We start from the raw sequence: 72,089 nt of genomic DNA on the forward strand, positions 1-72,089 counted from the left end.
CCTTTGCTTCTTTAGATCCCATTTGCATTTGCATCCATTGGGAGAATTGAGCTATTATTTGAGCATTTGTTTGGCCAGTTGAATCCACTAATACCTCAATAGAAGGCTTCATTTGATTAATAGACAAGACCATCTGCTTCACTCTTGATAACATGTCCTCATGACATTGGACATGCCTACTTTCATGTGCACACAAGATATTATGAAGTGCACTAATTTCTACGTGCACTTGGGGCTCTTCAGGACTCTCTTGGGGTATATTATCTTGCATAGAATCTCTAATTTGCTATTCATAATCATCCTGGGTCTTATTTTTGCCTTTATGCCCTACCATAATAGTGCAGTCTTGCAATACCCCCTGTCAGAAAAATGGCTATAACTTGAGCTATGAAGCTCTGATTCCAAAAAAAATTTGATTCAGATCAAAGCCAAGGACGCCCTCTTTAAGAGGAGCTATATCATGCTATAATAGGTTTAGGATAGAAAATTGTGCAATTCAATCTTTGAGTATGAACTATCCAAGCCTACATCCTGTTTCAACCAGTAAATACCTTATTTCCACCTGTAAGGTAAAATAGTAATTCCAAATGGCTACCAAACCCTATAGGAGACTTAGTAGGACTTGCGGGCACCCTGTAGTACCTGCACTTGTACTTCAGTAATAATGAAGTTTATACTTGTAAGGACCTGTAAATACCCCACAGTGTCGTGTAAAGTCCCTGTTTTACCCTGTTTTGATCCTAAACGTACTTGAGCCTTTTAGAACACTTCAATCTTCAATTCTCCACTCGTTGTAACTATGTGAGGGACAAAATGGCAAAATGGCAATCTTCAATTCTCCACTCATTGAGCCTTTTAGAGCCCCTTTCATGAAATGCAATTGGATAGAAATTTTGAAAGATTGGATAGGAAGATGGTCTTACCAATGCAATTCAGTGACTCACTGATTGTTAGTACTTACCCTTTTACAATATTTCAAGCTTGGATAAAAGAATTTAGCCAATCAAATCAAGGATATGCATCAAACTTGGTAAATGATATCTACGATGATTGAATCAATGTTGAAATTCAATGAAATAGGCTCTAATTAATAGAAAGGGCACTAATATTTGATCTATTGATCAATTCAAAGAATTAATTGACTAATAATCTCTCATCAACAAGTGGAAAAGCATAAGCAAGTGGATTATTGAGAGATTTCAGAGATTAAGCAAGAAAGAAACCTTGATTAATCTTGAAGGAGATGGTTAATGTCAACTCCAATCCAAATAATGGAAGAATCCACCATGAATCCATTTATAAGTCTTGAAAGATCCATAAATCAGTCCATATAAGCTCCAATATGATCAAATCCATGAAGAATCAATGCCCTGAGCTTGCTTGAACACTTGAATACCATATGGTTTTCTTATTTTCAATCCTTGGAGGATGTGTATGATTCATTTTAAAAGACATGTTGATCAAGTTTTCTATTGTAATTAATGAACAATGAGATTAGTTTCATGGTTGAAAAAAAGAGACAATTAGCTTTAGATTGTTAAATAATTCTACTATATTAGATAGCCATTTAATAAACATATGAGGTAAAGATTCCTACCTTTTGGGTAAAAAAATGGGGGAGAGTAACTATCTTATTCGGATAACATTATGATGAGTGAAAAGATAAGAAATTAGAGGAATAGTTACGTTCCCTAAGGTAGCTAGAATATAGATGCAAAAAATAAGAATTGAGAATAGAAGAGCAAGACATTGAAATATTTGAGGAAAAGCTCATAAATGAGGTGATGAGTGAAGGAAAATGGGCATTTTTCAAAAGTAAAATTTGAAGTTAATGCATCTTTAATATCTATAGTTGACTTCTCTATCAAGCCTTTCTTGAGTTTCTATATTTCTCTAATGAGATGGCTACATTGATATTATCATTTTCAAGAATGTGTGATAACTCTAAGTAGCACATATAAGGTTTTCATATCTCATATCACACTAGCAAATCTATCAAAAGCACATATAGCTTGGGAGAGTTGTGAGTTAATTTGTCTAATAAGTTCTTATATTCCCTAAAATTCTAATTGTTAATCATTTGTGCACCATCTAGAAGTGAGCATGCAAATTTGGATTGTTCTCAATGGCTTATAATCAAGTCATTTCTCATAGTTATGATTTTGATTAGCCAAAAGAAGAAATGAAGGCTATATGAAATGAATATCCTTGTCGCTATTATATTTATGTTTTTAAATGTTAAGAAATGGAAAATCGATTCCACATGCAATGCATACTCTAGTAGTGCACAGAGTCTTTTTTTCAATACGTTAGCTTAGTTTGTGCATCCAAAAGTTCATCCTTCTTAAGCATGATAATATTGGTTACAACCTTAACATTCATGTCAAAAAAATTTTATTGAACTTCATGTTAGCATATGATTGATCTATAAATATTTTAATTTCATATGGATTGTCTTGCTAGTAAATGGTTTCTTTCCCTTTTTCAAAGTTCAATATCCTTGAAATTTTAGCTAGATTCCTTGAGCATTTCAAATAACACAAAGGTAGAAGATTTGAGATACATAAGCCTCCCACTACTACACATGCTCCTATTTTGAATGGTTAGAGAGAACTCTAACATACTAGGTAGAGTGGGGCCATAGGCATTGTCATAGTACAAAAGATAAAGTAAAAGAACACTTTTGCTAGATCTTCTAACTAGTAGGACTGCATAATAAATGAAGTAACATTAAATCAATGAAAAACAAAGCAAACAAATCTATGTGCCAAGCCATAAGAAGAACTAGACTTGTAGGTGGGTTAAGGGCTAGTTTTCAAGAAAGTAACTTTGTCATGAGAGGGCTATATTTCAAAAGTCAAAAGAAATAATTTCTAAAACACTAATTTGTGTTCAATCAATCCATGACATGTTACCCCATTGCTTGAGTGCTTTTTCCAAAGTTAAAGTTTTTATTCTTAAAGGTTAGAGTGGTCAACTAATGTGCTTAGATGTGTATTATTTTAGGTGTGTCAACCCTTCCTACTAGAACATATTTTCTTGCAATCTCCTTTTGTTGACTCTAGTGAGGGTACAAAATGCCAAGGGGTGTGTATCATCAATCAAAATTGAAAAATCATGGACTATTTTTCAATCTAATAAAGAATGATATGGAAATTTGAAAGGATACATTCGTTTTTCCCTACAACTAACCATATGACCATCCAATACTTTCTAGTTCAAAAGCTTGTTGCCACTTTTTGCTTTTCTATATACCTATCACTCTTAAATTGTTACTTCATCCTTGTTTCTATGTACCTAAGAAACATGACTTAGAGCAAGTAAAGAATTAATTATGCACTAGGTTCTATGTTATGAGTTTATAAAGCTCCACCCCTCCATTTCTTCACTTTTTACTAGAAGGACATCCTTATCTTGCTAATCATTCCATTTATTATACACTAGCTAGCTTGGCTAGCCTGATAACTACATTTGGCATTTTTGTAAAGCTTGAAGGCTATGCCTCATTCACTTCACATTAGACAACATTCTTCACACACCATAGACACACTCTACACTTAATGATGTATATTTTTATGCTACTTGATGGGACAATATAAACTTTTAGATGTTGATTGAAGGTTTTATCTTCAATATTGTAATTTTTTTTAAATAATATAATCTTTAGAGTCACAATAATGCTCATAGTCAATCATGATTTGTGAAAATTGCATGATTGTGAAGTTGATTGCATTTTAGTAGCTTTTTTGTACATAATTTTTTTATTAATGATATCAAAACATGTTTCTTAACCCAAAAACCTCACCTTCCAAGGATTTATAACAAAAATTTGAGGAAATGTGCATGTGACTCTCATGGAATCATATATGCAAAACCATCTTCCATATCATGCTCTCAAAAGAATCATTAAAGTAAATCAAACTTGTTTGGCAAACATGCTCTTACATAGCTTTTTAATATAATGGTGTGAAAATTCTACTTCAAATTTGTGTGCATGTGTGTGTGCATGTGCGTGTGCATGTGCATGCGTGCGTGCATGTGTGTGTGTGTGCACCTTTGCATCTATGTGTGCACATGCATGTACGTGTGTTTGTGCATGTGTGTGTACCTCTTACCTTACTTTATTAAAGAATGAAGTCTTGCTTAAAGGACTTTAAATTTGCATGTGGAGACCACTTCATTATGATTTATCTTACTAATCTATGGTTAGGTAGAGGCCCATTTATTTGCCATTTATGTCAAATACCTATACATGATATATTTGACATCCATAAGCTTGCCCGTTTATCCTTTGTATAGACATGCTAGGTACTATTTTGTATGAAAATAATAATAATTATATTTATAATTTTATTATTGTAAATGAGATCATATTTAATAAAATTTATGTTACCTATCTTAAACTTGATAGTATCTAAAAAGCTAATAATTGTACATAATACTTAACCTAGACATGTAATCTCAATGTAATGGTGAACTAAGTCTTAGAATTTTAGTGAGTGATTGCTTAGTTTTCAATCTAAGTTGATGATAATAGACTTTATTTGAATCCATAATAAGAAGAGAAATTGCACCTCTATATTAAGTTGATATCAAATTAGAAGATCTCTTTTTAAAGGAAGCGTTTCATGAGAATAGAGAGCTTTGATATGCTATTTACATATGATTGGAGAATGTCTTCTAGCCTACATGATTTTGAATACATTAATTCATCAAAACTTTGGATAGAGAGCCTTGTTTGTTAGCTTTTTTACTTGTTTGAAACAAAAAGTTGAATGATTTTCTTCAACTTTCTCTACTTCTTCTATCCTTTGCAACTCAAATGTTAGAGCCACCTTTGCAAACCACCATCAATTCTACTTCTCATCTATATTTGCTTCATATTGCATTTGTGCATTGGCACATAATCACAAAGACACATGTGCACACCTACACAAAGCAAGAAATATAATCCATTTGTGTAATAAAAGAATATGTAACAAATCTTCAAGTCCTAGAATTAAATATGTGACAAATTTCCAATATTAGGTAGAATACTCTGGTCCTTATGTCATCTAGCTTAAAAGGGCTTGAAACCCTTGCAAAACCATTTTGGTTTGCACCTAGAAGCTTTGAACAACCTATTATTCCTCAATCCAAACAATCAAGCAATACAACAACTCCAGTCAAAGTAGTAAATAACATTTTTTGTTAGTGAAATTGATCATGAAGTTTGTGACTAATCATGAAGGTTGGGATCATGAGCACCAAAATGTAAACCTTTGACATTAGGTCCCTATCATGTAGCCACAAAATGCAATCACTTGCCTAGCTACCATGGTAGACTATGACTATTGGGGGGTTAGAAGTAGTGTATCATCCTTGCCCATGGACATGCATTGTTGAAATAGCCCAACATGATACGACCGTGTTCACATATTTTGGTACAATGGCCATGACTGAGGGAAGTCCCCCCCATTCTCAACCCCAATTAAAAATTCTAGAAGTATAAAGTGGTGACCATAAATTTGAGTTTTGGCTAAGGAAGGCATGTTCTAGCTTCTAAAAGTAGAGATGGGCCATAATTCAAGGTGATATTGAGCTAGTGGAAGGCACGATGAGGAGTTAATGTAGATGTAGATGTAGATGTAGATGTAGATGTAGATGTAGATGATGATGATGATGATGATGATGATGAGGCCATTCTTGTTCAACTAGAGTTTCCATGAAAGGAGAGAATATGGAGGTAAAACCCATGATAAGACCATGGCTTGATCAACTAGAATTTCCATTAAAGAAGAGAATGTGGAGGTAAAACCCATAAACTATTGCAAGAAAAGGGCTCATACAAATTGGCCAATCTATAGAAGTCTTTTGTAGAGAGAGAGAGAGAGAGAGAGAGAGAGAGAGAGAGAGAGAGAGAGAGAGAGAGAGAGAGAGAGGCTATTGATGGCTCGAAGGTACGACTTTTTATTTCAAATTTTCAAATGGAGAGGGAGAAAGTGTATCATGTAAGATATGCCAATACCATGTGCTACTAAATGGGAAAGAGAGTAGGTGTAATTGTGTAAGTTGGGCCAATACCATGTGTTAATTTTTCATGTTTAGGTTAGAGAGATGGGCTAAGGATTTTGATATTTTGGTATTGGATCCTTCATTTTAGGTTGAATTTTTTTTGTAAAGCATGCAAGAACTATGCCTACTACCTACTACTTAGATGTGCTTAATGGTGACTAGCTACTACATGCCAAGGCCACCCTTCACATGTAATTATAAAAATAATGTGCACTTCACACCGTAATACATGAGTCATATGGCAAGATTATTGTTAGGCATACATATTCCACACATGTGTAACCTTCCTATGGTTGAAATGGATGAAGGTAGCAAGCAACAATAGTCTTTGGACTTGGAGAGAGAGAGAGAGAGAGAGAGAGAGAGAGAGAGGACTTACCTTTCCTCTCAAATGCATTGACTTGATATGTATGACTACGATACAAAGCTCACAAAGCACTTGCCTAAGAGCTCCCTAAGAAAGGTATAAATACTACAATGCACTTGTGTAAGATCTCCCAAAGAGATTCTCCTATCTATATATGTATCAATCTCTTATGAGACATGCCTTGTGGAATCTTCTTGTAAGAAGCTGAGAATAAGGAATTAGTGTAAATAATATTGATATTATGCCATGTCACACTGACATTGGTATAACAGGAGAGGACATGTAATTTTACAGATCTTTTTGACACAATAATACAATTACAGACTTTCTCTCCCTTCTTGCTCACAGCTTCTATGGCTTCCCCTTTTTTCATGTCTTTCATGTCTTTCATCTCTACTTCATCTCTTGTCACGATCTTCATCTCTATGCTATAATGGATAGCATGGGACATTTCCCTGCTTGCTAAGCTTCAGATCAAGCACCACATATAGCAGTATTCAAAGCTTTATCTCCCTTGCTAAACTGATCTTCATCTTGCTGAAGGGAGCACAGGGCTTCTTTCCTGCTTTGCAATACGCCATTTCTTTTCAACATGTCTTTGCATGAATGGATCTAACCTGGATCATCTGATGACTTTGCTTCAATAACAGGAATATCTTGCTTATCACGTACTCGCTTGTAGCCATAACGATGCCTCCATTCATTTGATTGTTCATCAAACTCAAGCTTACTACACTTTCTTTTCTTTATGCCTTTATTTTGAGCAAAAATCTCCCACTTAGTTGGCGGTCTAGATTTAGAAAGAGGCTTTTCTCTGGGCACTTGGGTGGGGGCGATGGCAGATTGACAAGCTGACTGATCTTTTCAACAGTTGATGGAAGGTTGAACAGCTTCTTAGCAAAGCAACTGCAAAGCCTGCTCACCTCGTTCGAGGCAGACCTGCGTGATGTCATCCCTGCTTGAAGAGGTGGAGACAGTATACACTAAGCTATCTGCTCCAATGTCCACGAGATCTCAGGGAATTTTGAGAATAGCAATTTTCTTCAATGAGTTGCCTTCTCACCTATCAGTTTATCACTGATGGTTCTTTCTTTGCAGCTTCTGTGACAACCCTTCTTCACGAGGACTCCAAAGCAGAATATGACAATGTCCTCCAATGTGATCAATATAAGCTTCCCATAACCAAGAGCAAAGCTTAGGAGCCAGTCTGCACTGAATTAGAGACCAGATCAAAGAAAAGCTTTGTATGCCCCAGTTGCAGCGACAGTGTCCTAGAAGGAAGATTATCATTGATACTTATGGTGGTTGGGGAGCCCATGGAGGTGGGGCTTTCTCTAGCAAAGATCCCACAAAAGTAGATCGCAGTGGGGCATACATTCTGAGGCAAGCTGCTAAAAGTGTTGTTGCATCTGGACTTGCCTACTGGTGCATTGTGCAGGTTTCATATGCCATTGGTGTGCCTGAGCCACTATCTGTATTTGTGGATACATACAAAACTGGAAAGATCCCTGATGCTGAGATTTTGGAAATTATTAAGAAGAATTTTGATTTCCGGCCAAGCATGATTGCTATTTCCCTGAACCAAACTCCTGAGATGATGTCAGTGATTTGCAGGGGTGCTTTATCCTAGTAGATCTTCCTTCTTCTCATTACATTAAAAAAATGACAGTCAAACAGATGTATAGGTGTTAGCATCACAGAGTTTAAAAAGCAGTACACAGGCATCTGACATCAGACCAAAATCATTCAAGTTGGTATCGCCCAAGCTCCACTCTGGGTGTGGCTTGTTTGTACTAATGACCTCTCGACCACTTATCAGTTCCAACAGGAAAACTCCAAATCTATATACGTCACTCTTCTGGTTGAACACTTATGAACTCAAACATCTACATGGTCCCATATATAGCTTCTACTCAAACATGGCTCTCTTTCAGGACCTTTTTACATAACAACCATCCTTACAGGGAATAGCAACGTACTCTAGGTCTTGATAGGAAATAGCAATTGCAGGAGCAGTACTTGAGGATGCATATGTGTTTGTCTGACAAAGAAATTGCAGGGAACCGAGTGCTGCTGCCTGTCAAGTTCCAGAACACTATTTTAGGTGGAGTACCATACCCAACTTCTGCATACATTTGTGTGATCTTCATATAGTCTGTCTCCCATGGGTTGGCTGAGGCTTGATCAAACTCCATGTCACTAAACACAAACAACCGCTGGATCATCCTCTCTAGGGGCAATTCAGAGGCCTGGGAAAGCTCCAGAAGCGTCCGGAACACTTTCTGAAAGTCAGTGTTCATACCCCAATCCATTCTAGAAATTGGACAGAGAAATTGCAGGGATTGTCATTACGGATTTGTATGCAAAACTTGGATGCCTTGAGGATGCATATGTATTTTTCTAACAGGTTGCCTGAAGGCACTCTTGCTTGCAAAGGAAAGTTAGTGACTTTCCATTTAACAATGGAAGAGAAATGGTGTAGCCACTAAGAGCTTCTGCAAGTGATATTTTCTGAATCACTATCAGGATGTCAATGCTTCTCTCTGTGCCCACAGCAACACTACTAATTGAATTCCATCCAGTTGAGTTTCCTACAATTCCAGAGTTCCCACTTGCTTCATGAACAACCATTGCACTATGTCCTTGTTTCCTTTTTGAAATGTTTGATGAAAGGCGTCCAGATGAGGCCCCACAGTCCCAGATATGCCTACATTAGAAGCTACAGCCACTGGCAATTTTCCTTTCTTATTTGCTAGAATGTTTGGGAGAGGGTGACAGGAAGGGGCTTCCACACTTTGCAGCAATCAGGAACGAAAGGTCATCCTTACCACTGAAGCTTCCTCAACAGCGGAAGAAGCATTAACTAAGGCAGCTTTAACTTCCACTTTCGATAGCCTCTCCTATGGATTTGAGATCTCACAGTCTATTCTTCTTCATCAACATCGTCTTGAACGTCTTCACAACCAAATTCAATAGCACTTCATTTTCCTCATCCACAATCTGATTGTTGCTGGTCATTTTTCTTTTGGACACAGGCTTGATCTCAGAAGGAATCCAATTCGATGATCTTCAGAGTGACTTCGCGGAAGGTTTACAGGGTGAAAGCAACAATAAAGATTCAAGTTGCCTTTTGTGCTCATCTGGATCACCGTGCATTTAGTGCAGCTTCATTGTAATGTTCACTTGCACCTAGGAGCATGCCTTCAGCTCTATTTTCATCATCATCCACTAAATTCCTCCTTGTCATCATAGATCTGCCATCTCTCCCATGATAAGAACCAGTTGGAGAAAGCATAGTATCGACAGTGGGGAACTACTGATTTGATTAAGAAACATTTTGAGTTAATCAAGGACTGTATCAGGACTGCATTACCAGATTTTAGGGGTGGGACACTTATTTCTTATGAGGGCAGAGTTCAGATTCTAGAGATTGCCCAAGTTTCTGATGAGCATGTTGGCTGTGTATTCATAAGGGATCAAATTGAATCCATCTCTCACTGTAGTCACAACACAAGAATCTGCAACGTTGGATTGCAATTGGTACCATGACCAACTTTCCCTTCTACTTAGGGTGCTACATCAGTAGTTGTTCCATTGCGAGAAGTTTCACGTTGATGCCTTGAAAAACATCAGGATCATCAACTCTAAGAATCAGAGTCTTGTCTACAAATTGTGACTTCAACTCAAGTGTCTCCTCGTGCTTCATATTTTAGAAAGGAAGTGTATGGCATAGTTGAAGGTATGGAAACCAATCAAAATCTGCATTGAGAAGCCCGCAGGATCTCTTCACGGACAGGAAGTGTTCGGTAAATCTCTGAAGTTGTAGAAGCCATCATAATACTTATGTTTAAGATCTGGAGGAACAAACACATGCGGAGTGTCCGGGAGAAACCCATTGGAAACATAGGCCAAGGTGAAATGGGGTGCAGAATACCTGATGGTCTCTCTCTTGATGGTAGAATATCTGTTGGTCTCTCTCTCGCTATCTCTCTGACAAAATTGCAGCTCATTCTGTTGCTTGACATCCATTTTTGAACACTTTCCATCAACAATAGCGAGGCTCAAGGTCTCATCTAGCTGAGAAGTACTAGAGACAGTAACAATTGTGATAATTTCCCTACAGGAGGTCTTCCGACTCCATGGCTTTGGCTTGATCTGATCAGCCACATTACAAAATAAAATTCACCAACACAGCAACTTGACTACAGTGGCAACTGAGAACAATAGCTCCAGCTCTAGTGAACTTGGACAAGGTTGGCTTCAAACACAGGCTAATATTGACAAACTTGGATTTTCAGTTGATCAGTGTATTGCTCTTGTGAAGGCGGTTATGGAAAAAAGAGCAAGACCTGAATCAAATGCTTATGCTTATGGCCAACATGTATATGCTGATGAGTATCATTCCATTGAACCTTGGCAGCAAAATGGCTATTATGGTCAACATGCTTATGCTTATGAGCATCCACCTCTTCAGCAACATAGTTATGATTATACTTGTGAAGCTCTCTTGGTTGACCAGCCCAGTTCTTATGGATGTGACAGTAATGGTTATGCTTATCAGTACCCTTCTAGCTTTGATCAGCAGCAAGCAAGTGATTATGACCGACATCATGCCAATACCTATGCTCATGGACTTGCCAATCATCATACTTATGGATAGCCTAGGATGCAAGGACATCATTGTAATCATGTTGGACAGTCATCATGCAATCTTGGGCAGCATGTTTATGGGCAACAATATGACCAAAGTTTTGGTAGTAGGCAACAGCAAATAGATGTATTTGGACAGCAGCATGAACATTTTTGTGACATGTATTCTCATAGAGATTATGGACAGCATGACCAATGGTGTGGGATCAATTATCAAAGGCAGCATGCTTATGTACGTGAGCAGCAAACATCAATGGAAGCAAATGCATATGCTCAACCAAACTGTCCCTCTAATGCGCAACAAGGCTATTATTACCATATGCAGTATGGACAGCATGAGCATTATGGTCATGAGCATGGATAGCCATCTATTGTACATGAGAAGCAAGATGACTATGAGCAGCATGTCAGAACTATTGTTGAGTTGACCAATGGAGATGAGCAGGTGTGTAAATTGCTATCTATGGTTAAATGCATTAGACACCTTACTAGTGATACGATACGGGAACTGCATGCTGCGGGCTTATGCTATCGATGTGCTAAGCCAATATCTTGTAATCATCAAGCCACATGCAGGGCAAAGACTACCAAAATATTTTTGGTATTTGAATATTATGATGCAAAGGATGGAGAAGATCTTATTGAAGACCATCTTAGTATGGGTCCACAACAAGAACCTCAGTTCAAGGAAGCAGATCATGGGCAGCATGTGGATTTGGATGATCATGATGCCATACAAGAGCCTCGCCAGTCCACAGACATGCAATTTAAATGCTTGGACATTATTAAGAATGCAGGGTCCATGAATATACAGCACTTAGGGGTTGATGCAGTCCATGCGGTGGTGACTTCAGCCTCATATGCTTCAGTTATACAGAACATGGTAATGCCTAAGAAAATTATGGAAGAATTAGTGAATACCATCATGATGATCAAGCTTCCAGTTGTACTTGACTATGACCTTATGAAAGTTGATCCAATGCATGGTAGTGATACCACTTTCCCTTTTGATCTGGGTGGCTACAGGCTGATTTTGACCCTCTCCATAGATTAGTACTACTACTGAATATTAAGTAATCTTTTCTTTTACCACTTGTAATGCTGTACAGAGTAGTACTCTGCAGCCCACTACTTGGCTATACCAATAAGTCCGATCTTTGTTTTTTAGGACAAAAACTTCATTTTTGAGTGGGGATGGATTGTAAGAAGCTGAGAATAAGGAATTAGTGTAAATAATATTGATATTATGCCATGTCACATTGACATTGGTATAAAAGGAGAGGACATGTAATTTTACAGATCTTTTTGACACAATAATACAATTACAGACTTTCCCTCCCTTCTTGCTCACAGCTTCTATGGCTTCCCCTTCTTTCCTGTCTTTCTCTCTCTAAATCTAGTCTTTCTCTCTCCTCGTCACTCTTCTTCTCTCTCTTCCTGTAGTCTTTCTCTCTCTTCTGCAATCTTCTTTCTCCCTAGTTCTCTCTCTGATACTTCTCATTAAGTGTAAGTTAATGGACTCTTTCTCTTGGAAGTAGATGTGTTTATGATCCACTTTCCTAAGAGACTCTTGTATTGTAGGTGTCAAAGCTGATCGCTTATATTTATTGATCTACTATTCAGATTATGTAAAACTATTAGAAGGCACATATTGTCAAACTTCCACTATAGTCTCATAGCACCTAAAATTTGTCATGTCCCCACACCTCTCTCTCTCTCTCTCTCTCTTTGGTGCACAGATCGGATGCTATATGCTCACGTAGTGAATGCCGAAAGGTCCTCAAGAACAAAAGAACTCTACTTTTTGCACAAAACTCAAGGTAGAAAGCATGCACAACATAAACAAGAGACCAATTGGGTGCAATCTCCCCCCATGCCTTGTGTGAGCACTCCAAAAGCATGTATTTTATGTATTAATCATCTTCAAGCTCAAATAATAGCCCAAATTACAAAATAGCACGCTTTTGGCTTTTGAGTTTGCTTTAGCACAAAATAGAAATAAAGCTAATGGGCAGGCACCCAAAGAGACAGGCATACGCAATACAATGTCCAAATACAAATATCATAATCGTGCGCCCATGCGCATACAATTAATAAATAAATATCCAACGCCTTAATAAATAGGCACGACAAAATATAGGCGCCATGCCTAAGGTATGCGCCCATCAAAATATAAGTGATAACTCGAATACACGCTATCCTCCAATGCTTTCCTCCGCCACTGCTGCTGTCTCTACACATCAACTGAAGCATTCACAATCGTTAGTAAAATAGTACAATTAAACCAACAAAAGTGAATACCTAGCAATCTTCAGCTACATAAATAAATCAACTAGTTAGAAATAAATCCTAACCTTAATTTACCACGAGTGCGCACTCTAAACTCATAAACGTTTATTAATTTAATATGTATTTTGCGGAATCACCCGCTACGGAATCACCCATGTACACACTAAATTAATAAAACGCCCGAAAAGGATAGGCGTCCCCATCAACTTCTCGCACAAAGAATCCACTTTGTGTATGAGCCCCGGTCAACAAAGTTTACGGAATCCACCGTAAAACATCATGGAATCTACCGTGGCATGGAATCCACCGTGAAATATGCCTCCTGGCATCATACCCCCGAGGTGGGATAGCAATTGTCCTCAATTGCTATTAGCTCAATGTGGAGCTAACAGAGTGGGGAAAGCATTTAAGTCTCTAGCGTGCATCCATTGGGCCTCTTCAACAGGATGGTTTTTAAACTTGACCAAATATCTAGAATATCTACGGCCAGTTCTAGTGGTCATAAAGTCAGTGTCTATGATAGCTTCAGGCTCAAGTATTTCAGTCTCTTCATCTAACAAAGGTGGGTTTTCATAAACAGGATGTATAGGTAATTGGCCTCTAAAGGGTCGTAATAAACTAATGTGAAAAGTGTTGTGAATTTTCCAGTGAGGTGGTAGTTCTAACTTAAATGCATTGTCATTGATTTTGTGAATGATCTTAAATGGTCCATAGAATCTAGGTGCTAACTTGACAACTGGGTGTTTATCTACACTTTGTAATCTACATTTTTCTATTCTCAACCAAACATAGTCATCAACTTTGAAATTCATGGCCTGTCTTTTCTTATTGGCTTGTTTTGTATATGATTGCTGGGCTTTGGCAATCATGTCTTTAACCTCATCAAAAATAGTAGCGTGCTTGTTAGCAATATCATCAGCACTCTGAATTCTATTTGATAAAGATGAAACAGGTGTAGACAATCTATAACCATAAATCACTTCAAACGGTGCTTTCTTTGTAGCTGTGTGTGGTGTATTGTTATATGCAAACTGCAATAAATGCAAATGTGTGTCCCATGTTTGTGGTTTAGAAATAGTGTAAGCACGTAAAAGATCTAAAATAGTACTATTAGTGTCTTCTGTTTGTCCATTAGTTTCAGGATGAAATGCAGATGAGAAATCAATCTTTGTTCCTAGGTTAGCAAACAAAGTAATCCAAAAATTATTACAAAATCTAGAATCACAGTCAGAAATAATAACTTTTGGTAATCCAGGATTAGTGAAAATAGTTTTCAAAAACAATTGTGCTGCATAAGATGCTGTTAAAGTTTTCTTGCATGGGATGACATATGCTTGTTTTCTAAACTTGTCTACAATAGTCCAAATCATATCATGGTTAGCTTTAGTATTAGGTAAACCAGTAATAAAATCCATAGAAATCTGTTCCCATGGTCTTGATGGAATAGATAAAGGCATAAGTAATCCATATTGTTTACCATGATGTCTCTTAACTCTTTGACAAACCAAACATTCAGAAACAAAGTTAGATACATCAGTGTCCATATGTGGCCAATAAAAATCTTCAGTCAATGTACGTAAAGTAGATATGATACCTCTATGACCTTGATATGGAGGACAATGGATCTCATTCAAAACAAAAGATCTAAATGGAACTGTAACACATAATCTCTTTTCATAAAATATAAATCCATCATTGTAAGACAGTGAATCAATAGGAATCCAGTTATTTCCAACTAATTTATTCCAATCAGCATGAAAAGCAATATCCTGATGATAAGTATCTTTCATAGGGGTTAGAGAACCAAATGATATAATAGAGATATTATGAATGGTCGGTTTTCTACTTAATGCATTGGCTACTACATTTTCTCTACCTGGTTGATATTGGATAAGGGGATGAAAACTCTGAATAAAAGCTTCCCATTTGATATATCGGTCAGATATTTGGGGTTGACTAAGGAGATGTCTGATACTTTTTTGATCAGTCTTAATCATAAACTCAGAACCCATTAAGTAATGTTTCCATTGTCTTAAAGCTTGTACAACAGCTAACAATTATTTATCATATATGGAATATTTAAGTTCGGAGGGTTTCAATTTACAGCTAGAATAGGCTATAGGATGATTATCTTGCATAAGTACGGCTCCTATTTCAGATCCGCTAGCATCAGTAACTACTAAAAAGAATGGTCTATTAAAATTAGGTAGTTGTAATACAGGAGCATGGGTTAATGCATGTTTCAATAAATCAAAAGATTTCTGTTGATTATCATACCAATGATAAACAATACCTTTCTTTAAAAGTTTAGTAAAAGGCAAAGCAAATAAGGAAAAAATTTCGCACAAATTTCTTATAAAAACTAGCAAGACCTAGAAAAGAACGTGACTCATGCACATTTTTGGGTATAGGCCAGTTCAATATTGCTTCTATCTTCTTAGGATCAACCTTAATACCTTCAGATGACACAATATGACCTAAATATTCAATTTCTGGTTGAAAGAACTCACTCTTTTCCGGATTAGCATACAATTGATTATCTTTCAACAACTTGAAAACCAAAGACAGATGTTCATAATGTTCTTTCTCATTTTTACTGAATACCAAGATATCATCAAAGAATACTATAACACAATGCTGATATTTCAAAAATATACGGTTCATCATTCTACTAAATGTAGCAGGTGCGTTAGTCAATCCAAAAGGCATCACTAGAAATTCATAATGACCAAATTGTGTTCTAAATGCAGTCTTGAATATGTCAGATTTATCTAATCTCACCTGATGATAACTAGATTTAAGATCTATTTTACTAAATATGGCAGAACCTTGTAGTTTATCCATAAGATCATCTACTCTAGGAATTGGATATCTATTCTTTACAATAATCTTATTTAGGGCACGATAATCAATGCACATACGATAAGTATTATTCTTCTTCTTTACCAACAAAACAGGTGCGCCAAATGGACAACTACTAGGTCTAATTAATCCTCTATTTAATAATTTCTCAGCTTGATTTTGAATTTCTTTCTGCTCTATCTGGTTATGCCTATATGGTGCTTTACAAGGTAGTTGTGTACCAGGAATTAAATCTATTTTGTAGTCTTCAGGACGTGAAGGAGGTAGTCCAGGTGGTAGATCTTCAGCAAAACAATCTTTAAATTGTGCAAGGAATTCTTTATGCCTAGGGTGCATATGTTTTTCTTTAGCTTGCAGTTCATTCACCCAAATTAGATAAGATTTACTATTTTTGCGTAATGCACGTTTAGCTTGAGTATGAGTAAGCAATGGAAAAGCATTAGATGCGTGCATACCATACAATGTAATGTTTTTTCCTTGAAAATGAATTTTAATTGAATGGGTGAAATAATCTATGTCAGGATTATGCTGATGGCACCAAGGCATACCTAGGATAATATCACTGGACTGTAATGGTACAACTAGAAAATTCATTCTTTCAGTATATTCACCAATTTGAATTTCTAAATCATGCACCTCTTGTGTTCCAGTATACCTTGTGCCTAAGAATGCTGCTTTAATGCGATAATGCGTAGGAACAGTTTGTAATTTCAATTCTTTCACTAACTTTGCAGAAATAAAATCATGTGTACTACCATCATCATGCAAAATAATCTTTTCTTTTCCATGCACTAAACATTTCATTGTCAACAAAGAATGTGGAGTTGGCATACATGGTAAAGTATCCGAAGGAGTAATAATGTCATCCTCATCTTCTGTAAAGTCAGGCATTTCCTCATGTTCTTCATCTTCCATTGCTCCAAGATAGTTGATATGGACAGGTAGCTTCTTCGATTGGCAATTGGCTGCTAGATGTCCAGGTTGATGGCATTTGTAACACACTATAGGTTTGTCTTTAGATACATTGTTGGCAATGGCAAGAAGTCTAGGAATATTAGGATTTGGCTGTGAGGATGGCTTAAGGTTTTGATTGGTATTTGATGGCAAAGCAGGTGGTTTTTTCCAAGACTTGCGGAAATATGATGAAGGAAATCGACTTTCATTGAATCTTCTAAAATTTGAATTGAATTGCTTAGAACCATAGTTATCATTTGCTTGAAATTATTGTGGACGCTTGTCTCTTCCTCGAATCTTGTCTTCAGTGTCACGAGCTAAAGAAATTGCATCTTCAAGAGTTGCAGGCTTGAACATATTAACTTCAGCGTAGTAATGCCCAAGTAATCCAGACATATACTTGCACCTATGAGTCGTTTCAGGTATGTCTTCAAGCATGCGTAATCGAAGAAAGGCATTCCAAAAGTGTTTGGTGTACTGAGAAATTGACTCAAATCTATTTGCTGAAGAAGGTCCCATTACTTTATGGATTTTTCATGGAATTGTGGAGGAAGGAAATTCTGCATAAACTTCTTCTTGAAACTCTCCCAGGTAGTGGGACAATCTATGCACTTACGAACCAGGTCCACCAAAGAGATGCTCTATCCACTAGATGATTAGAGACACACTTGATTTTATCTTTTTCAGCGTATGTCTCTTCATGAAAGTAATCATCAAACTGACTGATGAATGCGAGAACAATCTTTCCATCTCGAGTGCCATTGAAAGTACGGAATTTGAAATTTCTTTTACTTATCTTTGTTTCTTTGCGGATGGATTGAGCTTCGAGAGTCGCATCGATGATTCGTCGGATAAGATCTTCAGGTTGTGGTCCATCTTTGTCAGTATAGTCGATCTTTGTAAATTGGCCAATTGAACTTGCAATGCTTGCCGGGCTCTTCATTCTTCATCCAACTGCATCATAATTAAATCCAACTTTTTTTCCACCGTAAGTTCAGGAAGATCGCCTTCAGCCATTAAATCATCCATATTTTGTTCCGTCATCCTATAAAAATTCAAAAGACCTCACACTCTCAAAATCCAATTAGCGGGATAAGCGTAGCTCAAAATCGGATGTACAAGGCTTATAAATTTTTGTTTGGTTTTCACGGTCTTCGATTTTTGTAGTTGCAGGATTTGAAATCTTTGTAAAATCTGTGTATGTCCTTCTGCATGTGCTGAAACTGGTTCAGCAAGTTTACATATGCGAATAGAGTCTTCCAGGGAATAACTTTGATGTTCAATGCTTCTACGCAGGAACAGTCCCTATGGGAGTTTTTGGCACAAGTCAGTTCTGACTTCTAGTGACTTGCTGGACTTGCAGAATAACAATACTTATGAAACTTGATAGACTTTGGAGCTTTGTGTGATTTGAGACTTGGGTAACTTATCTTATAGCTAATTTGAATGAAAACGGTGAACTTTGGGGGGGGGGGGGGGGGGGGGGGGGGGACGGGCGTTTTTTGCACCGCCGAATCCGTTGAGAAGATGCCGAGTTAGCAGACGACGAGTTTTGTAGGCTTTAAGCTTTATTACTAAGATTAATAATAATTAAAGCTTTTAAGATTTTTGAAAGATATGAGCTTATCTCTGTTCACTGTAAAAAAAAAAAACTTGTTGGAGAAGATGTAGAAGTGGTCCTCCGTCGTTTCAGGCCGGTCCTTCACGATCAAAGGCTGTATAATCAGAGGTTCTTGACCGCCAGGAATCCATCCGTATCAACCGTTCGCGATGAGACTAACCGTAGAGCTCGGTCGTTCTAGGAGCTCCGCCTTCGCACAAGATGGGTAGCAATTGGAAGCTCTCGATCTCAGCTTCGCTCTGATACCACTGGCGCACAGATCGGATGTTGTATGCTTGCGTAGTGAATGCCAGAAGGTCCCCAAGAACAAAAGAACTCTACTTTTTGCACAAAACTCAAGGTAGAAAGCATGCACGACATAAACAAGAGACCAATTGGGTGTAAGCTCCCCCCATGCCTTGTGTGAGCGCTCCACAAAGCATGTATTTTATGTATTAATCATCTTCAAGCTCAAATAATAGCCCAAATCACAAAATAGTACGCTTTTGGCTTTTGAGTTTGCTTTAGCACAAAATAGAAATAAAGCTAATGGGTAGGTGCCCAAAGAGTCAAGCATACCCCCAAATACAAATATCATAATCGTGCGCCCATGCGCATACAAATTAATAAATAAATATCCAACGCCTTAATAAATAGGCATGACAAAATATAGGCGCCATGCCTAAGGTATGCGCCCATCAAAATATAAGTGATAACTCGAATACACGCTATCCTCCAATGCTTTCCTCCGCCACTGCTGTTGTCTCTACACATCAACTGAAGCATTCACAATCATTAGTAAAATAGTACAATTAAACCGACAAAAGTGAATACTTAGCAGTCTTCAGCTACATAAATAAACCAACTGGTTAGAAATCAATCCTAACCTTAATTTATCACGAGTGCTCACTCTAAACTCATAAACGTTTATTAATTGAATATGTATTTTGCGGAATCACCCGCTATGGAATCACCCACGTACACACTAAATTAATGAAATGCCCGAAAAGGATAGGTGTCCCCATCAACTTCTCGCAAAAAGAATCCACTTTGTGTATGAGCCCTAGTCAACAAAGTTTACGGAATCCACTGTAAAACCTCACGGAATCCACCGTGGCACGGAATCCACTGTGAAATATGCCTACTGGCATCACTCTCTCTACCTCATACATCTTGTTTAACTTGTACTATCATCTCACAGTCATTACTAAACTTATACTATCACCTCATATGTATATAAGACTTCTACCGCTAGCTCATACATATTATTAGACTTCTACTATCATCTCATAAGACCAAAAACATGTCGTATGCTCTCTCTCTCTCTCTCTCTATATATATATATATATATATATATATATATATATATATATATATATATATATATATATATATATATATATATATATATATGCAATAAGAGCTACAACCATTGACCCACTTGAAAAGCCCAATTGCAACCAAAGCTATGAGTACTTATTTCATGGAAACTCCTTCATGCTTGTAATACGTGACTAGATCATAAACCAAGAGAGGAGCCTCTTAATGTTGAAATCTTTCCAAAGTACATGGTGGGCTAGAATGGTTTTGATAGACCTACTAAAGAGAGCTTCAAGATCCCAAAGAATACTAAATATAGAGAGCTAGTCCTCCTCCTCATCGATAAGAAATGCTGCCTTAGCCTTTGACCAAACAAAATACTTCAAACCACCCAATGAATTTTTCTTTTCTATCTTCAACTCCCCTTTCCTTAGCCCAAAATAAGTTCAAAGTCAAGGGCATGATAACTAGGTATAGAAAGAAAGCTCCTTCCCAAGAGACTGCTAATGTTTTAGATAGTGGCCTTGCTAAGGTAGATCTAGAAGATACTATTATGTTCTTGTCCAAAGGCAAGTCCCCATGTCTAGATCACCTCACAAATGGATTTTCCCAACTTTGCAAAGATGCATCAATCATTCCCATTCTTGCTATTTGGAAAGGTTTTATTAATTAATGAGGCCCTTCTACCCTATATAAAAAATGAAGAGGTTATAAGCTTACTCTCACAAGAGGAACCCTAAGAATGACTTATATAATTGCAGACCTATAAGTTATGTATAAGTTGCCTCAATAATACTTACAAAGTTATGCCAAAGTTTGGCTTGGTTAGAAGAATCTCCCTTCACTTAATATGTGGATTTAAAAATGTGATGTTTCAACTTTCTCGACTTTTGGTAATTAAGTTTTGGAGAGTTTAGACTATTAAAAGCGGGATCTTGAATAAAATAATCCATATCTCACACCTCGACACCTTTTGGGGACCGATACAACTACGAACATCTCTACATGAGAATGGTCATGTGCATGGCGGTTATGGTGGTTAATAAGTCCAAACTTGACCAAACATGTTTAAAACTTGAGAGTCAAGACCTAACTTGTGGAGATTAAGGCTTGGGGGAAAAAAATCTTTAAGCTATAAAAAGAAAAGCTTAAGAAGGAGAAGAAGACGTCAAATTGATGCACCGCCCCCTCCCCTCCTTTTTCGTCATTAACGGTGCTATCATCCTCTCTCCTCTCAATTTGGGAAAACTAAAAACAAGGGAAAAAACTTGAATTATCCCTCCTCAATCTTAGCGTAAGACTCCAGTATCTCCCTCTTTTCTTAGCTCGACAAGAGACCCAGATTGAAGCAAGATCACTTGAAAGCAAGGAGAATCAATCATGGCATCTTTGGCAACCTCTTTGGACCTCAAAGATTAGATCGCCAACATCATATTACATCTTGAAATCTTAGATAGTTGGATTGGCAAGATACTCTCCATAAAGAGCTCCTCTTCTTACCACAACTCATGAAACCCCCTCCCCTTCAATTTGATTATAAATATGGGACCTGAGAAGCCATAGGGGACATAAGCTGAATCAAAGAGGAGACTCTTCCCAAATCGACACAGAAGAGCAAGAGAGAGAGGCAAGAGAAGAGAAAGAGAGATAATTTGTATTACAAAGACAAGGGGGATACTTCGTTGGCTTTCGAAATCAAATCCCATCTCTTCTACCTTCACTCCCCTGTAGAATTGAGACTTTACTCGATTTCTTCTCAATTCCTAATTGTCGCCATCCCCATTGATCTAATCTAGATGACCTAAAGCTCTATCATCAAAGTCTTCTCTACAATTTCATGATTCAAGACCATGGCCTTGCAAAAGACAATTATGAAGGCTGCGAAAGTGGGAGCTACTAATAACACTGCAGGTACAACCACCACTACAAATAGAATGGCAAGTACTAGAATTACAAACAAAGCTGCAAGAATCAACAACAACCAAGCGCTCATCATAAATCCCCAAGTGCCATATTTAATTATTTTTTAAAAATAATATTTAATATTATTTTAAATATTAAGGATGGCAAATAAATAGTCATCACATGGGTTGATAACAAAATTCTACATCCACAACAGTAGGGATTTTCCATATAATCTTATGCATAGAAATTCTAGATAAAATTCTTAATTGCAAACTCAAAGGATTAATTTGGGATTACATGAGATATACTAGGAATAGGATGCAAGGGGGATACTGCACTAATCTAAAGAATTTATGATTTTATTGCATCAAAATAAGATCTTTTCAAGAACTGAATTAAGGGACTATGATTTTTTCAATAATAAATATTTTAAGGAGTTAAAATTTTGAGCCCAATTTGTTTTGAACTTATGGAATCTTTGATTGATAAATACAAGTGCGAATTCTTTGAAAAATCTTGAGATGAAATTATTAGAATAATTTTTGTAATAAAATATCCAAGAATTTTGAATCTAATAAATTATCGCCAAACAAGAATCTATAGAATTTCATTAAGAAAAAGAAAAAGATCATCACAAGAGTTTGCTCTCAAAGATGGGAGTTTTGAAAAAACAAACTCTTGTTAAAACTTATCTTAGGCTAGATCCCAAGGGGAAGAGTAATCCGAGAGGATTATTGGAAAATCTTTCCACTTGCATTGAGTTTAGCTTGATATTGTTATTCTAAAAAAAGGGTTTGCCTTGGAAATAAAGTTAATAAAGTTTTTGTGTATAATACATTTGAAGTAAGTTGTTTGTGGTTGTAATTAGATTCCAATATTTCTTAAATTATCATGATAAAAGATGAATAATTGGGTACAAATTGCCGAATGAGGTAGTATTCCAATGGGCAAAGGATGCCAACTCAAGTAGTGTTCTTTGATGGAGCTAGACCTCCCCAAGGTCAATGTGAATAAAACCTACTCCAAGGGATTTTTGTTTTCACATTAGTGAGTATGGACCGATCGCGATGCAAAAGGTCCTATTGTAGGGAATTCTAGTTGACAAGAGGAGATGAGGATATCAAGGGGCTTTGGTCATAAATTCCTTAGACTCTTACAAACTGTCAATTACCCTTTGAATGCAGATAGTATTCTGGAAGTCTTGGTACTAGTTGAGGGACTGAGCTTGGTAGGAATAATACCTTTGGGTTAATATTACGTCCAATTAGGACAGGAAACATTGTAAAAATAATTTTTTTTAAAGGAACTCTTGAGAAAGAATTGATTTACAATGTTTTTTAAATCATGAAATAAACGCATGTAACAAATTTGTGATAGGAGATAATCAAAAGCTATTTTTATATATCAAACATAAAGTGGTAGGTAATTAGGTAATTAAAAACACTCTATCAAGGGGCTTTGGTCATAAATTCCTTAGACTCTTACAAACTGTCAATTACCCTTTGAATGCAGATAGTATTCTGGAAGTCTTGGTACTAGCCGAGGGACTGAGCTTGGTAGGAATAATACCTTTGGGTTAATATTACGTCCAATTAGGACAGGAAACATTGTAAAAATATTTTTTTTTAAAGGAACTATTGAGAAAGAATTGATTTACAATGTTTTTTAAATCATGAAATAAACGCATGTAACAAATTTGTGATAGGAGATAATCAAAAGGTATTTTTATATATCAAACATAAAGTGGTAGGTAATTAGGTAATTAAAAACACTCTATTGAGGGAAGCGGGTGGATGAATCCCTGACAGGTCTAGACTCACTAAGCCGAGAGCTTTTCTCAAAAGGAAAAAATTCATTCATTGATAGGTAAATGAATGAACACATGATATTAGGAAAACCCAGCTTGCACCGTTGTAGGGGGTTGGAATGGAATTTTTCCTAAGGGTCAATGTGTTGCACTCCCCTTTGTCTCCTATTCTCTTTGAACCAAGTGCAATGTAAGGTCACTTCAGTTCGAGTAATCTTGTAAGAAGTAGGAACTCAAATTACTAATGCTAGCTTACTGATAGGTGACTTGACCAATAGTAGACACTACAACAAAAAGGCCTCATAGACGCACATTTAGACGCGATTGTTGAATATAGAGAAAATCTTACGTGCGCGTCTATCCGCCCATCTATTTGCGTGTCTAGTATTTCGCGTCTATAATCGCATGTATCAACGAATTTACATGCAAAAATAGACGCGCAATAGACGCACATATACACGTGCATATAGACACGCTGGTAGACGCGTTTTTACAAGCACTGGTAGATGCGAACGGCTTCTCAAAAAATGTCCTTTTTTTAAAGATATTTAATTTATTTTTTAAATTTGAATTATGAAGCGCGTATAATCTGCACTATAGACGCGCATATAAACGCAAATTATCTGCAATTTAGACGCGCTGATAGACGCGCAAAACAGAACTGGAAAAAAAAAACCAGAGAGCCTCTCTGGTTTTTTTTTCCCTCCTCCCATACATCAGATTATGCATTTGCAAAAAAGACAATGTATCTTATGGGCACGAGAATTGAAAATAAAAGTCCATGTATTCATTATATATCAAAAGCATTTACATGGAAAGTTTAAGTGCTTGCGACCTAAAGCGTGGCCGCAAGCAGTAGGCTCAAAGATGGATCATACATATACAAGAAAAGAAGGCCTCATGAGGAGATATGGTGCTCCTCTACGAATCTGAAGAGGAAACATCTTCACTAGTACCACCATGGCTACTAGAGTCGCTATCCCCCTCCTCGCTATGCTCCACATCTGGGTTCGCCTACACACACAAAAGATCAAGGTTGCTTACATAGACAAGGTGGAGAAAAAGTTATAATTAGCTATACTTTTAATAGGAAAGTAAGAAAAACATACCTCCTTTGGCTGTCGAATCCTCATGGCCCGGTTGTATTGGTCCTCAGTGATGAGACCCTCCTCATAGAAGTGAAGCCATGTGGCTGCGCGGTTATGGCCTCGATGGTAACCTACCTCTCTAGGAGTAGGTATCCTACCAATGATGGTAGTCTGCAAAACATTTAGATATATACAAACAATTATGAGCCACAATATATTAGAATAAAATATATAAAGAATTGAAAGAAATATAAATTTTAAAAAACTAACTCTGCCTCCCACGACTCTCTGCCGCCCGATCCGTAATGCGACGATCCCATGGTTTCCATTTGGATCCGTCACGCCTCTGCGTGCTGGAGACTCTTCACTTTCTCTTCTTCTTTCTTCTTGGCTTTCTTCCACTCTATGCGGTGGCACATAGGTGGTTGGCTATAGGCTCCACTCCCCTCCTCCTGCCTCTGCAATGAGTCCCTGGCCCGTGTCATGAGGTGGGATCTTTTGTTGTGAAGCATGTCCCTCACTTTTGTGCATCCCCAATCATCCGAGAATCGCTAATCCTCAGGATTTAGGTACCTCCTATGGACTGCCCTCAACACCTCCTGCCACAAGCCGCTTTTTTTATTTTTGAAGGCAATGAAACAATCTTTATACATCGCATGCACGACACTCCTCATGTATGCCATTACATCCCTTCCTTCATCATCATGAAAGATGCCACCAGCATTTGTAACTCTATAGTATTGGCGCACAACCTCCTCTATGTGATCTACTGTGAGGGTGATCACTCGCCACCTCCTAGGCAACCCCCACACAAGCCTCATCCTCCCCCTTGACTCTTCCTCCTCCCTCTCTATCGACTACCCTCTGCCTCGCTGGATGCACGAGCTTCTGTAGATGCACTTGCTTCTATAGATGCTTGTGCTTCAGCTGATGCACGTACAGGTGCTGCACGTGGAGCACCTGCATATGGAGTACCTGCATGTGGAGTACCTACATGTGGAGTTTGGGAAGTAGTGCCAGGCAAAGATGTCAAAGGCATTCCAGACATGACACTGAACACCTCGTCCGCTGTGGGAGAGCGGCCAAGGTGTCTGGTCATCTCTCCCATGAAGTCTTCCCTACTAGAAAAACCTCCAAAAAATGCATTGACCCCCTGCCAAAGGAGGCCAATGTATCATTCATGCGATCCAAATCCGGGTCATTGCTAGATGAACCAGGATACGACATCTGCAAAAAAAACACAGGAAAAAGACAAATTTATTTGCATATAAAAAATCATATATTTCCTACAATTTCAAAGAGCTTTCTTTAGACATTGAGCATAAAACTTAAGTGCTAATGCTTCTCATAAACAAGAAAACTGATAAACACAAACATGGGATTGGTCACATTCATCATTGCAAAAATATATTGTTTACTATCAGAACTGGGAGACCTGGCGCGTTTATCCCCACGTCTAAATTGCAGGTTAGACACGCTCCCAAAGTCAACCTCCTGTCGAGCGCGTCTATATTCGCATCTAAGATGCAGCACAAACGCGCTGTCAAATGCACATTCCAGGTCAATGCGCATGTATAATCGCGTGTAGACTGCAGGTCAACCTTCTGTCCAGCGCGTGTATCATCACGTGTAGTCTGCAGAGCACATGTGCCACCACACGCGCTCTAAGGCGCGCCCTCAGACGCTATATTGAGAGGAAACATTTTTTGCGTCTATATCTGTGTCTACACTGAAATGTAAATGCGCTATCTGACGTGCTCGGTCCGCTGATTTTAGCCCGATGATCGCCATTGATGATTTACAAAATGCAATACATAATGGAATCACAAATCCTAAATACACAGACAGAGCAAAGAGAGAAAGAGAGAAACAAAGAGAGAGAGAGAGAGAGAGAAAGAGAGAGACTCACCTTGGGTGTTTGGTGTGGCGGGTGGTGGCGCTTCTTCCTTCTCCTTCTTCCTCTCCTTGGTAAGTTACCCTCCCTTTATGCTTGCTTGCTTGCTTGTTGCTTCTTCTTGTTCTCCTCTCTCTTGTTCTCTCTTTCTTCCTCTCCTTGGCTTTCCTTTTTTCCTTCTTGTGTGTTTGAAATGAAAGAATAGGTGAGTCATGAGGAGGTGAGGCATGAAGAGACCACATGTGGGCTAAACTCAAGCTTCAGAACCACAAAAAACGCAGGAAAGGAAAGGCGCAGTTTGAAAAGAAATGATTTAAGTATGGTTTGAATTTTGACGTGTGCATCTATTTTTGAGTGTATATGCGCGTCTATTTTTCAGATAGACGCGAGGATAGACGCGAATATAGACACGGAAATAGATGCTAATATAGAGGCATAGGTAAACGCGAATATAGACGCACATTTAGGCTTTATCATAATTTTTTGTTTTTAAGATAGATAGTGAATTCTTATCACAAGTTTTAATGTATTTATGATTATTTTTGTGTATTTAAAATTGAGATCTTATGTAAACATATGAATGACAAATATTTTAATTTGATGTTGTCATGAATTATTAGGTTTAATCATGTCGTCTTCATCACCTAGTGCGGTGCATGCTGATGAGTCAATGAGCACATCCTCAAGTGAGGATGAAACATTGCGTCTTCATAATCGAGATGCATGGCTACGACGAAAAATTAAATGCATGTGTGATCATTGTTGAGGGTTATTTTTTTAGCACATCGAATTGCAATGTTACACCTCAGCTTGTATGGAGAATGGGACCGAGAAAAATCACCGGTATTCATTGTTTTTTTTACCACTAAGATTACTAGTCTATGTTACGAGAATTGTATATCAACGTACATGAAACTCCCTTTTGTGGTTGAGCAGGATGCAGTGCCACATCCTCAGATGCTCCCTCCCGGGCATCAAGAGGCTACAAAACGTCGACGCAAGGAGGTAAAGTCTTCAAGAAGAGTAGAGACTGACGACCATGATAGTAGCCCTCATGAAATGCCCCATCAAGTCGTAGAGGATGAGATTTTGGACAACATGGTACACCATCTATTTTCGCAACCGGTTTAGGGAGAAGGTCACTCTATGAAGCCAGATGATCCACTATATGCAGCATCATCTACTCCATTGTATGAAGGTTGTACGTACTCCGTTCTTCGTGCGTCCCTCGAGATACTTAACTTGCAAAACAATTTATGGATGGATTAATGTCAGTTTGGATGCGTTATTGAAGTAGGTATCAATTCAGTTTGGCTTATAAATCATAATATTAATTGTTCTATTTTGAAATCAAACAAAAATATATAACGTTGGTGGTTTTTTAACTCACTTTTAAAAATATATGTAAGTTATTATCACAAATGCTTCCAAAAGGAAACAAATTTCCAACTAAGAGAGAGCAAGCAAGACATTACTTGACATCTCTAGGAGGCCTCGATTATGTCAAGATCCATGCATGTGTCAATGATTGTGTCTTATTTTGTGGGATTCATGAGTTCGCACAAGAGTGTCCTGTTTGTGGCGAATCAAGATACGAAGTGGAGATGAAGTCAATGGATGTGCCTCATAAGGTTTTGCGACATTTTTCGATTGTTCCACGTATAAAACTTATGTTCAAGTGTAAGTCTATTGGAAAGCTCATGTCATGGCATGCTAGTCATCGTTCAAGTGATGGAAAATGGAGGATCCCTGCAGACACACCGGCATGGCAACATATAGATAATTTGTGGCATGTTTTCAAAGAAGAGCCAGGAAATTTGAGATTTGGTTTAGGTATGGATGGAATCAATCCATTTGGCATCAAAAGCACGTCATACAGTGTATGGCCAGTGGTATTGGTGAACTATAATATTCCTCCATCCATGGCAATTAAAAAGGGACATGTAATGTTGTCCCTTCTGATTCCTGGAAAGCACAAGGTAAAAAACATGGACATTTACTTAGAGCCTTTGATTGAAGAGTTAGAAATGTTATGGGAAGATCTTGAGGTGCAAGATACAAGTGCATCTACATCCTCTAGAGATTTCACATTGAAGGCCATGTTGTTGTGGACCATGCACGACTTTCCAAGATACGGAGAGTGTTCAGGTACATGTATATAACTCTATATTTGAAATTCAAGGCTTGAATCAATTTCATTTTATTAATTTACTTGTTTTTTCAAGTTTAACCACGTCAGGATATCATGCATGTCCTATTTGCGGTCCCTCTCTAGTTTCCTCTAGGCCGACATGTTTAAAGAAGGTTATCTACGACAATCATCATCGATTTCTTCCTATTGACCATCCCAAATATGTTCTCCCTACTAATGGAATGACTCTACAATCTCTAACCATTCGAGATTGGAAGGAGAGATGGATTAATGTCGGTAAGAAGTGCATTTCTCTCGATTGACTTTAAAGTATTTAGCATGATGAATTGTTTACATAATATATTGTTTGTTTGTTAGGTTCTCTATATTTTTTCGTCTTCCGCACTGGACTAAACTCAAGATCAATCACCTATTGGACCCCATGCACTTATTCAAAAATGTTGTATCTACATTATGGGATCACTTGATAGGGGCTCGTGATTCAGTTAATGTAAGGGAGGATTTACGTAACATTGGTCGCATGAGACGAGCCTGGCCACGCACTGGACCCAGAGGAAAGATTGAGCTACCCCATGTACCTTGGATGTTGTCAAAGAACGAGAAAAAAATAGTGAAGGAACAAATATATAGCTTTCGAACACCCACAAGATGTATGAGATGTCTCAAGGGAGCCTTCATAAAGAAAAAGAAAAGAGGTCTGGAGCAACTATCTGGTTTGAAGTCCCACGATTGGCACAAAATGATTCAAGTAAGGGTATCTCTAACCATGAATATAGTAATTAGTGGAGTAACTATGTGTAAACTTTGGGGTATGATGACTTTTTCCTCAACTAATCATTTGATCTATGAATATTGTTTACATTCAGTTCGTACTTCCTACTAGCATATCCCATTGTGTATCCAAAGATGTACATGATATCATTTACAATATGGGAGAGCTTGTGAGGTGTGTATACATTGTATTTTTTCATTATATATCTTTGAATTTCTACACAAAAATAAACAATTCTCAAATACATCTTGACAGATACGTGAGCTCGAAGGAAATTGATCCAAACACATTGCAAGATGCTCAAGTATTATCTGTTGAGGTGGTTTATTTGGTGGAGGAAATTTTTCCTCGATCTATTTTAACTACTCAATTACATTAACTCGTACATTTGATTGATGAGATCACACTTTGTGGGGAAGTTCATGTAAGGTGGATGTTTTTTCTTGAGCGCTTCATGAAAACCTTGAAAGATTTTGTGAGGCAAAAAGCACGGCCTGAGGAAAGCATGGCTGAGGGTTGGTTAGTGCAATCATCCCTTGTTTATATCTCTGAATATCTTGCTGAAGTGGATCCCTCTCAACCACGACTATGGAAAGATGAGTAAAGTGCTAACAAAAGAAGAACTTCGTAAGTTAAATAGTTTTTGTGTGCTCAATAGTGATGTAATGAGCAAATGGGTGACACTATATAATGAAGCAAGGGCAAGAAGAAAAAGTAAAAGACAAGAATTTCGCACTAGATATGGACGTAATGTCTCATTTTCAGATCATCTAAATGCGCTCCCACGTCATATTGATATAGATTGGTTACATGAGGAAATAAAGAGAATGAAAAAAGAGGAGAAAATTAATATATCTCAAGGAGAGTGGGAATACGCACGAGGTTGCTTATCAAAGGTGAGACATACTATCAATTAATTTGTTTCTATAAGTTTTATTTTATATAAATAATTGACATGTTTGATCTTTTATCTTTTACTACTAGTGCACATTATTCAATGCACTTTGGTGTGAGGGTAAACATCTTCGAACTCAACGTATAGATGAAAAGAGAAATACCCAAGATTGTGGTGTCCTTGCTCACTTCGAGGATGCCAATGGTACCATGGAAGGTTATTGTGGCTTGATCCAAGATATTTTGAAGCTTAACTTCAGACGATTCTTTATATATGTACTGGATGTGAAGTGGTTTAAAGAAGTGGTAACAAATGGTGAGCATTGCACAATCAGACGTCATCCAAGTGGTTTTATAATAATTGACTCTACAAAATTTCACCAAAACAAGAATGACACATTAGTACTACCTCAACAATGCGAGAAGGTATATATGCAAAAGCTAATTTTTTTATATGTATACATGTGATACATATACACAATATAATAAGTACTTAAGTTTTTTGCTTTTGTTTTTCAAATATAGGTTGTGTATCATCCAATGGTAAACAATAACCGATGGTGGTATGTCATCCCTATATCTAATCGTTCAAAACCAATATATGGTAATATTACCGACATGGAGATAGCAGATGAAAATCCAACAATTAATGATGATGTACATGATGACACCATAATGGATGATATGCATGATATAGTACAAGATGAACCTCGCAAGATGTTCAAGGAAACGCAAAAGAAGACAATAATGTGATTGTCGATGATATTGATGAAGTTATTGAGCAATATAGCAACACATCTGATAGTGGGATAGACTTATTTGTTTCGTTACCTCTTGGTAACATAGACCTAGAAGTAGATAGTTTAGCAAGGGCTGATCTCATTGAAGATGAGATGGATCATTCACTGTAACATACTTAATTTGCTTATTGATTCAATGTGTATTCCTAATTCTATGGTTTTTATCATGCGCACACGTGCATACTCAAGAATCAATAGTCAAGTTTAAAGATAAATTAAATTTTCCATAATAAAAAAGAAGTATTTTTTATCATCTTCAAGTACGTAGAGAAATTACGAGATACATATTACAATGCTTGCTACTAATTGTAAGGTTTCTGTCGCTTGCCATTATTAACTGCCATTCATTAGAGAGCAATGAAAAAGTAATTATTAACTCTATTTTTTTAATTCAATGATTCAATGTGTATTCTTAATTCTATGGTTTTTATCATGCGCACACGTGCATGCTCAAGAATCAATTTCAGGTGAATAAATAATTATTAACTTTGGTTTTTTAATTATGTGAATTGCAATTTTAGGTGGTTAAATAATTGTGCATCTGCTGGCGCGTCTATATTAGCGTCTATTAGCGTGGATATATAGACGCAAAATTCGTGTCTATTTGCACGCACGTTTACATGCACTTATAGGCGCAATGATAGACGCGCCTGACTTTGCGCATCTATGCCTCATTTCTGTTGTAGTGAGAAATCTAAAACTCACGTTGATCCTCGTGTGGGAACAACCGAAACTTCCACTGTGAGAGGTAGACTCAAGCGAGCCTAGATAGCAAACTCCGAGGTAGTCCATGGAATCCCATATGATGTTGTCTAGGATATCTCTTGATGGGCTACTAAGAATGTACTAAAACGAGGAAGGTGCTAGGTAGGGCACATTACAAAAAAATAGAAAAATCCAGTTGTTTAAGGGATATATAATTTAGATTCTATTATCAAATGTATATCTTCTTTAAAATTGATTTAGATAAATATCATGGCAAAGTAGAATGGATTTCATTCAATAGTCCCTACAACATTTAGGGCTAGAAAAAATATTTATTAACTTTGTTTTTGTTCTTTTGCTAATGCTTCATCAAGATATCTCCCTCAATTTCTATTTTAACAATGCAAGAAGCTCTCCATCATCTCCTATCTTCTTTTCTTTTCTTTTCTTTTCTTCTCTTCTATTCTATTCTATTCTATTCTATTCTATTCTCTTCTCTTCTCTTCTCTTCTCTTCTCTTCTCTTCTCTTCTCTTCTCTTCTCTTCTCTTGTACGCAGCTATGGAGGATGGAGCTTGAAGGTGGAGACTTGAGGTTGCTTGAGCTCGCATCACAAATCGTGGAGCTACCAGTGTGCTTGAGGGAGGAGACAACTCATTTGGGCATCAAGGTAAGCTCACTACACCTCGGTAGAATCAAAGGTGCATCGGCTAGGTGAGAGATAGTCATAGGTGTTTTCTTGAAATGCTTAAACAATAAGCGGTCCATGGGTCTTGGCAGTTGAGCGCGAGCCTGTGCATATGGTGATCCTCATGTAGAGATATTTGCAGCTGTATCAAGCTTGCAAGGTGTCGGGTTTATGAACTTTGGACTATTTTTGTTCAAGACTTCCTCCATTTAATGGTCTAGAATCCTTCAAGTCCAATTGCAAGAAGTCGAAAAATTTTGAAATTAAAGTTGGGATGCCACATCCTCTCCCCCTTAGAGCAATCGAGATGTCTCGAATGAAATTGGGGATATTGGTTACATAGTGATTCATGGTCAATCCAAGTGGCATCCTCTTCAGGATAGTCTTTCCACTAGACGAGATATTCTCTAAGGGTTTTGCTTCTTAGATTCTTCTCCCGCATGTCAAGTATCTTTGCTGGTTGAAGTTCAAGGATTCATTGTTTGGACATTACAATTTGTTGGTCGTTAAGTACATGAATTGGGCTAGGAACATATGCTTTCAATAGACTGACATGAAATACATTATGTGCTTTCAAGTTATTAGGGAGTTGCAGCTTGTAGGCATTTGGCCCTAGAAACTTTAGCACCTTATATGGCCCACAATACCTGGGACTTAGCTTCTTGAATTCCCCCAAAGATAAGGAACTTTTCTTTGGGGGAACTCATAGGAAAACCATGTCACCTTCTTTGAAGATGAGTTCTTGCCTTCATTGATCGACATATGCCTTCTGCCAATCTTTGGCGGCTTGAATATCTTGCCTTATAGCTTTCACTTGGTTGATCCATTTCTTCTAGAATTTTCCTAGATGCTTATACCTATAGGGTAGGATCGAAAAAATTAAATGGTGTAAGACAATCTTGTCCATATAGTGCCTGAAAAGGAGTCATTTGAATACTTTGATGGTATGATGCATTGTAGGCAAATTCAACTAAGGGTAGGTATTGGATCCACCTTTTGGGTTCCCTATTACAGTAAGCCCTTAACATGTCCTCATCAATAACTTGGTTGACCTGCTTTGTTTGACCATCGGTTTGGGAATGGTAAGTAGTACTAAAGTAGAGTTGGGTTCCTAGAGCTTCAAAAAAACTCTTCCAAAGTTTGAGTTGAAGAGAGAATCGCAATTGGTGATGATTCTTTTGGGTAATCCATGTAACCTAAATTTTTTCTTAATGAAAAGCTTGGCAATATCGAAAGCCTTGTAATTGATTTTTACAAGAATAAGGTGTGTAACTTTTATTAGCATATCAATGACTACTATTATGGAGTTATGTCCTCCTTGTACCGGGGGTAATCCAACTATGAAGTCCATGCTAATATACTCCCATTTCATTTGAGGGATATCAAGTGGTTGGAGCTTTCCTGGCAACTTGATATGCTCTTGGCCTTAATTCGTTGATGGCAGTTTAGGCATCAGTGACATACTTGAGTACATCACCCTTGATTATTTCCCAGTAGAAGCTTCTACTAACTGTATTAAGAGTCTTATCATAACCAGGATGAACCAAAAATACAGAATCGTGAGCTTCCCAGAGTATTTTCCTTTTGAGTTCTTGACTTGCAGGAATACATAGTCTTGTCCTATAATAGGTAAGCTCCTCATTTATGGAAAAAAATTTATACTTAGTCTTGAGTTTTGGATTTGAATCCTTGACATAAATTTCTCTTAACGAGTTCTGATATCTTGGATCCTTGAGGGTTCTTCTAGGATTAAAGCATTGAGGAATGACTTACGGCTTAGGGCATTTGCAATCACATTCTCCTTGCCTGGTCTATACTTGATTTCAAAGTCAAATTCTTGCAGTGCCTTAATCTATCGGTGTTGTCTCATATTGAGATCTAGGTGAGTAAAAATTCACTTTAGGCTTTTATGATTAGTGACTAGAGAAAACGTATTACCAAGTAGGTAATGTCTCCATAGTTTAAAGGCATGAATTACATCAAGTAATTCTAGGTCATGTGTGGCATAGTTTCTTTCGTGGATCTTTAATTTTCTTGAAGCATAGCCTATTGGATGTCCTTATTGCATAAGACACAACCTAAAGTGAGAGAGCTTATGTTAGTTATGACTTTGAACTCTTTGCTAAGGTCAAGTAGCCTTAAGATATGGGCAGTTACCAAACTCTTCTTAAGCTTCTCAAAGCTAGATTTTTTGACGAACATCCATGTAATGGAGACATGCTTTTTGAGAAGGTTAGTGTTGGGAGGTGCAAGGATTGAGACATTGTCTTTAATGAAGACTCTATACCAGCCAATTAGCCCTAAAAAGCTTCTCACTTCCTTGACCATTGTTGGGGGTGGCTAGTCTTGTACATCTTGGACCTTGGAAGGATCCATTGAAATTCTATCTACTGATACTATGAACCCTAGATATTCAATTTTCTTCTTGAAGAGAGCACATTTCTTGTTTTTAGCATACAATTTGTGGGCCCTCATTGTTTCATGAACTATTCATTAGCTGTGGTTCATGGTCTTCTTCATTCTTGGAATATGTTAAGATATCATCAAAGAAGACGAGGATGAAGTCATCAAGGTAGGGTTGGAAAATGTCTTGCATCAATCTGTTGAAGGTGGCAGGAGCATTTGTTAACCCAAATGACATCACAATAAACTCATAATGACCGTACCTTGTGTTAAAAGAAGTTTTAGGGATATCTTCCTCCCTAATTCTTATTTGATAATATCTTGATCTAGGATCGATCTTTGAAAAGACATTTGCTCCTTGGAGTCGATCAAGAAACTCATCTATTTTGGGATTTGGATATTTATTTTTCACTATCACTTGGTTTAATCCATGATAATTGATAAAAATACAGAGTGTTTCATCTTTCTTTTTCTGAAATAAAATCAGGGCTCCCCATGGTGAATTAGTTTGTCTAATATATCCCTAGTCTAATAGTTTTTTGAGTTGTTCTTTCAACTCAATGGCTTCAGGAATTGACATTCGATAAGGCCGTTTGGCGACAGGGGCAATGCCTGGAATGAGTTGAATTTCATGATCTACTTCCCTTTCTAGTGGGAGCTCTATCAGGTCTTTAGGCCGCATATTCTCTTAGCCAAGATGGTTGATCCTTGGCTTCAATATCCTGCTCAGCTTTGTTGAGTTTAATTAGATAGACTAGTAATCCTTTCTTTAGTTCTTTTACTATTCAGGAGATTTAGCCAGCTAAACCTTAGGGTTTCCTCCTTCTCCTTGAGTGGTTACTTATTCTCCCTTTGAATTCTGGAAAGTGATTTGGCCCTTTCCGCAATGGATATGGACATTATTTGGAATTAGCCAATCCATTCCTAACAAACACTCATAAGCCCCGAGGTTCATAATTCAAAAGTTCATTTTGGAAAATTTACCACCCAAGCTGGATTCTACATTGCTAGTTTGTCATGTTGATAGAACTTCTTTGTTGTTTGCTAATTCCACAAGCATTCTAGGTGCGATAATAGTGTTTATGCCTAGCCTTTTTGCACATTTTGGTGGTACGAAAGAGTGGGTACTTCCACCGTCAATTAAAATTCGAAAGGGTTTGCCTTGATAATCTGCTAGTATTTGAATTACTAAGAATTGGCGATTTGGACCCTTCTTATTGAGAGTGGCGTGTACTCTAGCTCTTTCCATATCGACTTCCATCGTGGGATCTTTATCCTTATTGATATCCTTTAGGTTTATTCTAGCGACCTTTTCCTTGGTATCTTGGCTTCCTCTCCCTCCCTCACCCTCACCCTCTCTTTCTAAATTGACCTTGGCCAAGTTTCGAGCACTACCTCTTGAAATGTCATGGTTCCTTGCAATAGAAACGCCTTGGAGTCTCATTGCTCCTTCCTATGGGTATAAAGCTTCCCACAACATTTGATTTGGCCTTCTTCATTTTGTTTGGTTGGTACTATTCTTAGGCTCTTTTGCATAACTTTGGAAGTTGCCCTTATTCTGATTGTTTATGTTCCAAATTTTTGCATTTCTTGGCCTTTTTTCAGTCTCTTCAACTATTGGAGCTACTCGAATCAATGCATCTTGTGAATTTGATGGTCTCATTGATTCAATACACGTATTCAAGAGCAAATTCAGACCATTGCAAAATTTGGATACTTGCTGTGAAACTTCATCATAGGTGCACATTTTAGAAGTGTTACGAATTTGGAATAGTAGGCTTCTAGGCTTAGGCTTAATTTCTTTAGATTGAAGAACTCGTTTGTCTTCAAGGCTTGATGTGTGGGTGGAAGATATCTCCCACGTACCACGTCCTTAATTTTGTCCCAAGTAATAGCACCTTCGGGCATTCTTTGATCCTTGCACCGTTGTTTCCACCAAAGATGGGCATCTCCTGTGAGTTTTAGTGGTTTTTCTTCAATTGGAATGTCCCTTCCTTTACCATCAAAGTGCAGTGGATTGTAGTGCTTGAGAAGAAATTTCTTCTCTTGAGCTTCAGTAGTATTGAGATTCGCGGTGATGTTCGAGAATTATGTAATTTTATGATCAAATTTCTTTCCAACCATATTCAAAAAACAAAATGTTTACTTGATTACTCTACCTCATTAATTTAGGAGGGATATTATGTACTACTTGTCCTTACGACAATGATAAGGGTTTATACTTCAAAAGAGAGTTTTAATTTTTAATCATGAAAAAAAGTGTATCTACTATTTTTTATTTATCAAGGTGACAAACGGATGGACAAAAATAATTCTTTACATCAATAGAAAGGGAATACATTATTTGAGTAGCTTGGGAGCTCATATCATTCTTGGAAAAGATTTTTCTACCACAATCTAGGCATGGCATTGCGATACATCCATCGCATGGTAATTAGGATTTCGAGAATAAATATCCAAAAATCTATATTTCAGAGGAAGATCAGGTAATCCATCTTTCTTGTAGTTGCGACAACTAGAGTGTGTTGAGATATTTGCAATCACACCTACTGTAGCCTCTTTGTATGAGGCAATTTGGGCTAAGGATATGCAAGCTACTTTATCCCATATGCACAAAGAGGGAGACTACTACCCATCCATCAACTATAAAGCATTGTACTTGACTACCACTTTTTCATATGATGTTGAATGCAATATCATGATGCTTTCTCTTTTCAATTAGTGTCTTTCTTATTGTTAAGTCTAGTGTCATTCTAGTCTTGGTCATTGTCAATCTTAGTCTTTGTCTATGTCATCATGAGTTTGGTCTTCTTCTTCCATCCTCCATAGCTTTCGCCTTTTCCATGCTTTAGATCCCATGTTTCTCAACATGGTATTAGAGCACAATTGAGCATGTCTTAGCATGGCTTAGGTCTCCTCTTTGTTCTTTCAACTCCTTTTCATCTCTGGATAGCTCAAGATTGGTGTATGACTCCATTTTGAACTTCATCTCTGCACTCCCTATCCCTCGTGTGCCATAGCCAGGCATGACCTGTTGTGATTGAAGATTTCATATCTCCCAAATCATAGCATATCTCCTCAAGGTTTCTTCTATGATTTGTTACTTGACTCGAGGGCAAACTTCCCATCACCTCAATGCTCAACATTGCTTACCACATAGCTCAGCATTGTCATTTCTTCCCAACCTCTTCTTCTAGGGGATTCTTTCGTAGGCCAGGGAGGCGCAACTCTCCATTAAGTTAGAGATTGACATTAGCTGCTCATTGCCTCAGCATTCCTGAAATTGTGTCACATTGTCAGAAATAGGTGCAGTCATGTTTGGTCGATTTCTCTCCTAGCACACGCAACAATTTGAGCAAGAATTATAGGGCTTTAGAATCCCATGATATAGGCTTTCTATCTATAAAGAAGCTTTGAAAATGATCAAGTATATACTTCACATAGAGTGAAAAACCAAGCTTCCCCCAGAAACCCTAATGTAGACTCCATAGCCAAAACTCAAAAGCTTAATCTCTCCTTCATTTTCTCACTCCTCTTGGTACACTGAAGTTACTACACTCTGATTTGAATATTTCAACAAGGATTGCTCATCAAGGAGGAAAATTTGGAAAGACTTTGGAAGATTTGGAGATGACAACAACACTAAGTTCTTCATTGCTACAGTCTCAAGCTCATTTTCCACTACATTCTCTTAGCTCAATCTTTGCCACTCAAAGATCTGCTCCAACACTCAAGCCTCTACCATTCAGATCTGAAGGTTTAGCAAGCTCAACTTCAAGAGAAGATTTGGATTTGGGAGAATAGAAGCCCTCAAGTTCAATAAGAGTGCAAGCAACAATCATCATAGTATCTATTGATACTACATACAAAGTATGCCTTCACACTACTATCTTGTGTCCTTTGACATATTCAGGATCATCTCATTGCTGGTTACTCATAGCCTTTTTAAGTTGATCCACACTAATGAGAGTGCCAAGCATGAAGAATTTTAAATGGATATCTTCTTTGAAAAGTAACATGGCTCCTGTTGCTCATTTGCATTACATAGAAATGTCCTTATGCTACTTGCAGGGATGGTTGAATCTACTTGTCTTAAAGTACAATCAATGAGTTTATTTGAAGAACTTGAAGACATTTCTACTACCTTGGGGATAGTGCAAGAGATTGAAGTCATTTTTGTTGCCTCAAAGATGATACCTTTGCTTGAGGGGGACATGAACATGAAGATTGAAGCAATTGTTGCAAGCAAAGTTAATGAAAAAGTAGACCAAGAGGACCTAGAAGAAGAGAACCAAAAGAGCAAAGTGAAGAACAAGTACAAGATCAAAAAGAGCAAGTTGGACTACATCGACAAGAAGAACTGCAATGAATTGAAGATCTATGTCAAAGGAAATGCTGAAAACTAAAAGGGCCTATCGGTCCTTGACCCAATTTTTATTGACTTTTCTTAGTCTTGTATTGCCTAGCCCAAAATGCTCTTGTCATAAGTCTGTAAACTCCTCATGTAGCCTTGTACTACAACCTCTGTACACTTTGTGAGGCCCTTGTTACAACATCTGGATGTCCACCATGTTTGTGTTATCCACACTTAGCCTTTTCTGTGATAGCCTCTAGTGTTTTGCCATGTTTATGGTGTGCCCACACTTTGCAGGTGTTGCTCTCACTAAAGCCTCTATACACTTTATACTTTCTGGTTGTGATTGAGGAGGGGTGTTGAGATATTTGCAATCACACCTACTGTAGCCTCTTTGTATGAGACAGTTTAGGCTAAGGATATGCAAGCTACTTTATTCCATAGGCACAGAGAGAGAGACTACTACCCATCCAACAACTATAAAGCATTGTACTTGATTACCACTTTTTCATATGATGTTGAATGCAATATCATGATGCTTTCTCTTTTCAGTTTATTGTCTTGCTAATTGTTAAGTCCTAGTCTTGGTCATTGTCTCTTAGTCTTTATCTATGTCATCATGAGTTTGGTCTTCATCTTCCATCCTCCATAGCTTCCACCTTTGCCATGCTCTAGATCCTATGTTTCTTAACAGAGCATCCTACAACCATGACTCCATCAATCGATATAACCCTTATAATCTCCTCATAGATTGTTAACCCCAAGTTGAGATGGCAGAAACTGGCAAAAAATGAAGGAAAAAGCATGGAAGAAGAGCAAAGACACGCATGCGACCTCTAAAGGCTAAGCCGAGACCAAAGGCACGATTTTAAATGAAACGTGCCTCAAAAAACTCGGAAAACTCTTGTAAAAGAGCGCGAGGCTCCCTCATGTGCCAATTGTAAAATATTAGATGGGCATAGGCTAGAGGCATAAGGATAGAAGAGAGAAATGGAAAAAGGACCTTGCCACAATGGTCGGTCATCTAAAAAAGGGATGGGTGCCCATGGGATTTTAGGATTTGTATATAAAGTTCAAAAAGTGAATGGAAACTCATTCTTTGGTGTGTGGCTAACAAGAGCTCTCTTCTTCTTCTCTTCTTCTCTTCTTCTTGCTTGTGTGTGCTCTTGAGAGAGGAAGTGTGAGAGTGTGAGGGAGTGAGTGTGTGGGAGTGAGGGATCAAGAGGGTGAAGCTCTTTACCATCTCCTCTTCTCTTCTTCTCTTCTCTTCTCTACTCTTTTCTCGCGCGCACGGCTATGGAGGATGGACCTTGGAGATGGAGGAGGCTTGGGGATGCTTGAGCTAGCATCAAGAATCGTAGAGCTACCATGGTGTGCGAGGGAGGAGGCTACTCACATCGGCATCAAGGTATGCTCACTACATTCGTAAGATGGACGACGTGTCGACTAGGTGAGAGATAGCCATTAGAGCTCACTTGGAATGCTTGAAACAATAGGCGGTTCGTTGGTCTTGGCAGTTGACCAAAAGCTCCCCCACATTTTGGTTCTGTTGCCGGGACCAACGGATTCAAGTTTGAGTACTTGCGCGCCTCATATCGAGCATCGAAGCAGGGGATTCATCCCCGAAACGGAGCTTGAGATAGGTAGGAAGTTTGGGTGTTTTTGATCTTCAAAACAAGTATTTTGGGATATTTTGGTTGTTTGATGTATTTTGGGATATTTTGGTTGTTTGATGATTGGAAAGCATGGAGAATCTATTTCAGTTTTTTGCCTTCGATTTTTGTTGCATTTAGTGTAGGTTAGAATTAGGAAATCGAACTAGAGAAGGGTGGGGTTTACTGTTTCAAAACAGGGCAAAACAGGGAAAAAATCATGCAAAAATGGGTAAAATGCTTGCTAGTGATGCCTAAGATTGGCAAGTGAGTGATTGGGGGTATCAACGCCACACTTGGGAAGGGGTATAGGAGCCAGGAGGCCAAGGGAGAGCTCATTTGAGCCATTTTAGCGAGAGAGAGAGAGAGAGAGAGAGAGAGAGAGAGAGAGAGATAGAGAGCTCCAACCCGCATCGATTCGATCGTATCACCGATGCACTTACTGGCCCATTCAAGTATATGAATCTCTCCCTCTACTCCCCTAGTTAGGATCTGAAAGTGCATGGCCATGGTGCTTGCCTACATCTAGTGAAATGATCAAAATCGTGTTCGTGTGGGTTACGCGTGCCACATTCGGCCGATCCGAGTGGTTTTTCCTGGGCCGAGTCCCAGAATCGGCCCTCGGCCCCTGAAACTCGGTCCACTCGGCCCGACCGAGGCAAACCATCCGAGTCAACCCATTCGGCCATCCGAATCAAAACTTTTTTCCACGTGGCACAGCCTTGGCCCGTCCGAACGACCCGTCCGAGCCTCAAATTCGGCCCTCGGCCCAAGTGCCATTCGGCCCGTCTGAATCACCTTGTCCGAATTTGCCATTCGGCCATCCGAATCAAAATTGTCCGAGTCTAACCCTGAAATTTGGCCCTCGGCCCTGTGCCTCGGCCCATCCAAGTGACCTACTCAAACCCTACAATTCGAACCAGTTAGTTCGAGTGCAACTTTTTATCAACTTTTTTAGAAATTGGACCTGACCCGGCAAATATGCAACAGCGCAAACTGTCGAAACCCTTCGGCGCTCAGAACTTGATTCTGGCACATGTAATAGGAGAAATCATAGCGTGCAGCCACTTGGTAGCTAGAAGTGGGCAGTTGCAAGACCCAAGGACTTAGACACAAACCGCTGAGCTGTAAAACCTGATTTGACATAAAACGAATAAGGCGACATACGAGAAAACCCTAAACCCTGACAAAACGGCCAGAAAATTGATTTTCAAGCCTATCAGGCCCGAAACAAGCGAGAGTGCATAAGACGCTGAGAAATTGCTTGCTGCACTCACATTGAATTTCTGCACTTGAAGTACACTTAAGAAAACTGAAAGCCTGATTGAGCACAAGTGCACGAGAAACGACACACGCACTGAGTGATCATAAATTGAGGTTTGTATTCAATAACTAAAGGAACTTACCTAGATAAACCACTCAAGGAACCCATCAATAGGAGAGGACCCAAGACATAGACAAACCATCAAAGTGCAGATTAGGACCAAGCAAGGGGCACCAACGACGTGGATTTGACAAGTCTACTGAACCTGATCGACAGCTTGGTGGGGCAAGACAACTCGACAATGGCAGAGGAAAGCTCAGACCGCTGGTCTAATGAGGAACTCGATTTGAACGTCTTCCCAGATGCTATTCAGTAGTTGGTAAGCAGTTACTACGCACACGCCTGGTATGAGCACCGTGGTAGGACTGTAGACGCTATCATCGCAGATCTAGAAGAGGAAAGAAAGCTAGCCCGCAAAGTATTGCAAAGCATGGCCAAGTACAATAGGGATCAGCAAGCTAGAAGCCAAAGGTAAAGTGCGGAGTTGCGCGAGGTGCAGGGAGTATTAAACTTAGTAGGTAGGAATCGAACAAATCATGAGAGGGCCCTAGAGAGGGACTTGACATTGAGTGAGCTTCTCATGAAGCAACTACTAGATAACACGGCTACAGAACAAAGTGCCGCGGCACTAGCGACATCACTGCTCGCAGAACTAGGGGCGAACCAAGGCTCAAAGGGCTAGTCCAAAATACCGATCGTTGCCAAGAAACTCGACAAGTACCAACCCCATGACGACCCATACAGCTTTGTTGAGTAGTTTGAGCAAGTCTGCGAAGCCAACGGCCTCAACAACCTAACTCAACGCTCACAAGCGTTCGAGCTTTGCCTAGGTGGCAAGGGTAGGACGTGGTATACAAGCCTAGATGTTGTAGAGCAAGCCAACTTCAATGACCTCAAGGATCTCTTTGTCAAGAGATTCGTCGAGCCCGGATACTCCAATAACCTACTAGTACGCTTGATGAATGTCAAGTAGAAAGAGAAGGAGGACATCCGTGATTACATAACCCATGTGAGGAGTCTCTTCAAGAGAATCCCTCTGGGCAAGTGACCTACTGAAAGAGCAATTTCGACTGTATTCATCAACAGAATTCGAGACAAGGAGTTATATAGGTTTTGGCAGGCAATTCAAGCTTGCAGCAAGACTCGGTGGCTAGAGTGTTTGAGGAAGCCATCAGAGTCGATGATCAGCTAAAAGAGTGGAGCTCCAGGGGCTCGAACGTAGAGGAGACCAACTCACGAGGCTCAGAGAGAGCATCAGCCTCTAGTGAGCGATCAATCCCATCATCCCAAGATAAGGGGAAGGCCACTGAGACAGACCAAGGCTTGGCTGATGTCAAGTTGGAATTAGCCAAGTTGCAAGACATGTTGAGACGACCAACGTGCCCGCACGTCCAATGTGTGTACTGTGGCGGAAACCACTTACCGGCCGAGTGTCAAGACCCTAGGTCAAGACCTTATGCTAACTACGGTAGGTTTGGCCATGATGTCGCACAATGTAGATTACCAAGAAGACTTCCGTACTCGCAACCCTATGGCCAGCCTTACCTAGCAAATAGGCCACAGCCATTCCTTGGAAGGGGAGCCCCATTGGCCTAACGATATGAAGCCAGCTGTTCCTAGGATGGAAATAAATCCTACGGGTATCCCTAGACTGCCTGGTCCTTACGTGACCCATCCACCAAGCGATGCTCCAGTCCACTACGTGGAAGAGCCAAGTGAGGAAGAAACCTATATATACCCTTACGTCTCGCATGACAACGAGGGCAACGTTATCCTCATGGACTATCGACCCGTGCTGGTGATGGTGTTAGGAAGAGGACAAGGTAGAGTCCTAGGAGGGCAGACGCAGGATCCAGTCACTTGTTGGACTTGTGGTCACCCCGGTCATGTCTCATCACGCTGCCCTGAAAGAGAGCAGCAAAACAGAGACAAGACTGACCAAAGGCGCGAAGAGTGCAGAATCACCCATCTCTTCGTAGATTGCCCAAAGAGAAAGCCATCTTCTAGCTTAGCCAATGTACCATCTGTCCCATCGGGGCTGTTTGGTGTCGAAAACCTCAATGGGGAGGCCACGCCTATCCCATTGCGGGTCATGACCCAAGCCCAAATGAAGCAAGCCAGTATCTCTCTACCATGACCTAGCAACCTTGACATAGCCTCGATAGGGAAGAAAAGCCGCAGGCGGAAAACGAAGAGTTCCAAAGCTAAAGTCACACTAAAAACCGAGAGTGCTACAACTCTGCATGCTAGAAAGAAGGTTTCAGATGCAGAGGCAGAGACTTCAGCCCCTAAGATGGCCGAAAAGGGAAGCACTAAGGTAGGGGAATACCCGCATCCGAAGCGACAATTAGAGGCCATAGAAAAGGTGAAGGAATGGGTGAAGGAGGCTCAAGAGCATCTCAAGGATGCTGAGCCCATCATAGAGGATGAGATTGATGATCTCTCCAGCGTAAGCAGGCCAATATCACCGCCTCAACCTAAGTCGACAGAAGCAACCGCGTCACAAGCAGTGCCACTAAGACCAAACCTTGATGCTACAGAGCCGCAGATCAATCGCGACCATTGGCCAGGACAATCTAGGTTAGGGGAAAGACGAGTATCCAATGATCTCCTAACCACGCTAATGACTACCCTTGTAACACTTAGCCTGCTTAGGCAGTATCCTACCCTATGGCAAGATCTTAAGCAGTGGGTCGAAGGGTCACGAGAGCAAGTCACGGCAGACCCTCAAGACCATGACGCAGAAACACAAATACCGAGTTTGACACTACACTTTGCACCTAAATCCTTGCACATCAATGCCTTCTGGGAAGGTTCTAAGATGCATGTAGTCTTACCGGTCCTAGTCCTATGCGACACAACAAGAAAGGGAATCGTAGACATGGGAGCTGGGGTTAGTGTGCTTAGCCATGCGATGCTTCAGACTTGGGGAAACTGCCTGTCAAAACTGCTAGATTTAATGTCACACTAGCAAACGGTATGAGAGTAAAGCCATTCTGGGTACTTAAGAATTGGCCAGTAAAGATTGCAGGCGTCTGGTTCTCTGTTGACTTTATATTCATGAAGGGAGTGGACTACGATATCCTATTAGGCCCACCCTGGATGCACAACGCTAGAGTCGTCGAAGATTGGGGTAACGGCTTGATCTTCCTTGGCAACAGAACGGATGCCGTAAGAATAGAGATGGATACTTGGAAGACCTCACCAGTTGACCTAGACGCCATCTCTGCTATGCTCAAGGGTAACACTCAGGTCAAGGAGTCCTATGGGCCCTTGACCAATTATATCCCATGCCCAGAGGATGAACGGGATTGGATGCATGACCTTGCTACAATCGACCTGCCATTCTCAGACCATGAGGCGTATGAGCAAACCATGAAAACGATTGGCAAACCTAGCAACACACTCTCCGTATCAGTCTACATGATGGCATGAACCCTTCGGGGAGAGCCTAGGCCTGTCAACTTCTAAGTCCCAACTAACAACCATGAGATGTTGGAATACTTGACAGACAAGTTAGCTGGCAACTAAGCTGCAATCTTCAAACCACTCTAGGATCTCTTAGGTGAATGCAAGTGGCAATGGACCAGAGTGCATGACTTAAACCTCATGTATAACTAGGCCCTACTCCCTGACCAATGACAAGAGGTGTACCAAGCCCTAGGAGATGACGAGCAGTCTGATAAAGGGGATTCTAACGACGAATATGAAGACTACCAATCCTTCAGTGATGGAACAGAGGGTGAAGTAGATACCATAGAATACGACACTGAAGGACAAGAAATAGAGCAAATACAAGTAGGCTCCAAGCCGCAGAAAAGAAATATCTTTGGGATAGAGCGAGGGGTCATGCGCATGAAATGTGACCACGCTTGGTTGGAACACGTAGGAGCCATAGACCTTGAGCGAGCATGCTTAGCCCAGCCAGGGACGACACCAATCCTTAGGACAGAATCACCATCTAAACTACGCCCACCAGGGGAGACTACCTCTTCTAGCGAAGACGGGGAGTTTGACTTTGAGTCGGAGGTTAGTTCGGACAGTGATCCAGAAATCCCTAGGCCGACCACAACTAAACGCACGAAGGGGGACCTACCCATCCACCTGAGGCGTAGACGGTTAAGGCAGGAAAAGGTAAAACAACCCAGGGATGCACGAATGGAAGAACATCAAAAACCGCAAGACCTCCCTAAGTGCTTCACAAAATTCAAAAAAGGGGATAGGGTGGTAGTGCTGTTAGGTGCCAAACGTCAAGGACAAACCAACGAACCAATTGAGGCACCAGCCAAGGTCAAGGAGGTGAATCTTGCCCAGGAAGGGGAAACACCCCAACCAGACTTCATTGCCGACTACTTGACTGAGGAAGAAGAAATGAGTCTTGTCGCTCTCTTGCGAGAGTACATAGACATATTCACCTTGTCCTTGGAAGAGCTCAAGGGAGTAGATCCGAGTGTCGTGACTCACAACATACCCATGATGCTAGACACAATGCCGGTCAAGCAGCAACCATATCCTATGAATCCAAAACACGCTCATGCTGTCAAAGAGGAAATTGACAAGTTGATGAGAGCAGGATTCATTTACGAAATTGAGCACACAGACTGGGTATCACCCATAGTCATCATGATGAAAAAGAATGGAAAAATCCGAGTATGTGTCAATTACAAGAAGGTGAACGCTGCTACGAAGAGGGACAACTATCCGTTGCCGTACACCGAGCACATGCTTGAGAGGGTGGCAGGCAAGGAAGCCTACATTTTTCTGGACGGCTTCTTAGGGTACAACCAGGTGCAAGTGCATCCTGCGGAGACCGCCTTCGCCACTGAGTGGGGCGTCTTTGCTTACATAGTCATGCCCTTTGGGTTGACTAACGCCCCTGCCACTTTCCAACGCCTCATGTGCACCATCTTTAAGGACATGCTTCATAAGGAGTTAGAAGTCTTTGTCGATGACCTGTGTGTCCATTCGACCTGGATCGAACACTTAGACAAACTCCGCGCAGTCTTTGAATGGTGTCGCTTATATCGTCTCTCCTTGAACCCCTTGAAGTGCCAGTTTTGGGTAAAGCACGGATGCATCTTAGGACACGTGGTGTCGAAGAACAGAATTGCCACTGACTTCTCGAAGGTCAAGGTTATTGTTGACCTTCCACCCCCAATTAATTACAAGGGAGTTCAATGCTTCTTAGGCCATACAGGGTACTATCGGCGGTTTGTACTAAACTATGTGCTGATCGCCAAACCATTGTACAAGCTGTTGATTATCTTTGAGTGGACTGAGGCATGCCAATGAGCGTACAAAGAATTGAAAAAGGCTCTGACAACAACACCAATTCTACGAGCCCCAGATTGGACCATTACCTTCCACATGCACATCGATGCTTCTAAGTTTGCCATGGGGGCAGTGTTGTGCCAACCCGGTGAGCACAACTTAGATTATCCAGTGAGCTTTGCTAGCAGACAACTCACTGAGATGGAAATGAACTACTCGACAACAGAAAGAGAGGGATTGGCCATGGTGTTCACTATGAAGAAATTCCAGCATTATCTATTGGCCACACCCTTCATTTTTTTCGTGGACCATCAAGTAGTGCTCTATATTGAGATGACAAGCTCAACACATGCGGACATTGATGATGGACCGCCTGGTTAGATGGGTCCACACGTCTACACTTAGCACATCGGTGGTCATTATGACTCATACATGGCCACTGACTCATTACTTATTATTCAGGTTTTGGCCTCCATCTCTCTTCTTGTCTCTTGAGTGAGCTTCTCCTTGTGCATTCTGTGTGTGTTCGGTGCAGCATCTTGAGCAAGTCCCCCCACCATGCGATTCTTGACATGGTATCAGAGCCGCGCCACTAAGAGAGGCTGATTTCAAAGGCTTAAGCGAAGGAGAAGAAGCAAGGTTTGAGCAAGCAAGCCACGGGTAAGAAGCTCTCCCATTCTTCCACTCTTTCTCTTGGATAGTGCCTATAGAGGCACCGGAAGCAAGGTCGAGCAAAAATCTCATATTGCCGTTTTAGACCCCGTTTTAGAGCCGCAAGGTTGTAGACAGCAGTTTCAGGGTACACTGTGACTTCGAATGTATTGACCGAAAGTGGGTGTGCAGGTTATAGATTTCAGATCTGTAAGTTCAAAGGTGTTTAGCAGTGAGTAAACACAAGGTTTATCTACAAACTGGTTGCAGATTGCATGCATTGTTGAGCAGACAGTAATAAAGCCTGTCTGGTGTATTGCTGTGCACTACAGGTCGAAGGTTGCAGAAGATTTGCTTGCTCTTTGGTATTAATTTTGTGATAATGGCAGAGAAGAGTGGAAGCCCCATCATTGAGAAGCTCAACAAGAACAACTACCCTTCATGGAAGTTCCGTGTCACGAATTTCCTTATTGGAAAAGGCCTCTACGAGTTTGTTTCAGGTGAAGAAAAGGAGCCAGAGGTGAGTGATCCTCCAACTGCAGAAGAGACAAAGGCACAGAAGGAATGGAATGCAAAAGATAAAAATTTCATATATTGGTTGTCTGCAGTAATTGACAATAATATGCTGGGACACATTAGAAATGCAGAGAATTCATATGCAGCTTGGACCATACTTGAAAGTATGTTTTTTGTAAATACAAAGGCACGAAAGATTCAACTCAAGCAAGAGTTGAATACATTGAAGAAAGGAAAGATGTCTATCAATGAGTATTTCACTGAAGGTAAGAAGCATTGCAGATGCCTTGGCAGCGATTGATGCAATGCCCAATGATGATGATTTGTGTCATCTACCTTGGGTGGACTTAACAATGAAAAGGCTTGGAAGTCTTTTATAACTTCTGTATATGTCAGAAAGCCATTTCCAGATTTTGATGAGTTGGTCTCCCTTATGATCACTGAAGAGATCAACATGTAGAGTGAGACATCTGAAAGAAGTGGTGAACAGGTCCAAGATTTCTACTCCAGTTCAGGAAGGGGACGTGGAAGGTTCTCTTCAAGAGGCCGTGGTACAGGACGTGGTAGTGATAACCAGCAAAATAGATTGAATCAGCAATTTGGCGATATGCAGGTTTCAGGAGGTCGTGGTAACTTTAGAGGCAGGGGGAGCTTTAGAGGAAGAGGTGGATGGCAGAACAGAGGTTCTAACAACTCTGGTATTGTGTGTCACTACTGTGGCAAAACAGGTCATATTGTAGCCCAATGTTATGCTAAGAAAGATGATATTCGCAATGGTAAGTCACAACAAGGAAACTATGCATCGTCTTCACGACAGAATGAAGACAAAAATGAATGTATGTTTGTTATGCAACATATGCTGAATGATGTTATAGGAAAGGGAACACATGATGATGTTCGGTATGTTGATTCAGGTGCATCCAATCATATGACCAGCCATGCAGAATGGTTTGGAGAGATGCAGGATTTGCAAAATGCAGGTTATGTGCAAACGGGTGATGATTCATGCCACCCAATTTCACACATTGGAAACGTTCCCTTGTCCTTGCATGATGGTAAGACAAAGAGTCTTTCAGATGTATTACATGTGCCATCTATTACAAAGAACTTGGTGTCAATCGGTCAAATGGTAGAGCAAGGGCTACAAGTCAGATTTAATGCAAAGGGCTGCTTTGTAGAAGACTTCAATGACAAGTGCAGGTTGGTAGCAAAGGGAAGTAGAGTTGGACGTATGTTTACTCTGGATGCTGGAATTCCTACTATGAATGCTGTTATGTATGCTAGAGAAAAAGGTGTTGTTGCAGATATTGAAATTTGGCACAAATGCATTGGACATGCAAATGTACAAAGGCTGAAATTAATGCAGTTCAAAGGGTTGGTTACAGGTTTGCCTACATTTAGAGTTGCAGAATTTCATAAGGTATGCGAAGCATGTCAATTTGGTAAGCAGGCAAGACAACCCTTTTCACATGACAGAGATGTAAGTAGAAATATCCTTGATGTTGTGCATACAGACATTTGGGGGCCTGCACAAAATGTATCTCTTGGAGGCAGTTCATACTTTGTCACATTTATTGATGATTGTTCTAGAAAGCTGTGGATATATTTTATGAAGGAAAAGAGTGAAGCATTTGAGCACTTTAGAAGTTTCAAGGCTGTAGTTGAAAGAGAAACAGGCTTGAAAGTAAAGTGCTTGAGGTCAGATGGAGGAGGAGAGTACCTCTCGAATGAGTTCAATGATTTTCTGAGGTCTCATGGGATAAAGAGACAGTTCACATGCAGGTATACGCCACAGCAAAATGGTGTTGCAGAAAGGAAAAATAGGCATATTGCAGAAGTTGCACGCGCCTTGATGGCTGAAAAGAATATGCCTAAGCATAATTTTGTCTGAGGCTGTTCGTACTACTGTTTATATTATGAATAGAACTCCCACAGCTGCAGTTCATGGGATGACTCCTGAAGAATGTTTTACTAGCAAGAAGCCTGATGTATCACACTTTAAGGTATTTGGCTATGTTGCATACGTTCATGTGCCAGATGAGTTGCGGAAGAAACTAGATTGAAAGGCTGAAAAGTGTGTCTTTATTGGATACTCTTTAGAGCAGAAAGGGTATCTCCGTTATAACCATGTCACATGTAAGTTCAGAGTGAGCAGGGATGTCATCTTTGATGAAATGAGCAGTTGGTATGCATCTAGTGGTGATGCATTAGATGATGATGATGATCATGACACTCATGTGCAGGCTGAAAAGCAAGAATCGCGGACTCTTAGTGGACTAGAGATATCATCTGGTAGTCCTTGGTCTGGGAGACTAAGGAGTAGCTCTACATCTTCAGGTAAAGACAAAGGAAAGAAAAAAGTGTAAGAAGGCATTGATGCAGTTCTTGATGGAGACTCCAATGGCTCAGAGAGCTTGGATGATGAGCTTGGCATTCCTTCAGTGAGGACTCCACGTGTACCAAGAGCACGCGTTAATGCAAAGACTCCATTGAGTGATCCAGTGGTACGCAGGTCTAGCAGGGTGAGATACCCTGTTAAAAGATTTGGTTTTGAAGGTTATGCAGTTCACCATTATGCTTATATGGTGAAACTAGTTGAGGATGTTGAGCCCACTTGTTTTGAGGATGCTATTGGTCATACTCATTGGGATGCAGCAATGGATGAGGAGATGGCTGCATTAGAGGCCAATAAGACTTGGGATCTAGTATCATTGCCGAAGGACAAGAAAGCTATTGGATGTAAGTGGATTTATAAGATTAAGCACAATGCAGATGGTTCTATTAGTAGGTACAAAGCTAGGCTAGTTGCAAAAGGCTATGCCCAGACATATGGCATAGATTATGATGAAACCTTCAGTCCAGTTGCTAGGATGGCAACTGTCAGATGTATGATTGCTTTGGCAGTAGCCAAAGGTTGGAGGTTGCAGCAAATGGATGTGAAGAATGCCTTCTTGCATGGTGATCTGCAGGAAGAAGTGTATATGGATCAGCCAGCAGGTTATGAAGATTTAGAGCATCCCACGTATGTGTGCAGGTTGAAGAATGTGCTCTATGGGCTCAAGCAAGCACCTAGAGCATGGTCTGACAAGATCAGAGAGTATCTTGTCAATATTGGCTTTTATGTTTCTGATGATGATCACTCACTTTATGTGAGAAAGGGAGATGCAGGTTTGGTCATCATAGTCATCTATGTGGATGACTTGATTATTACAGGTGATAGTGATAGTGGGATTGCTGAAGTCAAGGACTTTTTGAAGAAGAAGTTTGAGATGAAGGATTTAGGTGAGCTAAGGTACTTCATTGGCATTGAGGTGATCAGATGTGATGATGGTTTATGGCTGTCCCAAAGACAGTATGGCTTGGATATGTTGTCTAAGTATGGTATGACAGCATGCAAACCACTTTCTGTCCCATTGGAGCAGAATGTAAAGTTGAGTGCTAATGTTGGGAATGAGATGGAAGACCCTACTATGTTCAGGAGGATAGTGGGGAGTTTGATCTACATGACCATTACAAGGCCAAACTTGAGCTACGATGTTGTCTTGTGAGTCAGTTTATGCAAGTAGTACATAGAAAGCCACATTTGGATGCAGTCAGATGCATATTGAGATATGTGAAGTCCACATTACATTATGGACTTTTCTATGAGTCAGATACAGATGTACAGGTGTTTGGATACACAGATGCAGATTGGGCTGGTAATATGTCTGATAGAAGATCTACCAGCGGATACATGTTCAGAAAAAAGCAACCTACAATTGCTTTGTCGAGTACAGAGGCTGAGTATAGAGGTGTTGCTGTAGCAACATGTGAGGTAGTATGGCTACAAAACTATTGGCTGATTTAGATGTGCAGGTGGAAGGTCCAGTTGTCATTTATTGTGACAACATGAGCAGTATACAGTTGGCTAGGAACCCTGTGTTCCATGCCAGGACAAAACATATTGAGGTACACTACCACTTTGTGAGAGAGAAGGTACTAGCAGGTGAGATTGACTTGGTGTATGTCAACACATAGGATCAGATAGCTGACATCTTCATGAAGGCATTGGGTACAGAGAAGCTTCAAAAGTTTCGAAGCTTACTTGGAGTTGCAGAGATGCAGTTGAGCTTGAGGGGGAGTGTTGAGATGACAAGCTCAACACATGCGGACATTGGTGATAGACTGCCTGGTTAGATGGGTCCACACGTCTACACTTAGTACATCAGTGGTCATTATGACTCACACGTGGCCACTGACTCATTACTTATTATATTCAGGTTGTTACACCTATTTATAGCTGGCATAGTTATAGCGCCAGTCGACTAGTATGCATTGTTTGACTTAGTAGGCCACTTTCCTTTATGTTGTATCTTATCTATACTTTGTATACATTGTAAAAGTTTGTGGAAGAAGAAGAAGAAATCAGTAAGAAAACGTTTTGGCCTCCATCTCTCTTCTTGTCTCTTGAGTGAGCTTCTCCTTGTGCATTCTGTGTGTGTTCGGTGCAGCATCTTGAGCAAGTCAGGACACATAGCTCGATGGCTCCTTCTGCTCTTGGAATTAGATTTCTCTATGGTTGTGTGGAAAGGAAAACAGTACTACATGGCTGACCATATGTCACGCATTCCCACGGGGAAAACTGCTGAACAAGGCATCGTTGATGAGTTACCCGACGCCCATCTATTCCACCTGTCCAGCGAGAGAGATTTATTTAAGGCTGATCTAACGCCATATTGGGTGGACGACATAGTCCAAGTGCTTGAGCATGGTCTACCTAAGTGACCAATAGAAAAGGCCAGACTTAGGCGCTTGATCCTTAAGATCCAGCCCTATCAACTGATTGCAGGCCAACTCTATAGGCTGGGGCAAAATGTCTTGCTGTGTAGATGCGTGTGTGAGGATGATATGCACGATGTGCTCTCAGAGGCACACAGCGGCATTGCGGGAGAACACTTTAGCGGAGACACGATAGCACGGAAGGTATTGTAGTCTCAACTATGGTGGCCCACGCTTTTCTGCAATGCCACGCAATTTGTCAAGCATTGTGACGAGTGCCAACTGACAAAAGTCCCAATTCACAAGGATCAGATGGAGTTGACCCCAATTATTGCTTGACAACCCTTCGAAAAATGGAGAATCGACTTCATAGGACCCATCAGTCCTGCGGCGCAGTACTCACAAGACAAGTACATCATTGTGGCCACTGATTACCTCACGAAATGGGCAGAGGCAAGAGCCACATGTAAAAACGACGCTAGGATGACTGCCAAGTTCTTATGGGAGCAAGTGATCGCACGATTTGGCTGCCCCATCAAACTGGTCAGTGACCAGGGCACGCACTTCATCAACGAAGTGATAGCGCATCTCCTGTCCACCTTTCTCATTATCCATCGCAAATCATCGCCATACTACCCTCAGGCGAATGGCCAGGCAGAATCCACGAATAAGATTACCGTCAATGTCCTGACCAAAGTAGTCTCAGCCTCACGCAGCGATTGGGACAACAAGCTTATGGTAGCTTTGTGGGCTTACTGTACAACTTATAAAACGACTGTTGGTCAAACCCCGTTCAGGTTGACGTATGGAACAAAAGCAATCCTACCCTTATAATTCTTTGTTCCTAGCTTGAGAATAGCCCTTCAAGAATGATGGGAAGGAAAGGAGGCATGAACGCAACGCCTAGTCGAGCTTGAACGCCTATCAGAGAACTGTCTTCTAGCCACCCATGCACTTATATGCGAGAAGGCCCGTCGCAAGAGTTGGTTTGACAAGCATGTCAAGCAGCGCAACTTTGAATAGGGCGACTTAGTACTCCTCTACTCCGTTAAGGGACATAAACAGGAAATGAAATTTTGAGGCCTTGGACCCTTCAAAGTTCATGCAAGTTCGTGCAATCAGCCGCACAGGCAATGTCGAACTCGAAACCTTAGACGGTGAGGGAACAAGCTTCTTCAATGGCAGTTGTGTCAAGAAGTACTACCCTCCCACCCATCCTTTGCACAAGCCACCGATGTTAGAACCGCCTATCAAAGTACGAGTGGCCACAATCACTGAGATTGATGACGATGATGAGGAAGCCATAGAGCCCGCATACCTCCATATAACAGTCACTGCAAAACAAATCTGCGCTTTCAACGCTTTGATTGATGAGCAGACTTCAATGTCCTAACTCACGATCATTGGACTAAACTTGGCAGACCACCACTTCAGCCCACGAATGCTAAATTAAGCCTATATGGGACCCATCCCTACACACTCCTTGGCAAGTGCAAAGTAGCTGTTTCTATCGAGTCCAAGACTATCGCAATGATTTTTTACGTGTTGCCAAATGCAAAAGCCGCAGCCACGGAGTCGCTGCTAGGGCGCACTTTCAAAAACCAAACTCACTGCAATGTTGATTATGAGTCGCAGCACATCCACCTCGCAATAGGCAACGTTCACATTGTCACAGCTTTCAGTAAGGGCCAAATCTATGGCGGGGGGTAGTACGTAGCCGCCACCTCCCAGCATTCAGGAATCACAACCCACAGTAGCAAAACATCTGGCTCAACAGCCTAGATTTCAATGGAAGCCTAAATAGCCGCAACCACCGCCTAGGAGTCGACACTCTTATCCTCGTAGACCAAAAACTCTAGCCCTAGGAGGCCAAGACGCAGTCACAGAAAGAGTCGCATGATCAAGCAACGATGGGTCCCTAAAGCCCTCTTACGTGTGCAAGGCTACTACGAGGGAAATACCTGGCTATGGATCCCTAAGGCCCACACGGCCAAAGGTACCATTCATACACCGCCCTCAAGCTTGATCAAACCGCGTCCCATAAACCCTCAAAACCACAAGCCATAGTGCTCTCCTGAACCACAACCATCCGCCTCATCCACGCGTAGGCCCAAGAGAGTCCCACAAGCCTACTAGCCCGAACCGCATGCTCCGTCACAAAAGTCATCACCCGCCAAAGTCAATCCGCCTCCCCAACTCCAACCTCAATGCAGCAGCTCCATTCATCGTGGCTACTTCTAATCCACTTAACATCCAAGCGGCCCAACCACAAACTCACAAACCCTCCCAACCACCCATCTTTGTTGTCAAAAGCTCTTGTTCTGTCAAACCTCGACCACCTATTGGCCTTACACCCTCCTATGAATGAAAATCCTTTCTAACGCTAGCCATTGACCTCGTTGAGGACATCAGGGATGATGTCATGGATTGTATTAAACGACTAGATGACACTTTCATGTTACTCGCACTAAGCTACGACTGCTTGGACCTAGGTCTATTAGAAGAACCCTTTGCCAAGTAAAGTGCAAAATATGCCTTGCTCTTGGGAAACCTTTGAATTCGCGTTCGCAAAAGCTTCTCCCTCCGCCTGCTGAATTGATTAAGAGCGAAATCTCCAAGGAGCAAGCCATCAAACAGCAGCTTATCACGTCATATGATCCATGAACGAGTTCTGCTATCACTGACCAAGAAATCGCGGAGTTATCACAACTCCCTGAGACTGGATCACCTTTCTTGAGGCAGTGGTATGCTCTTAAGTTGCAATGGGAAGTTGAAGGATGTCGCATAATGACCAACGCTGAGCAACACCACACCATCAAAATAACAGAGTATGATCCCACTTACATCGCGCCCACCTCGTATAGAGTGTTAACCACTCTTCGAGGCCGACCCATGGAAGAACGCCTCAAAGGACACCCCTACCTTGATCGCTTGTTGACCGAGGAAGAGCTACACATTTCTAGATGTGTTGACTCTAGTGACTTTCTCACAGATGTTCTCACATACATCACGCACGTGGGAATTCAATCCTTTGATTTGGACCGCGCAGCTCAATTGGAATACAATCCAAATTTCTATACTTGGCTCCCTCACAAGTAACTCCTACCCCAACATGCCAAAATCTCTTAACCTTTTGACCCTCAATCCTAGGAAGGATTCTTCTCAAGATGGAAGGGGAGGGGGTAAGGTGGTAAGGTGAAATGAATCAGATGAGAAATGAATCAAAGGGGATAAATAAAATCAGTGAAAAGCATAAACATGTATTATGAAAAAACGGATGGGGTAGGAAAATGGGCAAGAAAACTTTGAAGTAAAGGGCAAAAAGTCCAAGTCTAAAAAGGAAAATCTACATGGCTTCTTAATGAATTCATTCAAAAAGCATAGAGTTTTTCTTTTCCAGCGATCAGGGAATTAATATGTGGAAAGTACTAATGAAAGTTACGTTTATGGCAAGAGCATAAAATGTCGCAGCAAGACCGCACCCATTGACTCCCATTCACAAACGAGGAAAGGGAGCAATACCGCATCCATCTAGAGAACTACGCCTTCAGCCAGCTCAAATTTCGAACCATCCACAACATAGAAGTTGTGGTGGCCAAGAGGAAGCAGCCAGGAGGGTGGTTGAACAATGCAACCTCACGAGGTATCTTGAAAAGTTCTCCAGGAGCCGGACCACCTGAAGTGCATGGAATTCCTCAGAACATACAACCTAGATCAAGAATGTGGTACTGTGACGGTGGGCAGAGGAGAAAATGCAAAGCAGGTACAGGTCTGCTTAGACCCAGCCTTGGTGGAGAAGGCTTTGGGATTGGTACCAAAGACGGAGAGGAAACAAAAAAGGGATGTTTATGCCATGCTTAAAATGAAGAAGGAAGATGTGCTCACAAATGATGACATAAGCATCCAGGATATCCCTGATGTAGAAGCTAGGATGTAAGCCAAGCTGATACATGTGCTCTTCTCCAGCCAGCGCTACAATTCATTGATGCATCGAATTAGTGTACCTGTGCTGGAGAATGTAGCAGCCCATACCATAGATGAAGTGGACTGGAATGGGTATGTGCGAAAAATGATTGACCAGGTAGCCAAAGCGTTGGCCCTAGGAAGTGTACCAGTAGGAGAAGAATCACCAACCTCTAAAGCTACAGAAAGAAAGAAAGCCTCCTCCAAAGCCTCCTTCATTGGGTATGGAGGTGTCTTGACTGCGCTCATCCAGGAGGCAGTGAAGGGAGCATAGGATGCAAAAGAAGGAGAAGGGGAAATGCCAGAAAGGTCACCTCCTCACCAGGACAAGGATAGGTCCACCGATAGAACTGAGACAGAGGAAGAAGGGGAGGGATAGACAAGCAAAAAGACAACCAAGAAGCCCAAGAAGAAGACAACGCAGAGGAAGAAGAAGGATGACGAAGGCAGAAAAAAGGAAAGAGAAGACTTGGAAGGGCAAAGAAAGAGTCCCTAAAAGAGGCCAAGGAGAGAGAGAGGACGAAGAGATAGGAGGAAGAGAAGGAAAAAGAAGAATTACAAAAAGCAAAAAAGGCATCGAAACAGGAAGCAGAGGAGAAGAAAAGAAAGGAAAAAGAAGAAAAAGAGAAAAAGAAGGAAGAGCAGAGAAAAGCGGAGGAGGAAAGGAGAAGAAAGTCGGATAAGGAAGAGGAAGAACTAAGAAGGAAGGAGGAAGAGGACCTAGTTGAAGCCACACGCCGGTCCATCGAGAAACAAAGCCGAGCAGATGAATTGGGGAACTGGAGCCCACAGAGAGAAGAAAGGCCAGGGTCTAGCACACAAGTGCCGAAGATCGTGCCACCTGCAATCAGAGGGCAAGGGCAAGGCCCCAATTCATCCAATTCCTACCCTCCTGGTGCCTTCCACTGAACCCACCACCATCACCCCTAGCATCTCGACCAGTGCCGACATGTCAAATTTTGTGGCGTGGATGCAATATTTCATCAACAAAGAGATGACCCAGGGACAGAGCATAGGAACCATGGCCACAGGACAAAAGAGGCCAACTACTGATGCAGAATCCAGGCAAGAGCCTAAAAGGCAGAAGGTAGAAGCCTCAACCTCACCCATCCACACAACGATGACGCCATCGGCTAATTACGACGAGTACGTTGCCGAGCTGCTCTCCCAATTGGAGAAAGCTAAGGAGGAACGCAAGATAGCCGTGGTTGATTTGGCAGCAGAGCTGAGAAGGAATCAGTAGCCGCCTTCTAGTTGGAAAAAACAAGGATGATAGCCATGCAGCAAAGGGAGATCGCAGAACTCAAACAAGAAATGAAGGCTAAGGATGATAGGGAGGAGCACTGGAGACAGCAGCTTGAAAACGAGACACAAGAGCTAGTGAAAATGCAATGAGAGCACAAGCTCCTGATAGTGCAATACCAAGAGCTCACTACGAAATCTACTCAGATTGATGCACTTGTGGGGCTGAGCTGAATGCCAGGGACGAGGAGAGAAAACAAGACATAAAGGAGCAGCAAGAGGAGTTCGAGCACCTGACAAATCAACTAAACTCTGAAAAAGAAGAGCAAGAGAGGCTGGTCATGGAGTTGGAAGACCACGAGCAGAAACTCATGATACTAACCCTAAAGCAAGGAGAGAGCTTCAAAGAAATGAACAAAAGAGCAGAGAAGTGAGCTGTGCACAATGAAAAGAGGGTGAAGACACTGGCGCGGCACCTTGCTCTGGTAGAGAAGGAGAAAATCATTGCAGAGAGCAAGCCAGAAGCCACCCAAGTGGCCTTTGGCACTCAACAGAAGGCCTTCCTCGACACCATCCTGGACACCACTGGCTCAGCACAAGGAGAGTCGTTGGAGGTGATGCAAAGAAAGCTCGGCATCACAGTAGAGCCTTACACGCTGGATTGCAGATGCCACCCCTACCTGCAGAGGTTAGGCTGAGCTTGGACGAGCAATGAAAATACCTATTGCTGGCCGCCTAACCCCCCAGGAAATCGATGCCCTCGGATTCAAAGAAGAAGCACCACAGGGAGAATGGTAGGGGGAGGAAGTAGAACTTGAAATCGACATGAACCGATTCAGGGAGGATGTAGTCCCACAACCCCCCTCACCGCAGTCTCAAGAGCCACCACAAGAGGACCCATCTGCAGAAAGAAAAGCCGCATCTAAGGAAAGATGCAGAAAGCTAGTAGAGGAAGCTAGGAAACAGCTGAGCGCTAAACCAACCGTGCTGCCGTCCGCACCCCTCCACCATGCCCTAATGATCTCCCCGTGGGATTTCACATAGAACTACTGATGTGGGAGATACAAGAACAAGGAAAGGATCCATTCACCTTTAGTTTTCTCCTACCCAACAGTCTGCGGAGGGTCTTGCCACTGAAGGTGATGGATGAGTGATCGCAATCGGTGGACGGTTGGGGCAAAGATGGCTAGAAGAGCGAGAAAAAACCCCGACTCTTGGGGCATAGAAGCAGCTGATTACTAGCAGAACAAAGTTTTTGAAGTCCCACACACTATAAAGGGCTACAAAAGCCAACCCTTGTGGAGGAGGAGAGTATGTGACATCAGTATGCAATGTGCCTCGAGTTGCTACCAGCTTAACCACTCCATCTATCCCAAAGATTAGACCCACAACGGTCACCTTTTTGCCATCCGGTCACATAGACCTCATCTGATATACAAGTCAGGACTCAATCAATGTCCGGGCTCACATTTGGCTTCTTCTCATAATGGGGGCCTTACAACTTTGAGCACCATGGATCATTGGTAGCACCTAATGAGGGTGGGGCATTGATCATATCTAACAACTCTAATGTAGTATCCTTCGAGCATGCCCTTCTCTTTACCTTCGAAAGCCTAGATGATTCTATGACACGCTTTCTTGTGGATTTCTCCTCATGCCCTGACCCCACCTTTGTAACAACCTATAATTATCTTAGGTTACTTAAGCTACTCCTTAAGCACGACCCGACTCCACAAGAGTGCGGCCTACCTCCCCTCTTCTTTGACCCTAACACTATTGACAACTGCGCCATGGCTCGTCTTATGATGAGGGCTAGTCTCCTTCCCTCTTTTTGCCTAGCCCTCCTAGAAGATATGAATGACAGCCAATTCACTAGGTGCAATCACCCTTTCCTCTCCACCACTTCTCTTCATGTCCACATGAATCTGAAAGATTACATGCAAAGTCACCAGTTTTTTAGCAAATCCATCCGACCCCCTTCCCCTCCTCATTCAGATGAAGACAATTAGACCTGGCTGTCATTCCACAATTGTTTTTTTTTTTTTTTTTACATGAAAGGAAAGGCACACAAGAACTCACTTGCAGAAGCACTTAAACACCACATAGAGCACTATCAGTACACCTAGGGGTTCTCAAGTTAGGAGTACCCGATGGCTTCGGTTGGCTGGCTCCTGTCCTAACTCCCTAGCCCTTTTTGCTTCTCCACTTCATGCTTAGGGCACATCAAGGGCAGGACATACCTAGGGAGCTAACACTCGCCTATGGTTAGACCTGTCACCCTAAGCCACTTGCACCACACCTCCCTTGATACAAATGGGGTCCTCAAGTGTGTGACATCATCCAGGCTTTCCTGCAGTTAGACCCACCTCCCCATTCCACTAGCACGAGCACACTGCACTAACACAGTAAGGTAGACACTCTCCTTAGGGAGAGCACCGCACTTTCTCCTTTCAGGCATCATGCAAGCGGCAAACCACCAACTTCGGAGGCCCCCATCAACCACTCGCTATCCATCTGGCTTCCCCGACTAACATCAATTTCCAGACGCACCTGAATCTACCTGTGGCCCTTCCCTTTACACCATCCTTGCCCAAGTGCCTACCACCCTACAACAACACAGAAATGCCATGGGACTGGCACCCGTATCGGAGGGGGGTAATGTTAACCCCAAGTTGAGATAGCGGAAAATGACAGAAAATGAAGGAAAAAGTAGAAAAAGCATGGAAGAATAGCAAAGACACGCAGGCAACCTCTAAAGGCTAAGCCAAGACCAAAGGCGCGATTTTAAATGAAAGGCGCCTCAAAAAACTTGGAAAACTCTTGTAAAAGAGTGCCAGGCTCTCTCCTGTGCCAATTGTAAAATATTAGATGGGCATAGGCTAGAGGCATAAGGATAGAAGAGAGAAATGAAAAAAGGACCTTGCCACAATGGCCGATCATGTAAAAAAGGGATGTGTGCCTATGGGATTTTAGGGTTTGTATATAAAGTTCAAAAAATGAAAGGAAACTCATTCTTTGGTGTGTGGCTAACAAGAGCTCTCTCTTCTTCTCTTCTTCTCTTCTTCTCTTCTTCTTGCTTGTGTATGCTCTTGAGAGAGGGAGTGTGAGAGTATGAGGGAGTGAGTATGTGGGAGTGAGGGATCAAGAGGGTGAAGCTCTTCATCATCTCCTCTTCTCTTCTTCTCTTCTCTTCTCTTCTCTTTTCTCGCACGCGCGGCTATGGGGGATGGAGCTTGGACTTGGGGATGCTTGAGCTAGCATCAAGAATCGTGGAGCTACCGTGGTGTGCGAGAGAGGAGACTACTCACATAGGCATCAAGGTAAGCTCACTACATTCGTAAGATCGACGGCGCATCGGCTAGGTGAGAGATAGCCATTAGAGCTCGCTTGGAATGCTTGAAACAATAAGTGGTCCGTGGGTCTTGACGGTTGAGTGAAAGCTCCCCCACATAGATGTATCGGTTTAGTTTGACCTATTGCCCTCTAGTGAATATGCTTGAGTTTACTCTGGCCTCATAGAAGAGATAAATATTGGCAATCTTAAGGGCTTTCATCCACCTGAACCTCTTTAAATTATTCTAGAGGTAAGAAATATGGTTTGCATCAATGTAACAATACCATGTGCTTAACATCTATCTCCTTTTATATACATGGGTGAAGGATTGTATATCTAATCTAATATCCACATCATCTAGTTTCTCCAACTAAAGCTAGAGGAGTGCATTGTTGACATAAACATAACTTGGAAAATCAAGAATCGTTTCCAAGGTTCGTCTTTCTGCCAAAAATCAAGAACATATATCAATAAGAGAAGATTTCACTATTTAAAGAAATGATATTTTATGCTGTAAATATAACTAGTTTTATTTAATTGCATCGTGTCCTACATCAACGTGTGCTCTGATACCAACTATAACATGCCACCCGAGCTTCCCTTAGTGATACATTATTAGTAGCCCATCAAGAGATGTCCTAGGAAGTGTCATTTGAGATTTTGATAAAACCGACGAAGTTTGCTAGCTAGGCTCGCTTGAGTCTACCCCGCAGTGGAAGTTCCGCATGCTCCCACGATGTAATATCTCCGCACAATAAAAGTTAGTTGGTTGGTTCGTAAGTTAGTTAGTCAATTAATAAGTTAGTAAAGTTAGTAAGATTACTAACTAAAGACTAACTAAGGTAAAAACTAACTAACATTAATTATTGATAATTTTTATTTAATTTAAAATATTTTATTTAAAAAATCAAGAGTCGTAAATTCGATATTTTTCTCAAATTGGCAAGGACCGTAGTCACCCTTCACGTAAATTACAACATGAACAAAACTTATGAGTTATATTAATCACTAGGATAATATGCATAGTTTGGATAGTCTAAAAATATTAGATTTTGGGCAAAGCTAGTATATTTTAGATATTATCCTGAAAAAAGATATGGAGATTTTTAGAATTGGATGTCATTTAAAAGAAAAGACAAGAGATATTTTAGTTAGTTTGAAGATTTTATAAAAAGAAAAATAAAGAAAAGTGACTGACAAAATCGCGCGCGCCGCGATCGCAGTTTACAGGCAGTAGATAGCACTTCGAACAGAGAAAAGAAGAAGGAGTGAACTAAGAGCTTTCTAACCAAGTGTCTTGGCGTTTTACCCCCCTTTCGGAGCCAATGGAACCATCAGATTTATGATCTGAGCATCAAATCACTGATCTTTCCAAGATCCCCCTCCATAAAGAGCTCCACTTCTCAACCACAAGCCCTCTTCTCTAATTCACTATAAATATGAGGCATGGGAGAGGCATAAAAAGAATAAGGAGACACCGAGAGGCTGCGAGAGAGAGGTAGAGAAGAGGATACTCCTCCAAGAGATTGTGAGGAAGATCTTGAAAGAGAGCTTGAGAGAAAGAGAGAGAGAAGAGTCACCCCGAGAGGCTGCAAGGAAGAGAATTGGCTCAAATCCCTCTATCTCGATCCTTGACTTAACCATCTTCTCTTACGCTCTCCCATCTTGAATCTATTCCACCTTCTTAATCTCTTGAGTCTACGTGCGGATGATAGCCTCCAAGCGAAGAATGTCGCGTGCGTATGATAATCCTGCAACCAGCAACAGGCTTCGGGCAAAGGCATCACTATCAATCCAACTGCGGTTCCGGTCGTAAGTAATGTATTTTCAAATTGATTGATGCTTGCTTTGATTCTCGTATGAGATACGTTAGGCCCCATACTATTGCACGAGTATAGGTAATGGGAAAGGATAAATTTCATCTCACCTATTCGGAAGATGGAGTTTGCGAAGTGCATATAACAAGGATAGATAATTGCATCCAGTTACATATGACTTATTTGCTAGTAGAGCAATTACAAGGAAGAATTAGTCAAGCGTTATGAATGGCATAGTCGTCAAAAGAACGACATTAAAAGATTGGGCATACAAGTGCTAGATTAAAGTATAGTCAAGGGTTATAAATAGCATAATTGCTAAGAGAATATGACATTAAGAATCATGAATAGAGAAGTACTAATTTAAAGTTTAGATACTTCAAAAGTACTTAGCTTAAGAGCCCAAATATTAAGAAGAATTATATTCTAGCTCAAGGCAAGGCATGTTAAAGTCTAATTACTTGAGATCATCTCACACTTATCTTATCAAGTATTTATATGTTATGCCTATAACATGTTTGATATATGAGGATAAATTTCTATTTGCCTCATGACTTGACTAAGAGTTAGTACAAGAAATTAATCATAAGGGTTAAAACTAAGATATCTTGAGATCCATCGGATAACGATGACTTTTGCTAATCCAAACTCAGGGTTGGGTTATCAATCAAGGTAAGTGACCTATAGAACTTACATCATGAATAGTGTTTGAACCCTTAACATATACCCTAGCCGAAGGAAGGAAGTGTTAAGAATATTTTTGCATAATATTGCTCTTAGATCCCAAGGGAAAGAGCAATTATGCAATGGGAAATATTATTTCATCTACTCTTGCATTGTTTTGGAAAGAATGCAATTGGTTTTGTTGGTTGATCAAACAATATCCTAAATGCTTTTACATTCAACTGGTTGTTAGTTGTTGTTTGAATGATTATTCCAAGTGCTTATGATTTATGGTAAATGCATGGCAAGGGTTTGTGATGACAAGTCGCCATGGGATTAAAGGAATGTTTTCTTAGAAAATGATATTAGGTTGAATGCCTCGTTTGTGCTTGATTCCTAAAGGATTTAATTAAGGAAGGATATATTGTACGGGTGGATCACCTCCATGGTCGCACCGCCTATTAACCCGAAAAGGGCACTGCTCGATTCATGGGCCGAAGGTCGAGTGGTGAAAAGGCCAAACACGGGAATGATGTTTTGCTCCTAGACAGCTTGCGGGTCAGTTGGAGCTCTGGACACCCCTTGCTAGGTCAAGAATGGAGTTGAAGACCTCCGTGGCCCCCAACATCTGGGCATGTTGGGAGATCCTATTCTAGATAAAGAATTGAGTTTTGGTGCCATGTGAATTGGACCAGTTACTTCTGCAGGGCAGAAGGGATACTTCTGTTGGACAGAAGCGAAACATAATTTCTCCTGTATGGGCGGGAGACAAAGATTAACTTGAAGATAAGTTAAGGAACTTGTTTGATCTTGTTTGTCAATAGATTGCTTTGCTCTGTTTTCGTGTTTGTGCTATAATTTATGCGAACGAACCTTGTTCCCTAAAAGGCTTAATTAATGAAGCTGATTTTAAGTGTCACACATAAATGTGGTAGGACCTAATTAGAAAACTAAAGCTATTAAGGGAAGCGGGTGGGCGGAACCCCCCCGACGGGTGCGTCCTACGGCAGGGTGGTCCCAGAGAACTGGGAGGCTTCTCACAAGTTTTTATCGTCATTCGAGCATTAGATATTGATAGATTAGAACCCGATTCAAGCCGTTTTAGGGGACCGAAATGGGACTATGCCCTATGGGCAGAGAGGTTGAGCAGCGCATCCCTCTCATTTCCCATTCTCTTTGAACCAAGTGCGGCATGGATCTGCTTCGGATTGGGTATATCTGCGTAAAGTAGGATATCCAAGATCCGACGCTAGAATGCTAACAGGAGACCTTGAACTAGGAACCCAAATTTCAGGTCGATCCTAGTGGATTCGGTCGTGAACGTTCCGTTGCGAGGCGGATTTGAGAAACCCTAGGCAACAAAACTCGGAACATTCCTTGGGAGTGCCGAGCAGCGACGCTTAGATTCGTTTCTCGATAGACCGCTAAAAGAGTGCCTGGAAAGCCGATGGGCGGGCACCTCACACACGAGGATCGGCCTGAGTTTTTCTGGTCAAATCTAATACTAGAGACTAATTATTATTAGCGGATTCTAAAGTGATGCAAGTCAGGCTTTCTGGTTTCTAATGGTCCATCAAGTGCGATTTTTATTCCTTCTTAGGAAAGTTCTCAGCTTATCGAGACCACCCAGCCATAGGTCTAGATCCGCCATCGGGGGTCCCTATCCTCCCACTTTCCTTGAGAGATTAGTTTTAGTTATCTAATTAGCTACCACTTTAGGGTCAACATATAAAAACAACTTCTTTGAATTATCTCCTGATACAAATTCGTTACACGCCCTTAATTCATGACACAAAAACAAAGTAAAGCAATTCCTTCTTAATAGTTCCTTTTAGAAAAATAACATTTTACAAATATTTTCTTGTTTGAATGTATTATTCTCTCTAAGTTTCGTTTCTCAACTAGTATTGGAACTTCCAGGCACAATCTGGAAATCGAAGGGTAGTTGGGAGTTTGTAAGAGCCTAAGGAGTTTGTGACCAAAGCCCCTTGGTACCCTCACCTCCTCACGGACTAAAGTTTCCTACAACAAGACCTTTTGCGTCATGATTGGTCTATTCTCACTAATGCAAAACAAAAGAGAAAAAACCCTTGGAGTAGGTTTTATTCACACTGGCCTTGGGGAGCTCTAGCACCATTAGCAACCCTACCTCAATCGGCGTTCTGTTCTCACCAGAATACTGCCTCAGTCGGTGATTTGTACTCAATAATCCATCTTTTAACTTGATGATTTTAGAAAAGATTAGTACCTAGCTTGCAATCACAAATATCTTTATTTCGAATGCATTATACTTGAACTTCTAACAGGTTTGTTTCCAAGACAAATCTTTTCTTTCCAAAAATTAATAACATGGGGAAAAATTAGCATAAGTGGAAAAATAACTTTGAGACAAATTAGCATAAGTGGCAAAATAACTTTGAGACAAATTAGCATAAGTAGCAATATAACTTCAAGACAAATTAGCATAAGTGGCAATACCTTCCAATAGTCTTCTTGGATTTCCTCTTCCTTGGGGATTAGTTTGGACTGAATTTAAATAAGAATTTCATACTTGAGGATAACTCCCTTGGAGTTTCGTGGGTCTTTTTGTCAATATTGTGGGAGAGAAGGAAGGAGTCTCGCTTGAAGCTTTCTTGCTTGCACAATGGGGGAAGACACACAAGGGTGGAGGCTGAAAACAGTTTTCCTCTTCTTAGTTGTGTAAGCCAAAAGAACTCAAGTACAAAGAAAATAGAAGAACCCTCTATATGGGTCTCAAACCAAACTCAACTAACTAAGGTGGCATACTAACTGAGCCACGAACTAGAGTAGATAAGGATAGCTATCATGTAGCTATTATTCATGGGCGGTGTACCAACCGCATCTGCAACTAACACGTCGGTGACATAAATGCACAACGGTCACCCTGGCGTATCACGAGTGGAGCTCGATATCTCAACACTCCCCCTCGAGCTCAATCCCAATTCCTGCACACCAAGCAGGTCTCTGAACTTGCGCAACTTCTCTGCGCCCAATGCCTTCGTGAATATGTCAGCTACCTGATCCTCTGTGCTGACATAAACTAGATCAATAAGACCTAGTAAAACCCTCTCTCGCACATAGTGATAATGCACCTCAATGTGCTTTGTTCTAGCATGATAGACTGGGTTATTTGCCAAGTGTATACTACTCATGTTGTCACAATAAATGACAACTGGCCCATCTGTAGACTGATGCATATCATAAAGTAGCTTATGCAACCAAGCTACCTCACATGCAGCCATTGCTGCACCCCTGTACTCAGCCTCTGTGCTCGACAAGGCAACTGTAGGCTGTTTCTTGCTGCTCCAAGTGACTGCAGCACTCCCAAAAGAGAATACATATCCACTGGTAGATCGTCTATCAGAAATACTACCAGCCCAATCAGCATCAGTGTATCCATGCAACTGTATCTGAACCCCAGTCTCATAAAATAGTCCACACTGCAATGTGGACTTCACATACCTAAGTATGCGTCTAGCCGCATCCAAATGTGGTTTCCTTGGAGCCTGCATAAACTGACTTACCAATCCAACAGCATAGCTCAAATCTGGCCTGGTAATAGTCATATAAATCAAACTTCCTACTATGCGTCTGTACATAGTAGGGTCTTCTAGAAGCTCACCTGCATCTGTGCTCAGCTTCACATTTTGCTCCAAAGGAACTGAAATAGACTTACAGCCTGTCATCCCATATTTGGACAGCATGTCCAATCCATACTGCCTCTGCAATAGCTGTATCCCACTTGGTGATCTAATCACCTCAATGCCCAAGAAATAACGCAGCTCTCCCAAATCCTTCATCTCAAACTTCTGCTTCAATAGCATTTTCACATGAAGGATATCTTCATCACTGTCACCTGTCATAATCAAATCATCAACATAAATGACAAGCAGCATAATACCTTTCTCTGTTTTTCTCACATAAAGTGAGAAATCTGCCTTGGAAATCTGAAAGCCAATAGTGACAAGATACTGTCCTATCTTGTCAGACCATGCTCTAGGTGCTTGCTTCAAGCCATACAAGGCTTTCTTCAACCTGCAAACAAACTCAGGATGAACAGCATGCACATAACCTGGTGGCTGCTCCATATAGACCTCTTCTTGCAAATCACCATGCAAGAAGGCATTCTTTACATCCATCTGATGTAAAGACCATCCCTTTGATGCAGCCATAGCAATGACTGCTCTTACGGTTGCCATCCTTGCAACCGGACTAAATGTTTCTTCATAGTCAATGCCATATGTTTGTGCATACCCCTTGACTACTAATCTTGCCTTGTATCTGTTCACAGAACCATCAGCATTGTGCTTCACCTTATAAACCCACTTACAGCCAATTGCATTCTTACCTTTAGGCAAAGGTACTAACTCCCATGTAGCATTTGCTTCCAAGGCATCCATTTCTTCATCCATGGCTTTCTCCCATTTTTCTTTTCCCATGGCTTGCTCAAAAGAAGTGGGTTCTGGTTCCTGTATCACCTTGACCATATATGCATAGTGAATGGCTGTAAATCCATCATATTTCAGCCTATCCACAGGATACCTAGCTCTCGTAGACCTGCGCAAAGTAGGTTCACTCCCAGGTGCTCTCAAAACATCCCTGGTCTTCCTTACTCCAGGTGTAACAATAGAAGGAATACCCAACTCATCATCAATGCTCTGCTCTGAGCCACTGGATTCACCATCCACATAAGAGTGACCTGCATTCACATCAAACATGGGCTGATCAACTTTCTCTTTTCCTTTTCGTGATACCTACATACCACTATCTGCATTGCTTTGAGAAGAATCTCCTGATCTCAATCTGCCTGTCCATGGCGAAGAATGTGAACCACTGCTAGAGGACGCTCCAGGTCCACTAATATTTTGTGACTGCTGCTGTGAATTTTGTGCAGCATTACCATTTTGTGCATCTACATCATCAATCACATTTACTGGTTTATACCAGCTACTCATCTCATCAAAAACAACATCTCTACTCACTGTAAACTTACGAGTAGAAGGGTTATAGCATCTATACCCTTTTTGCTGCAGAGAGTAACCAATAAAGATGCACTTCTCAGCTTTTGGATCCAACTTGGATCTCAGCTCATCTGGCACATGTACATAGGCAATGCAACCAAAAATTTTCAAATGAGAAATATCTGGTTTCCTACCAGTATACCTCTCCTCTGGAGTCATTCCATGTATTGCTACAGTGGGAGTCCTGTTCATTATGTAGACTGCTGTAGCAACTGCTTCAGCCCAATAAAAATCTGGCAAGTCTTTTTCATTGAGCATGGCACGAGATACCTCTCCAATATGCCTGTTTTTCCTTTCTGCAATTCCATTTTGTTGTGGGGTATAACTGCATGAATATTGCTGCTTTATGCCATGCTCCCGCAAGAACTTTGCAAACTCATTTGAGAGGTACTCTCCCCCTCCATCTGACCTCAGGCATTTTATTTGCAGACCTGTTTCTTTTTCAGCCATAGCTTTAAGGGTTTTGAAATGCCCAAAAACTTCACTTTTCTTTTTCATAAAATACACCCAAACTTTTCTGCTATAGTCATCAATAAAAGTGACAAAATAATGACAGCCTCCAAGAGATGCAGCTTTAGTAGTCCACACATCAGAGTGGATTAATTCCAATGGCTTCTCACTCTCTTGAACATGTCTAGGAAATGGTTTCCTTGCATGTTTTCCAAACTGACAGGCTTCACATACCTTATGCATTTCTGCAACCTTGAATTTGGGCAATCCTGCAACAATATTTTGGGCCTGCATTGATTTAAGTCGCTGTACATTAACATGACCAATGCGTTTATGCCAGATATCAATATCTGCAACTACACCGGTCCCATGTGCAAACATTGCTGCACTCAATTCAGACATGTCTGCATCCAATGTAAACATTCTGCCCTTCTTCTTTCCTTTTGCTATCAAGCGACCTTTATTTTTCATATCCTCAACAAAGCATCCATGAGGATTAAATCTGACCTGCAAGCCCTGTTCAACCATTTGACCAACTGAAACCAGATTCTTGGTGATATTCGGGACATGAAATACATCGGACAGGTATTTCTTTTTCCCACCCTGCATAGACAAGGGAATTTTTCCAATCTGCACAATAGGATGTGCAGTATCATCACCAGTCTCCACAAATCCTGGTTTTTCCATTTTCTTTGCATCCTCCATCCATTCTGCATGACCTGTCATGTGGTTTGATGCACCTGAGTCAACATACCATACATCATTGCTTTCTTCTGCACTTGTCATAGAATTGTTCATGTGCTGCACCATGAACAAATGCTCATTTCTGTCATCACCCTGTCTACTAGAAGATGCATAATTCCCTTGTTGCAGTTTTCCATTCATGATGTCATTCTGCTTTTTATAGCAGTCTTTAGCCATATGACCCATTTTACCACAGTAGTAGCATTCAACATTACTGTTTGCATTTTGGCCTCTTTGCCATCCACCACGACCTCTTTGGCTCCCCCTGCCTCTAGAGTTACCACGTCCTCCTCCATAGGACTGGTTTTCTTGAGTTTGCTGCATATTCTGATTTCTGCCACGGCCTCCAAATCGGCCTCCTCTACCTCTGCCTCTACCTCTTCCAGCATTTGAGTAGAAGACAGCTTCTTTTGAAGTTCCTCCTGAAGAAGATGCACCACCATTTCTCTGTTCCTCAGAAATTAGAAGAGCAATCAACTCCTCAAAATCAGGAAATCTTTCACGAACTGAAATGGATGTCCGAAACTGTGCATAATCCTTTCCTAGACCATTCAAGGTCACGGAAACTAAATCATCATCTTCCACTGGCGACCCAATGGAAGCAAGTGCATCTGCAATCTTCTTCACCTTCATGTGGTAGTCGTTGATGCTCATACTTTCTCTTTGCACATTATGCAACTCTTGCTTGAGCTGCATTTTCCTGGCTTGCGTATTTGTGCTATACATTTTTGACAAAGTATCCCATGCCTCCTTTGGCGTACTTGCATCCTGAATATGCACAATCATAGAGTCTGAAATACTGATAGACAGCCAATACATAACTTTCCTAGCTCTCTCATGCCATGTTTTAAATGCCTGCATTTGTTGTTGATTGGGAACATCAGGAAGAACTGGTTCTTCTTCATTTCCTGCAACAAATTCCCAATATCCTTTTCCCATAAGGAAATTCGTCATTCTAAACTTCCATGCCTGGAAGTTGTTCTTGTCAAGCTTTTCAGTGACAATCTGTGAAAGAGAATCAGATGCCATTACAGAAGACTGCAAAAAATTCTGTCACTGCAAAAACCACAGCTTCAGCCTCACAAGGGCAAATCTGCAAAACTGG

The 72,089-nt window shown here is 40.7% G+C and overlaps 1 pseudogene; it reads left to right on the top strand.

Moving 5' to 3' along the window:
• Window positions 1-7,667: 7,667 nt before the first annotated feature.
• Window positions 7,668-8,051, top strand: LOC148015149 (S-adenosylmethionine synthase 2 pseudogene; annotated as a pseudogene).
• Window positions 8,052-72,089: the final 64,038 nt, after the last annotated feature.

Source organism: Lygodium microphyllum, chromosome 24 (assembly GCF_053477565.2).
Source record: "Lygodium microphyllum isolate KBCC chromosome 24, Lygodium_microphyllum_v1.1.10, whole genome shotgun sequence".
NCBI lineage: Eukaryota > Viridiplantae > Streptophyta > Polypodiopsida > Schizaeales > Lygodiaceae > Lygodium > Lygodium microphyllum.